This window comes from Bufo bufo, chromosome 11, assembly GCF_905171765.1.
Source record: "Bufo bufo chromosome 11, aBufBuf1.1, whole genome shotgun sequence".
Lineage (NCBI taxonomy): Eukaryota > Metazoa > Chordata > Amphibia > Anura > Bufonidae > Bufo > Bufo bufo.
This window is the reverse complement of record NC_053399.1, coordinates 93842310-93914398: the sequence shown is the minus strand read 5'-3', so window position 1 is coordinate 93914398 and position 72089 is coordinate 93842310. Positions and strand designations below refer to the sequence as shown.

The following is a 72089-nucleotide window of genomic DNA, read 5'->3' as shown; positions in this document are numbered from 1 at the left end:
CGGGAAACATGACATCATGCACCGATATAAGGAGTTTGGGGGGGCTCTGTCTTACCTGTACCCCCAGCCGAGTCCCCCGATACCGCCCGTACACGTCACTCCAAAACACCCCGCACTGTACCTTTAATTCTCCTCCGAACTCTCTGGAAGCACGGCCACGCCTACTGCGCGCTCGCAAGCCCCGCCTTCTCGCCTAATAATTACTAAACCACGTCCTTCCACAACCAAGCCGCACGCACCCAGGAGTCTATTTGCATAACCACGCCCCGCTCGGAAAGCTCTGGAAGCCGTTCTACGCCCCCTAGGCCACGCCTGCAAGCGGCCAGTGACGAGCAGACCTAGCCGAAGCCACGCCCACGTCCTACTCCTTTCAGCCTTCTAATCTCCCGCCTTTCCTTTCGAACCCTCTGGAAGGGGTTGTAACCACGCCCCTTCTATACCCTGAGCGATAGTCCTAGTCACGCCCATTGGAGAAGGCAGTGGGGCAGGTGACGAGGTGGATTAGGAGCGGGTGTGAGGAGGGGGGAACCGGAGCCCGCTTTATCTCCGCTTAAAATTCAGATCATAGAATCTCTATTTTCAATGGGAAGAATGGAGAAATGTATAGAGTATAATGTATAGACAGGGACATAAACCTGTGGGCGAGTGACAGTGCTCCACGTATTAGTAATAACCCCCTTGTGCCCATCAAAACGTAAAACAGTAACAGGGCCCTCCGAAACGCAACAGTGCCCACTTAGTACCCTCAGTAATAGTACCTGCTTTGTGCCCCCACAAGGTATAACGCTCCCTTCATGCCCTCCACTTGTCATAGTGCCCTAGTCCAGTAATAATACCCACTTTGTCTCCTTTACAAAGTAAGAGTTGCCCCCCACATAGTGGCCATACCGTTTTATGCCTTGTACTTCCAATAACAACCCCTCCCCACGTAGTAATAGTGCCCCCTTTGTGCTCCTCTCATGCCCTCGACTTTTTCCTGTGCCCCTGCCCACTGATAATGCCCTTCACAAAGTAAGGCATCCCCTGGTCGTGCTGCGCCCCGCAATGCACGAACACCGTCCCATTCACTTTAATGGGTCCGCGATCGGGCCGTTCCGCAAAAAGATAGGACATGTTCTATCCTTTTGCGGAACAGAAGTACGGGACGAAACCCCACGGATCCGTAGGATTCCGTTCCGTGCTTCCATTCGGCATCTCCGGATTTGCGGACCCATTCAAGTGAATGGGTCCGCATCCGTCATGCGGAATGCCCACGGAACGGCGCCCGTGTATTGTAGATCCGCAAATGCGGTCCGCAATACGGCAACGTTCGTGTGCAAGAGGCCTAATAGTTGCCCCTTACGTGCCCCACACAGATACTACTACACCTTTTTATGCCCCATACTTGTAATAAAACCCGCTTTGTGCCCCTCACAATAGTAATACAGGTATAATGTTCCTTTTATGCCCCTTCTTGCCCTGGTGCCCCTGCCCAGTAATAATATCTACTTTATGCCCTTCACAAAGTAACCCTCACACAGTGGTAATACCTCTTTATGCCCCTTACTTGTAATTAGAGTTGTTGCGATACCAAATTTTTGATTCGATTTCGATACCATAAAAAAAGTATTGCGATACTCGATACCATTCGATACCACACGAAAAAATAAACAAAAAAAGCCACGTGCATTCCGCATTTTTTAAAAATGGCGAATCGCGCAGTTTAATTTTTTTTTTTCTGTTCCGGCATTCACCGCATAGATTTTTTTTAATAGTTTGGACTTTTCAGACGTGGCGATATGTTGATTTATTTATTGTTTATATATTTTATAAGTCCCACAAATAGGTAACACTAGTAAGAACCTCAACTAAACTGAATGAATTAATAGATCAAACACTTAAGTTTAAAAACGACCCCGACTTTCCTAAAAACGAAAGTAATCTACAAACGTCTGTTGAAAAATATCACGCCTCTATAGAAGAAAGGAAACCTAAACAATATAAAAAGGATCTCCTGGAATTTAAAGAAAAACGAGCCTATAGTCATACAAGCGATAAAAATAAACCGACTATAAAAGAAGTGTCTTCATAAGAAATAGAAACATCAGACACAGAAAGATCGGCAGACTATTCTTTTCGAGGTAGACCCAGATATAGAGGCAACAGGGGCCAAAGAGGATCTAAAAATAAAAGATAGGGAAACCAAACCAGAAACGACCAGAGAAATCCAGAGGAACAATATCCTTCTGGATCCTCTGGTTTACCATCGAGTTTTTTAGAGTCAGGGGGAACCCCATAATATCATCATTTTTAGATCCTCTTTGGCCCCTGTTATAGAGGCAACAGGGGCCAAAGAGGATCTAAAAATAAAAGATGGGGCAACCAAACCAGAAACGACCAGAGAAATCCAGAGGAACAATATCCTTCTGGATCATCTGGTTTACCATAGAGTCAGGGGGAACCCCATATCATTTCAGGGATTGCCCCAGGCAGGAAAAGTAGAGCCTATAGTTATACAAGCGATAAAAATAAACCGACTATAAAAGAAGTGTCTTCATCAGAAATAGAAACATCAGACACAGAAAGATCGGCAGACTATTCTTTTCGAGGTAGACCCCGATATAGAGGCAACAGGGGCCAAAGAGGATCTAAAGATAAAAGATGGGGAAACCAAACCAGAAACGACCAGAGAAATCCAGAGGAACAATATCCTTCTGGATCATGTGGTTTACCATCGAGTTTTTTAGAGTCAGGGGGAACCCCATATCATTTGAGGGATTGCCCCAGGTAGGAAAAGTAGATCGGAACCAGAACGGGCAGATCATTAACCTAACACAAAAAATTTTCTCAGAAGCTGAAATGTCTGTTCTTGCCAAGGGAACATCCTTTATACCAACTACCAAATATAGTTCTTTCCTCTGGACCAAAGATATCCATCTTTTTTGCCATAAGCTAAAATGGCAAAAAAAAATAGACAAAATGATCTAGAGGAAAGTTTAAAACTAGGTATTCCGTTAGAGGATCTTCCCTTGGCTAAAACAATGGCAGATCTCCTTTTAGAAGGGGAAAATAAACCTGGGGAGGGTCCTTTCACCAATCTAAAACCCAAAAGTATAAAATCCCCCCCTCAAATGGAGACAAACAGTATAGATCTGTTTCTTAATATAGTCACCAAGGAATTGGATAGACTAGAACAAAAACTAATTAGGGGCAGAAATATATCTAACCTGGAAAAAAGTGATTAGGGTAGAAACGGACCACAACATTATAATAAAATCCTCAGATAAAGGAGGAAACTTGGTGGTCATGGACCACCATGACTACAAACAAATGTGTTATGCTATCCTTAATGACAACATTTTTTATAATATACTTAGGACGGACCCTACACCTAAGTTTCTATACTGATCTGGAAACTTTACTCCTGGAGGCTTTTGAAGAGAAACTAGTGTCTAGTGATGAGATTAAATTTATGTTAAGACTTCACCCACAGATTCCAACATTTTATACTATACCCAAAATCCATAAGGGTCTAACCCCTCTGAAGGGCCGCCGAATAGTGGCAGGGATAAATTCTCTAACAGCACTTCTCTAACGGCACTTCCATCATACATTAGAGACACCTCTGACCTACTAACTAAAATTGACGGATTACATCTTGAAGAGGGTGTCCTATTGGCATCCATGGATGTAGAGGCGCTCTACAGTAATATTCCTCACGATTTGGGCCTGTTTGCAGTTCCTGAAAAGAAGGGCTACTCAATTTACAGCACACAATCGTTTGGTACTCAAACTGGGCTGGTGGAAGGATACGGTGGTATTCACCGAGGAGAGTGTCTGGACGTCGAGGGTAGTTTTCCGGGGCCGCTATATCGATGATATATTGATATTCTGGAGCGGCCACAGAAAACTATTCTCTGCTTTTCTGGCTGATCTAAACAACAACCAGATTGGCATGCACTTTACCTCCGAGATAAGTGATAAAGGCCTGGTGTTTTTGGATTTGTACATTACTCTAACTGATGGTATTATTAAAACTAAAACATATTGGAAACCCACCGCAACCAACAATTTGCTATTAATTTAAAATGTGGCATTCCAAAGGGGCAATACCTCCGCATTCGCAGAAATTGTACGACCAAGAAAGACTTCTATGATCAGGCCAGAGACCTAAAAATTAGATTTAATCAGAGAGGATACCCAAATGGACCCCTTCAATACAGCCTTTAAATCCGCTGAAAACTCAGTAAGAACGGATTTACTGACCTCTAAAAAGGGGAGAAAACAGGAAATAGACCCCATGCTTTCGAATAGTGGGAACTTTCGATAACTGCAATAGGGAAGTCCGAGACATTTTACAAAAATATTAGGAAGTGCTACGTTTGGCCCCTGATGTGAGGGATATCCTCCCTACATATCCGGCCATTACGTATAGAAGAGGAAGGTCGCTAGGAGATAGGTTTATGCATAGCCACTATACACCCATTAAAAAATTCAGGTACGTGGTTGGATAGAAGACCACTTGGCACCTTCAGATGTGGATCCTGTATGGCCTGCCCCTACATCTGTCAAACTAAAACCTTCACTAGTAACACGACCAAAAATATCAGAGATTTTGCAAACTGTAAAACATCAGGAGTCGTGTATCTGTGTACATGCAGACTTCAGTATGTGGGAAAAACTAAAAGGGAGTTAAGAAGAAGGATTGGGGACCATTTGGGAGACATAAGAAATAAAAGAGACACAACTATCTCCAGACATATACAACATTTCCATGAAGGAAACGAAAAATTGTGTAAATGAAGTTGTACGTCCCTCACCAAGAGGAGGAGACTTAGGCCCCTTTCACACGGGCGAGTATTCCGCGCGGGTGCGATGCGTGATGTGAACGCATTGCACCCGCACTGAATCCTGACCCATTCATTTCTATGGGGCTGTGCATACGAGCTGTGATTTTCACGCATCACTTGTGCGTTGCGTGAAAATCGCAGCTTGCTCCTCTTTGTGCATTTTTAACGTAACGCAGGCCCCATAGAAGTGAATGGGGCTGCGTGAAAATCGAAAAAGGTCGAACAATATTAATTCATTCATAGGTGAAGAAAGGTATCCAGATTGGGTGTATCGTGATTTTTAGAAACCAATAACCCTATCCCTTGAATCACTTTTTTCCCCCTTATATATGTACAAAGACCGCTGATCCCATTCTAATATACCCTAATATACAATCTACCCTGATAGTATTTTTGGCTCCTGAATAATCATTAAAACCAGCTGTAATCTGGGTGGTTAATTACAAACTATCGTTTATAATCCAGTGGTTAGTGATTGTTTAGTATGTATATATATATACATATATATTCTTTCCAGTTTTTCAATATCATAAATGGCAGTCGAATACAAGTACGGGTAGATAAAAATTCTGTGTGCGCATGCGCAGGGGAGCTATGTTGAATCGTGTTCGAGTGAGCTGTACAGGCGCCGAATATGTTTCCTAGCGCCTGCGCATTGGTATGCGCTCCACCGATATCAACTCTTATACGCATTTCCGCTGGACGCACTTCCGGACGCAGACTTCTGACGTCAGTGCGGTCCATGGTGGATACCGGGTGACAAACTTCCGGCTCCGCGGCATGGAGGTGGAACGCACGCTATGGACGAAAGTAAGTTATCTAATTATAATGGGTATATTAGACTCCAGACATTGTTCTGGACTGCATATGACCAGTCGGAGCACCAGTAAGAGCTATCAAGCTATATTTTCATCTCTTTATCCCCCGATGAATCTGCCAATATACATTGACAGACGAAACGCGTCGGGGCTTGAATAGACGGAGTATCTGGATTACATGAACTGGGAGTTATTCATTTAGGGCAAGTCTTATCTAGGGTCAGCCACCGATAAGTGGGGTCGCTCTCTAGGGGGTGATTCTTCCGCATTTAGGCGGGGCTTTATAGAACGAATAGGGATATTATTCCTCCCCCCCCCCCCCCCCCCCCCCATAACCTTTTGGATCGTTTCTACAGCGGACGAACCTACAATTAAGGTCCATGGATCGAAAATGGAATTTTCACCAAATACATCTATCCGACCCAAGACCCAGACTCACCACATCAGCTTGAAGAAATTGTACATCAAACCCTGAGTGGTTACAAACAATTCAGTGTTATAAAATACATCATTATATGGTAAAAGTGGTGTTATGTACCTTAAATATATTTTTATTTGCCAGATAACTAATTGCAGTCATCTACAACATTTATCTATTTGTGGGACTTATTTTAGCAAATACCTAATATAAAAGTTAAGTTTTAGGTAGGTTCATTTTTCAGTGAAATACAGTTAATACATACCTACACAAAATGCATTAATACTACTGTGAATTTTTATATATTTTATATGTGAAATTGGGAAAGGGGGTGATTTATACTTAATATTTTTTTTTTTTTTTTTTAATTTAAGAACTATTTCCCCCCTTAGGGGCCAGAACCTGGGATCTTCTAATCCCATGTCCTATTCACCCTAATAGAGCTCTATCAGGGTGAATAGGTGTAATGCACCGAACTGTTTTGCGAGGATCTCAACTGCGGAAGCGTTTTGCATTAACCAGTACACGACCCAGAACGAGAATGAGTGTATTAGTTCAGGTTCAGTGGCGGATTCCCAGGCGGCTCTCTCAATCAGCTACACGGAGAGTTAGGGATCCAGACATCATACACCTGTTCCCTACTCTGCATCAATTATTAAGCGGTGATTTGCTATACCTTCTATAGGTGGTTGGAGTAATTTTGTTGCGGTAGACAGGCAGTTATACAGTCCTTAACTCTTGTTTTGCATGACATACATCTCACTTGCAATAACATTAAGCTGACACAGGGTGCCTTGGTCACTATTGCTCATATAAATGAAATAACAGTCCAGCTACATTCAGTCATAGAAGTGACTGATACTTGCGGTTAGGTGTTTTGTTGAGAAATCTTCCGGATTGCCAGTGAGGGTTGTGGTGTAAGCAATATATTCCCAGGAGGTTGTGGTTCAGATCAGTTGTCTATGTAGGAGAGGCTTCCCTAGAAGCATACACGGCGTGCACTCCAAATTAGTGGAACGCCGTGTATAGTTCCCTTGGCGCTTATATCGGGTAGTCTGTTTGTGTGGGAGGAGCCGCTGACGTCATCGCGCACGTTGCGTTCCAGCCTGGAACGCAAACGCCGCTGTGAAGTTCGGAGCTGGCGCTGAGCTCCAGATGGACCGCAACCCGCCGATCCCTTACAGCACCCCCTTCCCAAGGGAACCCCTCCGGGGTACCCCAGAAGGGGAGGGCCGGTCGGGGAACCTGCGGTGGAACTCCTTTTGCAGTTTTGGAGCGTGGACAACCTCGGCGACCTCCCAGGAATCATCTTGGGGACCGTAACCCTTCCATCGTATAAGGTACTGTAGTCTCCCCCCCCTCCTTCTTGAATCCAACAGCTCCTCAACCTCGAATTCTTCCTCACCTTGGACTATGACCGGAGGTGACGGAGCAGGGTTCCTGCCTGGGAAAGGGTTAGGACGAAAAGGCTTCAGCAGGGAAACATGAAAGGTGGGGTGTACCTGAAATCGAGGAGGTAGGATGAGCTTCATCGTGTTGGGGTTGACGACCTTCTCGATACGGAATGGACCCATGAACTGTTTCCCCAATTTTTTAGAAGGAGTACCCAAGCGGAGGTTTTTGGTGGACAACCAGACAGAGTCCCCCGCTTGATATGGGGGATTCGGCCTTCTGTGTCGATCATAATAAATTTTTTGTCGCTCTCTAGCACGGATAAGGTTTCCTTTAAGCTCCTTAAGGGTCTTCTGCAAGGTGGAGATGTAATCTTCAGTAGCTGGCACGTTAGTAGGGATACTCATCGGAGTGAGAGGAGAAGGATGAAACCCGTAATTCGAAAAAAATGGGGAATGAAGGGTGGAGGCACTTTTGGAGTTGTTATAGGAGAATTCCGCAAGAGGAAGCAAGCGCTCCCAGTCGTCCTGGAGATAAGAGCAGTGACAGCGGAGGTACTGCTCGAGGCATTGGTTTACTCTCTCGGTTTGTCCGTTTGTCTGTGGGTGGTATGCACTGGACATCCGATGGTCTATCTGGAGTTTCCCACATAGAGCCTTCCAGAATTTGGAGATAAATTGTGAGCCCCTGTCCGATATCAGTTTTGTAGGCACTCCATGTAGACGGACTATGTTTGTCACAAAAACCTCAGCAGTCTCCTTTGAGGATGGTAACTTCTTCAGGGCCACGAAATGTGCCATTTTTGTTAGTAGATCAACAACAACAAGTACTGTATTGTGACCATGTGAGGGGGGAAGATCAACGATAAAATCCATTGATACCCACTCCCAGGGTCTGGAGGGTATCGGGAGGTTCATTAGTAAACCGTAAGGTCGCTTACGGTCATGTTTGCAAGTGGCACAAATCTGGCATGAGGCGACGTACTCCTCAATTTCCCGTATCATATTGGGCCACCAGTAATATCTGCGGACTAAATCAACGGTTTTGGAGGTGCCTGGATGACCCGACATGGGAGTATCATGGCATAGTTGAATTACTTGTGTTGTCAGGGTTGGAGGTATGTATAGATGATTCTCCTTATAGTAGAACCCTTCATCATCCTTGCGAAGTCCCGGAGGACGATCCTTTTCATTTAGGGTTAAGATGTCCTTGAGTTTTTGTCGTAGAGCTACAGTAGCGATAATTTTTTCGGGTGGAATGACCCATGAAGGGAATTCTGCCCCTGGATGGGGTTCATTCAAACGAGATAGCGCGTCTGCTTTTCCGTTTTTTGAGCCGGGTCTGTATGTAATTTGAAAATCGAACCGGTCGAAGAAAAAACTCCACCTTACTTGGCGAGAGGATAATGTCTTACCGGTTTTTAGATATTGGAGGTTGCGGTGGTCTGAGTATATAGTGATTGGGTGTTTCGAGCCTTCCAATATATGTCTCCAATTTTCTAACGCGTTTTTTATTGCCAGAAGTTCCTTTTCCCCTATGGGGTAGTTGACCTCCGCCGGATTGAGTGTCCGGGAGAAAAACCCCACCGGGTGTAGGGGTGTCATTAATGAAGAGCGTTGAGATAAGACAGCTCCTACAGCATTTTGGGATGCATCCACTTCGAGGACGTACAAGTTGTTAGGGTCAGGTATGGTGAGAATGGGAGCGGATGTGAACCTATGTTTCAGTAGTTGGAATGCTTCGTGAGCTTCTTCATTCCATTTGAATCTCGTGTTGATGCTTGTAAGTCTGGTGAGCGGTTTTGTAGTCGCAGAATAATTCTTGATGAATTTCCTATAAAAATTAGCGAACCCCAGAAACCTTTGAAGTGCCTTCCTGGACTTTGGAGTGGGCCAATTTTGTATACATTCAATCTTGGTCTGGTCCATCTGAATCCCTTCGGGGGAGATGATATAACCCAAGAACGGTAAGGTGGTCGTTTCAAATACGCATTTCTCCAATTTTGCGTACAGGCAATGGGCTCTCAAACGTGCTAATACCCAACGCACATGTCTTCTATGGTCTTGGATGTTATCTGAATATACCAATATGTCATCCAGATAGACAATGACACAAACATCCAGTAGATCTCGAAAGATGTCATTTATGAAATTTTGGAAAGTTACAGGTGCGTTGCACAGTCCGAACGGCATGACTTGGTACTCAAAGAGTCCATAGCGGGTGCGAAAAGCGGTCTTCCACTCGTCACCTTTTCTGATCCTTATCAAGTTGTAAGCTCCTCTAAGGTCCAGTTTGGTATAGACAGTGGCAGTGCTGAGGCGTTCAATCAGTTCATTAATGAGAGGCAATGGGTACCTGTTCTTTACCGTCACTTTATTTAGGGCTCTATAGTCGATGATAGGACGGAGGCTGGAATCCTTGTTCCGAACAAAGAACATTCCCGATCCTGCGGGTGAAGTAGAGGGGCTAATGAACCCCTTTTTGAGGTTTTCCTCTAGATACTGTTTGAGATGGTCTAGCTCAGGTTTCGCCAATGGGTAAATCCTCCCCGTGGGTATTTCACTTCCTGGAAGTAGGTCTATGGGACAATCGTATATCCTGTGAGGCGGAAGCGTCTCCGCATTCTTAGAGCTGAACACATCGGCGAAGTCCTGGTAGAGGTCTGGTACCTGGGTGCCCCCAACCAGTAATATGGAGTTTGTAGGATAGCAGGTCTCCTGGCAATACCCCGAATCTAACCCTACCCTCCCTTGGTCCCATAGTAGTGTTGGTCTATGTAATTTTAACCATGGTAGACCTAGTATGATGGGGAATAAAGGGGAAGATATAATATCAAAAGACATGAATTCGGTGTGGTTGTTTTCACACGTCACCATTATAGGTAGGGTTTGGGTTTGAACTGGGCCTGAGGCCGAAGTAGTGCCGTCAATAAAACTCACGGACATCGGGGAGTTCTTTTTAATCATTGGAATTTTATTTCGCTTAATCAACAGCGTATCGATAAAATTCCCGCAGGATCCCGTATCCACCATTGCGTCAACGGTAAGTCGACTTTGGTCCCACTGTAGAGTAAGAGAGGTGTATAAGTAACCCGGGGTTCTAATCTGGGGAACTACGATTTTACATAGAGAGTATTGCTTACCTTCGGACTTTTTCCGTATTGCCGGGCAATCTTCTACCCCATGGCCTTCGGAAGAGCAATATAGGCAGAGATTCAAGTTGCGTCTTCTGGTTTTCTCTCTCTCTGTTAGAGGGCCCCTAAGGGCACCTATCTCCATGTTTTCTTCAGGGGGGTGCATCTGGGTTGGTCTGCTGGGAGGTACATATCCATAGCCCCGCTCTACTCTGCGTTCACGTAGACGCCTGTCTAGGATGGTGACCCGTTGCATTAGATCATCGAGAGTGAGGGGCATGTCACCTCTTGCCAATTCGTCCTTCAGTGCTTCGGAAAGGCCGAGACGAAACTGGTTTCTGAGACTAATGTCGTTCCACTCGGTCTCCCGAGCCCACCGCGTATATTCAGCAATAAAGTCCTCAACAGGCCGTCTGCCTTGTTTTATGCTCCTGATGGCACATTCCGCCGTCTGCTGCTTGCTGTGGTCTTCATACAAGAGGGCCATGAGTGCAAGAAATTGGTGGTATTTATCTAAGACAGGGTCCTCCCTCTCCAGGTAGGTATTTGCCCACGCTCTGGCCTCCCCCCTAAGAAAGGAGATCATTGTGAGGACTTTTATCCGGTCTGTAGGGTAAGTCCTAGGACGAAGCTCAAACATTAATTGGGAAGCATTAATGAAATCTCGGAACTGTTTACGATCCCCTGAGAAAAAGTCCGGCGGGCTGACCATTGGTTCAGGCCCCTCCCTTGGGGGGTTTGTGTTCTGTGCGACAAGGTCTCGCAATGTCTGGTTCTCAAGTTGCAGGTTCAGAACATCCTGTGAGAGGTTCTCAACCCTCTGTGAGAGGGTGACCATGTGTCTTGCTAACTCCGCTGGATCCATTTGGGTTCCACTAATATGTAATGCACCGAACTGTTTTGCGAGGATCTCAACTGCGGAAGCGTTTTGCATTAACCAGTACACGACCCAGAACGAGAATGAGTGTATTAGTTCAGGTTCAGTGGCGGATTCCCAGGCGGCTCTCTCAATCAGCTACACGGAGAGTTAGGGATCCAGACATCATACACCTGTTCCCTACTCTGCATCAATTATTAAGCGGTGATTTGCTATACCTTCTATAGGTGGTTGGAGTAATTCAGTTGCGGTAGACAGGCAGTTATACAGTCCTTAACTCTTGTTTTGCATGACATACATCTCACTTGCAATAACATTAAGCTGACACAGGGTGCCTTGGTCACTATTGCTCATATAAATGAAATAACAGTCCAGCTACATTCAGTCATAGAAGTGACTGATACTTGCGGTTAGGTGTTTTGTTGAGAAATCTTCCGGATTGCCAGTGAGGGTTGTGGTGTAAGCAATATATTCCCAGGAGGTTGTGGTTCAGATCAGTTGTCTATGTAGGAGAGGCTTCCCTAGAAGCATACACGGCGTGCACTCCAAATTAGTGGAACGCCGTGTATAGTTCCCTTGTCGCTTATATCGGGTAGTCTGTTTGTGTGGGAGGAGCCTCTGACGTCATCGCGCACGTTGCGTTCCAGCCTGGAACGCAAACGCCGCTGTGAAGTTCGGAGCTGGCGCTGAGCTCCAGATGGACCGCAACCCGCCGATCCCTTACAATAGGACTTCACACTCTCCCTGCTGCCCTGTGCATAGTACACACAGCAGCAGGGAGGTTACCATGGCAGCCAGGGCTTCAGTAGCGTCCTGGCTGCCATGGTAACTGATCGGAGCCCCGCGATTACACTGTTGGGGCTCCGATCAGAACTGCCACTGCCACCAATGAAGAGGAGTGGAGGGGACCCTGTGGCCACTGCCACCAATGAAGAGGAGCGGAGGGGACCCTGTGGTCACTGCCACCAATGATTTTAATACTGGGGGGGTTTAGAGGGGCTTGCGCACTGTGCCACCAATGATTTTAATGGGGGTGGGGGGCTGAGGGGGGTGGGCGCACTGCGCCACCAATGATAATTAACCCTTAATACAGGAGGCGGGTACTGGCAGCAGATTAGCGGCAGTTAACCCCTCAGGTGCCGCACCTGAGGGGTTAACTGCCGCTGATCACAGCTCCCTGTCAGAGGCAGGGTGCCGGCTATGCGATTCTGCTGCCGACACCTGCCTCCTGTATTATGTGTTAAAGACCACCTTATATGGGTCCGGACAGTTAAGTTACCAGGCTACACAGAGCGGCGCCCAGAGATGTCCCAACACTTACCATTATTCCTGGGCGCCGCTCCATTCGCCCGCTGTGCCGCATTAATGTCTCCTCTCCTTCTCCGTATGCTAATTACTATCAGAGCAATGGGAAGGAGACATCAGTTTCTCTAGTGGGCGTTCATTCTCCCTGCGGTGTGATTGGACAGAGCTACAGCGCAGGGAGGAGGAACGCCCACTAGAGAAGCTGATGTCTCCTCCCCATTGCTCCGATAGTAATTAGCATATGGGGCACAGCGGGTGAACGGAGCGGCGCCCAGGAATAATAGTAAGTGCTGGGACACTTCTGGGCGCCGCTCTGTGTAGCCTAATACTTAACTATGTCCGGACCCAGGAAAAGTTCTATCATTGGTGGCGCAGTGCCCCCCCCCCTCCTCCGCCCCTCTCTTCTCATTGGTGGCAGCACAGGGGGGAGGGAGAGACTGCTTCCTTCTCCCCTGTGCTGCTGAGGGAACATGAGCGTGCTGACAGCAGCGTGCTCATGTTCAGAGATACTAGACTGCGCAGCAGCGCAACCCAGTATCGAAAAAATGGAAATCCCGGTATCGTATCGATACCGGGACAAAAGTATTGATTGGGTATCAAAATTTCAATACCCGCCACAACCCTACTTGTAATAACACTCCACACAGTACTAATGCCCCGTTTATACCCTCAGTAATAGCACCCCCTTTGTGCTACCTAACTGGTATAACGCTCCCTTTATGCCCTCTTGTTATAGTGCCCCACCCCAGTAATGATGCCCACTTTATGCCCTTCATAAAGTATTACTAGCTTCGCTCTGTGCCCCACACGCTAGTAATACCCCCTTTTATGCCCCTTATAACAACACCACAATGTGCCCCACAAGGTAATAATGCCTACTTTGTACCCTTAGTAATGGTGCCCTGCTTTGTTCCCACCACACAGTAATAATACCCACTTTGTGCCCTTTACAAAGTCATAGGTGCCCTGCCTTGTGCCCCACACAGATAATAATACCCCCTTTATGCCCACCACATATAACATCCCCTCTGTGCCCCTTTATATTGCCCCCTGTATGGTACAATTTCTTCTTCGTGTCCCCCTACAATGGTCCTTTCAGAATTATTAAAACTTTAACCAGGTTCCCCTTTTCGAGCGTAGCGGCTCATTGCTTGGCACAAGCGGCACAGTGCAGTGATGCAATCACGATGATGGGCGGGGGTGTCAGGAGTTAGACCCCCACCCATCTGATATTGACAATATATCAGAGAAGGGTGCCTGATCAGTTCTTCAGTCCCGGAAAACCCTTTAGACGCCGGCTTTGATGACATTTACAGTTCTAACTGTTTCTTAGAAAGCTGGGTGACAACCAATATGGCCGTCCTTAAAGTATGGTCACCTGACATTGCTCATCATTAATGGTCTTGTAGCATAAGGGGAACCATCATTGCATCACTAGATTTTAATTTTCAAAAACCCGGGAAACTTGGGAACGAGCGACAACCAATAAGGGTCCATTCAAACGTCCGCAAAATGGGTCCGCATCCGTTCCGCAATTTTGCAGAGCAGGTGCGGACACATTCATTTTCAACGGGGCCGGAATGTGCTGTCCGCATCTGCATTTGTGGATCCACACTTCCATTTCGCAAAAAAATAGAACATGTCGGCCATGTGCGGTATGCAAAATGCGAAACGCACATTGCCGGTGTCTGCAAAACTTATACGGACGTGTGAATGGACCCTTAATCGGGTAGAAAGTCAGTCGCACACAGAGATACGAAGAGTAGACCCAATAGGTTGAGATACCGAGGAGCAGATCCAAGAAGCTGAGATGCGAGGAGCAGAACCAAGAAGCTGGGATACCAGGAGCAGACCCAAGAAGCTGAGATGCGAGGAGCAGACCCAAGTAGCTGAGATGCGAGGAGCAGACCCAAGAAGCTGAGATACAAGGAGCAGACCCTAGAAGCTGAGATATGAGGGGCAGACCCAAGAAGCTGGGAAACGAGGAGCAGACCCAAGAAGCTGAGATGCGAGGAGTAGACCCAAGAAGCTGAGACACAAGGAGCAGACCCAAGAATCTGAAATACGAGGAGCAAACTCAGGAAGCTGAGATAAAATGAGCAGACCCAAGAAGCTGAGATATGAGGAGCAGACTCAGGAAGATGAGATACAAGGAGCAGACCCAAGAAGTTGAGATACGAGGAGCAGACCCAAGAAGCTGGAATACCATGAGCAGACCCAAGAAGCTGGGATACCAGGAGCAGACCCAAGAAGCTGAGATGCGAGGAGCAGACCCAAGAAGCTGAGATACAAGGAGCAGACCCAAGAAGCTGGGATACGAAGAGCAGACCCAAGAAGCTGAGATACGAGGAGCAGACTCGGGAAGCTGAAATACAAAGAGCAGACCCAAGAAGTTGAGATACGAGGAGCAGACCCAAGAAGCTGGGATACCAGGAGCAGACCCAAGAAGCTAAGATACGAGGAGCAGCCTCAGGAAGCTGAGATACAAGGAGCAGACCCAAGAAGCAAGAGGCTGAGATACAAGGAGCTGATGGATTCAGGACTACCAGGGACAGGTAGTCATAAATCACTGATGACCATTACTCCAAAGCAACTGTGCAGAGTGAGGACCTCAACAAACAGCCCCTATCTCAGCTTCTGGGACTCATGGAGTTAACTAAAGTCACCCCTAATTTTTTAGGCTTTGAGTGCACTTACCTTTTAACAGAGGTCATAAAAGAACCTTCCTTGGTGATCTTGGAGGTGATGCTCCTCACACCAATATCCTGAACATCAGGAATGTATGTGGAGCTTCCCCGTCTGATATATTATGTCATCTGGAGGGGGAAAGGGGAGCTGCCGGTTCCTGTAGCTGCACGAGGACCAGAGCTGGCAGAGGAATGTCCCCCCAGGGGTCGGTGCTTCCCGATGAGGGAGAACATTAATATTCAGGATACCTCCGTCTCTGCATCAGGTTATGAGGAGAGGGAGACCTAGGTGGGATTTTGGGAATCATACGGTGAGCGATGGTGGTATAGTGGTGAGCATAGCTGCCTTCCAAGCAGTTGACCTGGGTTCGATTCCCGGCCATCGCAGCAATTTTTTTTTTTTATGTTTAGGAAATCATCTCAAAATTTGGTTGATGATTCAACGGGTTAAATACAGAGGCGCGTTTTGGAAAGAAGAGATCACGTTCTCCAGATATCAAATGTAGCTTGAAGCTTCTGATGCTAGAGCTGTACTAATCCTACTAGCCCACTGCAGCTAGTACTGGTGTCCGCTGATGTAGCAAAAATGAGGCCAAAGTGGGACTGCGACACCCCATTATCTGCTAGGCTATGCCAGTAATACAGTCAAGTCACATTATTCTGACCACCAGCTAATATGCAGAGTAAAGGCCATGCACCGCACAGACAGCAGCTAGACCGGCTGGGAGTGACTCCATAAGGTCCTAGTAGGTTGTTCTCTGGTTTGTTCTATGACCCACTTTAGGAAAACATTTTTACACAATGGACAACCCCTTAAAGGGAACCTATCACCTCTACTATGCTACCCTCACTGAGCATTTCTAAATGTTCATTGTGTTACCCATAACATATAAATTAAACTTTTAATTTTATTTGCAGACAAATTCAATAAGTATTATGCATTTTTGTACTTCCCGCCTTTTATACAAATTAACATAAACGATTCATATCTTACTTGTGTGACCAGAGAAGAGTCATATTTTCAAGCTCTGACTCATCTCAGGTTAATTTGCATATGTATCAAATCATTTTTTTTTACACAATAAAAGCACACAGAGCTATGGGGACTGGGTATTGTGGATGTGCTAGCAGCCTTCTAGCAACCCATGTCCTCAGCTCTATACCCAAAATCCAGGTGACAGGTTCCCTTTAACTAGCCAATGTTCCAATATCTGATGGTTTTCAGATCAAGTTGACGAAAAGTTGTTTGGCCAATATGGATTTGAGATTGACTACACATGTGAAGTCGCAAGACCACTACCAAATCCAGAATAAGTAAGAATGGTTGTCCAGAGTCAACATCTTGTAACAATTTTCTTGTCAGGAATAGTCTACGGGAAAGAAAAATTGTCCAGAATCAAGGTCATGCAAGGAAAGGACATCACCAAGTCAAGAAGAATCGATAACCAAAGTTATCTAAAGTCACTTTTACATAACTTTGTTCCACAGTTAGGCAAGTGCACTTGGAGGTCAAGAACAAGCCAAAGTTGTCCAGAATCAAGGCCACATAATAACTAAATGCCATGAAGTAAGAATAATACCAAGTCATTAAACAAGACTAAAGTTAAAATCAAGTAAAGACCTACATCACCCACCACTATGAGGTCATATCCATCCTTGGCTTAGTATGCCATTTTAGATGTGAGAGTATAAATTCACCAAAAGTTTGCATTGATCAAGAAGATCTATAAAAATTGAAGAGTCCAACCATGTGCATAAAAATAATAATCTGGGATGGAGGTTTTGGGACCTTCTGACCAGCCCATCTGGACCTCCAGACTTGACTGGTAGTATGTGCAAAAAAATTACCTCAGTCTGGTAAGGTGAATACTCACTACTGGATCGGTGCCCAGTTCTTTACGGAAGAGTAGCAAAGTAAGCAAGCAGCTTCTTGACAAGATGTTATTCCATCTCATAAAACACACTCTACAGGTCTGAATCTATAGACGCTTGGCTTTCACACGGACTTATACCATGAAGAAGAACGCTTCATCAAATTCAATGCCCCTTCACAGGACTTTATCTTGAACTCTGCTTTGCATTTTGGTGGGTTGGATTGAACAAAACATAAAGAGATTAAACAGAGCCTATGATGATGCCTGAAGTTTCCTCAACATGTGACATTAGGGGACAAAAAAAGAATTAAACAGTTTGGACTCTTAACCTGCTTCACCCACAGGTCACCTGGAGATAAGTGCCACCCACAGTGTCTGGTAGCCACTTAAGATTCATGGCATTTTCCCTTACATAAAAATCTTTAAGAATCAGTGGGTCACAAAAAAAAAAACCATTTATCAGGCAGATATTTTCTGCAGCTTTTTGAAAGGTATAACTTGCAGCACCATCAATCGACCACCAGGTGGCACAACATGTGCATTTATTTAAGGGATGTTTTAGAGACAGTCCTGTAAAAAAAAAAAGAAAAAGAATTTCCCCTATATTAAAGAAAAAAATTATTGTCCTTGTGGGGTGGTTGAACGTTATGACGGTTGGTATTGATAATCCACCATGATCAAAATCTACCTCCTAAAAAAATCCTCAATTATTATTATAATTTTGTTTTGCTATTTTTTTCTTTTAAAACTGTATCTGGGAAAGCTTGGTGACAGACGATACGTCTGACCTTACCAGTAACAATAGTCACAGATCCATCTTAGACTTCTGATCTGACCTGGTTACCTGTGATCGGTCTTCTGCTCTCTTCTCAATGTAGATTAGCTGTTCCTTGAAGAAAGTTGGGTGACAACCCTTGTGGGAGCTAGGGTGAGAACACTTGTGGGAGCTGCAATTTTGACCATATTTACTTATCTTATAACTTTACCAGAAACATAAATGAGAGCCAAAATGGAAAATACAGACGGATCTACTCAGAATTTTATGGTCTAAGAAGAAAATTTTCTTCAAATACCAACAATCCTTATGTTCTTAACGAAAATGTGAGATAACAGATAAATCACCAGCTTGTTAGCAAATATTCTGTAGATATGGAAGGAAGTGACTTTCTAGGAAAGGCAGGATAATGTATATGTTATACAGTATACAGACTGAAGGACATGTTTATGACCTGACAGTCATGGGATGCAACAGGACTTCCTCTGAAGGGTTAATCACAGCCTTATAATGAGACCCTCCCCTCCCCGGCCAGACGCAACGTATGAATAGCTTTGGGTCCGCTCCTCCAGAGCCATTCTCTCACTCACTGAGTATCCAGCATCACTCTCCCACAGGCTGGTAGAGAAGTATCCTTCAAGAAGACTTAAAGCAAATCAATGAGCAGAATGGAAACCTATCCGGCATCCATATCCCTTGGCGAAGAGTCTGCACAAATGTGGCGCCTCAATAAACGCCTTGAGGCTTTCCTCTCTCGGGTCAAAGCACTAGAAGAAGAGAATGAGCTCCTCAGAACAGAGATCCTTCACCTCAAAAGCACCAAGTCCAATAGGTCTATCATAAGGGAGTACCATGATGAAATAATGAAGCTAAGGGACACCTTAGATGATGGACACCAGGAGATGGTCCAGGTGGAAACCGATAGAGACTGCATCTATCAGGAGATAGAATATGTGAAAGAACTGTGCCTCCAGGAGAAGCAAACCCAAGAAGATGTGAAGAAAGAATTGTCCGAGAGCAAAAAATTGCTGGAAGAAGAGAAAAGAGCCCAGATATGGTTGAAGGAAAGACTTATACATCTGGAGGAAGAGATGGAGGACATCCTCAAGGTTCATGAAGAGGAGAAGGCTCAGATGGAAGAAGAGATTTCCAGTTACTCCCAAAGACTGGAGAACCTCAAAATTGCTCCCACAAACTTTAAACCAGTCAATGTGGAAGACTATGCAAATCAGCTGTCACAGATATGGCAGGGAGCTGTGGAGGAGTACAAGATTGAAGTGTCAGCTCTGGAGGCAAATTTGTCCCAGGCCAAAGATAACTTGCAGAAGGTGTTGGACGAGAACAAACAGAGTCAAATTCAATTGCAGAATCTAGAAAGAGACCTGCAGAGTCTTAAGAGCAGGAAGGAGATGCTGGAGGAACTTCTGGGCAAGCAGTGGCTGGAACAACAAGATGAAGAAGGTGGACTACAGGTGTGTATCCGATTTCTTACCCTGTACACATATGTGATGTTGAAGCATGCATACATGTAATTAAGGTGATTATGTATGATATGACCTGTAGATATCAGTCAAATATATGTATGAAATGTTTTTGGAGGCTCTCAAGGCTGGAGATGTGTGACATAAAGTAATAGTCATAGGGGCAGGGATCTTTCTGGACTTCCTGTCAGTCATCCCATTGAGAACAATATGGCCTCGCCTCCTCCCATTGTGAAATGGTTGACACCCGGAAACAATAGATGTAACCATAAAGCACATGGAGATGAGGTAAACGTTAGGCTGCCCATACACATGAAATGCCTGTCAGTCGAAATCCAGCAGCCCCATCCTTATCTCTCCTGACATGTGTCTTCCTGGGAGAGACCGGAGGTCACTATACACATTAGATAGTCGGCCAGTCCCACCAAAATAAAAGGGTTAGGCCAATTGACAACGATTGGGACAATGTCATGTAAGATGGTGGATCGATCTCTAGTACAATCTAGAAGCATATGTTTTCTAGGTATGGCGGCCATGCACAGGCAGGCATACCACTGGCTGGGGTCAGTGAGCCATCAGTCCACCATCAGACCTGAGGTAGTGAACACCATGTTTTCCTATATTGCCATGTGCTCCTTTCCTGCTTCTGAGCTGCATGCAGCCAACTGTAGAGAAGTCCTAAATGGAGACACGTCCTCACTTGTAAATCACAAGGTGTCAGTGGAAGAAGTTCTTGAGATATTTTCATGGAGGTTCCTGTGCAAAATATTTTTTAGGGGTTTGACATATAGTGCTCATGTAATGCTACCATACAAGTACGGAGAGTACATATGATTCCTACATACACTACTCGGCTATCTCCGGCAGCCCCATAGAAGTGAATGGAGCTGTAGCCACACAAATGCGCGGTGTGCTCTCCATTTATTTCTCTGGGCGTTCCGAAATAGTTGAGCTCAGCTTTTTCCAGAACTCCCATAGAAGTGAGTGTAGAGCACACTGCGCAAGCGCGGACTCCGGGTCTACTGGAGATAGCCTAGTCAGCACTTGGATATTTCCGGCAGTCCCATAGAAATGAATGGAGGGCGCATGCGCAGCTGCTCACTACTCACTTCAGAGCTCCCGCTCTGGACATAGATGCAGGTCCCAGAGGTGGGACCCGCACCTATCTGGACATTGCTGGCACATCCTAGCAATATGCCACCAATGTGTCAGACGAGACAGCCCCTTTAGATGTGAATTGGCTGAACCCTTCGATTTTGGTGGGACCAGCCGACCATCTACTATATATGGGAGGCCTCCTGAAAGAAGATGGGCAGTTGGGTTAGCTATACGTATTCCATAGCTGTTGGTCAAATGCCCATTCAGCTGACAGCTATGTCTCTCAGCTACCTCATACACATGCATGCTCGGTCAAATTGTCTCAATCAGGACGCTTGTAGCAGACCCCTCTGGCAGTGGCTTATCTATCCCAAGAACAAAAGGATCGGTCATATGGTATCCAACCGCTGATCCCCAACATCTGCCATCTGGGGAGAGCCCAAATCGGGTTGTCCCAATATCCATCTCAGATGCAAGTCCAGCTTTGTATTAAAACATGCCGCATCCATTTGTCCCAGAGATATCTAGAGGTGGCTTATTCCATAAGCTGAGCATGCATGTGTATGGGCGATAGTCAAGAGGGACAGCTGTGGGACGGAGGAGCTGACAGCTGTCTATTGTCTCTGGCCAGAGCTCGGCAGTGCCTGACATTGGACTGGGCGGATATCTCTCCAGTAGTCTCTTGCTGGAACTCAAGGGCAATCTATATATAGAACTATCTATGTATCCAAGCTATGTAAAATGTGTTAGAGACGTTTCCCATGAAGAGAAATTTCTTCTAATACTTCCTGAATAAAGGATAAACATTTATAAACATGGAGTGTGAGAGGGGAAATCCAGACACAGCAGGGTGTGAGCTTGGCCCATGATCTTGTAGAAAGTTCTCAGCATCTAGAGGCACATTACAACCACAAAGCCATTACAACCGTCATCACTTTTCACAATTCATGTTCCTTTAGATGCCAAAAATTTAAATTTTGTCCGTCTCAAATTTTCACAAAAATTTCTGGAGAACTCCACCCAATAAAGTCAACATAAGTCAATATGGAGGACATTTTTGGTCATATCTCATAGTACGAACCAGTGGTCCAAAGTAGGTTTTCCAATGCAAAGATTGGGTTGCCCTGAGGGTCTCAGGGTAGGGGCCCTCTTCTGGTTGTCATGCCTCAAACCGTCTTTCTGACCTTTGTCTGGTCCACCTGGGGTAGTCCTGGTGGAAACTGCTTTAAGAGATGAGAACATGAAGTCAATATGGAGGACATTTTTGGTCATATCTCATAGTACAAACCAGTGGTCCAAAGTGGGTTTTCTAATGCAAAGATTGTGTGGGTTTGCCCTGAGGGTCTCAGGGTAGGGGCCCTCTTCTGGTTGTCAAGCCTCAAACGGTCTTTATTACATTTGTCTGGTCCACCTGGGGTAGTCCTGGTCTGCTTTAAGAGATGAGAACATAAAGTCAATATGGAGGACATTTTTGGTCATATCTCATAGTACAAACCAGTGGCCCAAAGTGGGTTTTCCAATGCAAAGATTGTGTGAATTGCCCTGAGGGTCTCAGGGTAGGGGCCCTCTTCTGGTTGTCAAGCCTCAAACGGTCTTTATGACCTTTGTCTGGTCCACCTGGGGTAGTCCTGGTCTGCTTTAAGAGATGAGAATATAAAGTCAATATGGAGGACATTTTTAGTCATATCTCATAGTACAAACCAATGGCCCAAAGTGGGTTTTCCAATGCAAAGATTGTGTGAATTGCCCTGAGGGTCTCAGGGTAGGGACCATCTTCTTGTTGTCAGGCCTATTACCTTCTTCCTGATATTTGTATGGTCCACCTGGGGTTGTTCTGGTGGAAACTGTTTGAAGAGATGAGAGATAATTAGTATCTCCACACAAAACTGAAGGTTGTGTGGACAGCCCCTTGAAGTGTCCACTCCAGAGTCGTATTAATAAAGTTTATTGAAGTGATATACACAAGGGGCAGGTTTATGAAAACTGTCCAAGAGGAACACTGCCTTCATTGCCAAAAGCAACCAATCACAGCACAGCTTTCACTTTTCAAAAGCATTGGGAGAAATGAAAGCTGTGATGTGATTGGTTGCTATGGGTAACAAAGACTCTCTGACTAATAGCCAGTTTCATAAATCTTTTGGTTCTGTCTCTAATGTCACTCACGGGCGCTGATTGTTTACCGTGATTGCGGGCACACATGAGAACGGTCTACATAGGTCCTACTTTTGACTACACACGGGGCTACCGTCACTCAACTTTATTTATACACTTGTGGACAATCCCTTTAAATTTTTTCAATTATTTGTCAAAGTAAATTCAGGATTATGACGGCTTTGGTTACACAGTGGTGTAATCCTCCACAGCTGTCGTGTCTGAATCTGCTAAGTCACAGCACACATGGCCGCCCTCGCTACGTATCCGGGAACAGAGCACATGCTTTCTAGTGATGGTTTGTGGACTGAGGCCGAATATCACGTTTTCAACAAACCCCTAAACAGTAAAAATGTCTCAGGGCGGTGGGACAGCTGGGTGACAACCCCCATGGAAGCTGTCATTGCGGCCATCTTGCTTGTCACCCAGCTTTCTGAGAAGCAGATAGAACCAAGTTCACATACAGAGGAACTGATTTTAGGCAAGGGTCTGCCTTCTCTCAGTGTGCACCGCTACTGTCCTACTCCATGCAGCGCACTGCTGACCTCCATATGTTACAGGAACAGCAGATGTGTCTGGGAAAGGAAGCCGGAATTATCCGAGGAGCTGAGTCATCTATGAGACAATTACATGAATGGACCCGGCCCCTTCTCCATCTCCTTAATGGGCATGTATGGGAGGAATCTGTTATCTCAGGGGACGTCTGCTACAGTGCAACCATAGATAGATAGATAGATATATATGAGATAGATAGATAGATATTAGATAGATAGATAGATAGATAGATATGAGATAGATAGATAGGAGATAGATAGATAGATAGATAGATAGATAGATAGATAGATAGATAGATAGATAGATAGATAGATAGATAATGAGATATATGAGATAGATATTAGATAGATATGAGATCCCCACCCCATGAGCTTACAAGCGGCTGGCCTGTATCACACTTCTGCTGCTATGTACTAATCTCATCCAGCAGTAGAAGGAAGCAGATGTCTCATTGTGCCGTGTTATAGATCGGCCACCATATGACTCGTCCTTTTAGGGCTCTTAAGCTAATTTCGACCACTTAACCTTATTACATGGACATGTTGGGTGATCTGCCTGATCCCTGAGGGCCAGGGGATGAATACAGAGCACTCCTGGTGAAAGGCCCTGCGATCTAAGGGACCTTAAAGGGTATCTGTCACCAGACATGTCCTAACAACCCCCTCCCCATCCTCTTTATGGCTTTTCTACTATGTGGGTTCACATATATTCAGCTGCACAATTGGATGATCAAGGGCCTCTTAAAAGGATTTTCCACTATGGACATTAATAGTATATGGATTGGACATTTGACCATTCCTAGGAGAAGGTCTGTGTCACCTCCAGTGCATGGCTTGGTGCTGCCCTGTAATAACACCCGAGAATCAACTGAAAGTCCAGACGTTGGAGCTGAGATCACAGGTGTGTGTGTAGGCAGATGTGCTGTTAGAGAAAGCTGGGGGACAACCACTGTAGGCGGCCATATTGTTTGTCGCCAAGAGTTTTGTATAAACAGCTACAGCTAAGAAACCAACAGGCCCAACACGCAAACACAGCCAGCTCATTGGTTCCTGAGCAGTGGTAACCTTCTCTCTGCCTCCAGTTTTGGCTTCTGAAAGGGACACTAGCCATATGGCACATGTGTGTTCAGAATGGACAGTTCCTTTAAGAACAGGTAAGATGAGATAATGAGATGGAAACATGCTTTAATCATCTAACTTGGCGTCAGAGCTCAACTAAACCATATGCTAAGAATATGTTCTTCACTAAGGGAATGTTTCTGTGACTAGTTGACAGATATAGGGAATGCCTTATAACAGCAGCCGTTTTTGTCTGTAAGATTCATTGATATTGGTATCACTTTTCAGCTTGAAATCGAAACCTTGGAAAAGGAGAAGAAAGACCTAAGAGTCCAGATCGCCCAAGTGCTGGAAGACAGGCAGCAGCTGATGCACCTCAAAATGTCTCTCAGCTTAGAGGTGGCAACTTACAGGTAATGAACTCTTCTGCTGCCCCCTTCAGGCTTTAGGTGGCACCACACCCATATGTTATGAAACTTGTCATAAATTCTGGTTATGTTACAGAAGAGATTCTATTCTGGGCAGGAGAGAAGGAGGTAAGGTTCCCAGTGAGACAGGAGAAAAGACAGTGAGGGTCCCGTTAAGTTAGGAGAAAAGTGACATTGACAGTCCAAGTGAGGGCAGGAGAAAAGGCAGTGAGGGTCTCGGTGAGGGCAGGAGAAAAGACAGTGAGGGTCCCAGCGAGGGCAGGAGAAAAGACAGTCAGGGTCCCAGCGAGGGCAGGAGAAAAGACAGTCAGGGTCCCAGCGAGAGCAGGAGAAAAGACAGTGAGGATCCCAGTGAGGGCAGGAGAAAAGACAGTGAGGATCCCGGTGAGGACAGGAGAGAAGACAGTGGGGGTCCCAGTGGGGGCAGGAGAAAAGACAATAAGTGTCCCAGTGAAGGCAGGATAAAAGACAGTAAGGGCAGGAGAAAAGGCAGTAAGGGTCTCGGTGAGGGTAGGAGAAAAGACAGTGAGGGTCTCGGTGAGGGTAGGAGAAAAGACAGTGAGAGTCCCGGCGAGGCCAGGAGAAAAGACAGTGAGGGTCCGGGCGAGGGCAGGAGAAAAGACAGTGAGGGTCCGGGTGAGGGCAGGAGAAAAGACAGTGAGGGTCCCGTGAGGGCAGGAGAAAAGACATTGAGGGTCCGGGTGAAGGCAGAAAAGAAAACAGTGAGTGTCCCAGTGGGGGCAGGAGAAAAGACAATAAGTGTCCTGGTGAAGGCAGGAGAAATGACAGTGAGGGCCTAAGTGAGGGCAGGAGAAAAGGCAGTGAGGGTCTCGGTGAGGGCAGGAGAAAACACAGTGAGGGTCCCGTGAGGGCAGGAGAAAAGACAGTGAGGGTCCCGGTGAGGGCAGAAAAGAAAACAGTGAGTGTCCCAGTGGGGACAGGAGAAAAGACAATAAGTGTCCTGGTGAAGGCAGGAGAAAAGGCAGTGAGGGTCTCGGTGAGGGCAGGAGAAAACACAGTGAGGGTCCCGTGAGGGCAGGAGAAAAGATAGTGAGGGTCCTGGTGAGGGCAGGAAAAAAGATAGTGAGGGACCCAGTGAGGACAGGAGAAAAGACAGTGAGGGTCCCAGTGAGGGCATGAGAAAAGACAGTGATGGTCCAAATGAGAGCAGAAGAAAAGGCAGTGAGGGTCTCGGTGAAGGCAGGAGAAAAGACAGTGAGGGTTCCAGTGAGGGCAGGAAAAAAGACAGTAAAAGTCCAAGTGTGGGCATGAGAAAAGACAGTGAGGGTCTTGGTGAGTGCAGGAGAAAAGACAGTGAGGGTCCCGGTGGGGGCAGGAAAAAATACTTTGAGGGTCTCGGTGAGGACAGGAGAAAAGACAGTGGGGGTTCCAGTGAGGGCATGAAAAAAGACAGTGAGGGTACAAGTGAGGGCATGAAAAACAACAGTGGGGGTCCAAGTGAGGGCAGGAGAAAATACAGTGAGGGTCCCGGTGAGGGCAGAAGAAAAGATAGTCAGGGTCCAAGTGAGGGCAGGAGAAAATACAGTGAGGGTCCCGGTGAGGGCAGAAGAAAAGACAGTGAGGGTCCCAGCGAGCACAGGAGAAAAGACAGGGTCCCGGTGAGGGCAGGAGAATGGACTGCAGACCCTCACAATTTAACTATTAAAATGAGTGGGTGTCCACAATATCTGTTGATTTTATTTGTCACATTTGTGTCTTCTGTTGTCAAGAGCAGCTTTTAGCCTGATAGGGCATGTAGCAACCTAAAGGGGTTGTGCAAGGTTAGGAAAACATGGCTGCTTACCTCCACATACAGCACCACGACTGTTTATGAGTTGTGTCTGGTACTGCAGTCCTTTGAAGTGAATGGGACTGGGCTGTAATACCACACGCAATCTGTGGACAGGTGTGGCACTGTTTTTGGAGGAAAGCAGCCAGGTTTTTCTAATCCTGTACAACTCTCCTAAAGAAGTTGTGTCTCCCTACACATTGGTCGCTAGGATATGCCACCAATGTCAGATAGTTGTGGATCCCACCTCTGGGACCTTCAGCTATCTGTAGAATGGATGTGGAAACCACACGGATAATCTGTTCTGCAAAAAAATAGACTACATCCACAAAATGCAGGCTAGGGATCATTGAAAACAACTGAGCCTCAAATAAAATGTGGACGGCACACGGACCACATCTATGTTTTGCGGATCCCCAATTTACAGATCACAAAACCAATACAGTTTTGTGCATAGGACCTTCTGCTTGAAAATTCTTGTGAATCTTTCACAAGTTAAACAGATGACGCCTCCAAAAATTCTCCCAAATGCCCCTGTTCATGTACAATATCTGCAAGATCCTCCCCTCCCCCCAAATGAATACATCCCTCTGGTTTTTCATTCCATTTCATCCATGGGAATTTGGTCTCAACAAGGAACTACTGCTCAACGTTTTCCCCTCATTTTAAGTTTTTTTTTGTTCTCGGCCTTCCAGATGGTAATAGACAAAAGCGGCCGTTCATTAGCATCATAATGCTGACCACAGGGACTGAAGCTAAAAATTTTCACTCCCGACACATTCCATTATGTCATCGGGCTACTTGTGTCGCACAATATAAATCTAGCTGTAAAGCGAGAGTGAAAGGGATAAGGAGGTTCTCAAGAGCCAGCGTGTGTGATCCTGGGCAGGCGCACCGAATTTTTCTTCTCCTCTTTTTGTAAATTATGAAAACTGGTGGACGTCTAAAACTTTAGTGGCCCAACTGTATAGAAATTTACTCATTTATACAGATTTTTTTTAAAGTATTTTGACCCAAAAAATGAAATAAATGTAAAAAAAGTTTAAAAAAGGTGTCCTGAAATTTTTGTAATTTTTTAATGAAGAAATATTAAAGGGATTGTCCAAGCTACAGAAATTGATGAGTTATCCTCAGGATAGGTCATCAAGATCACATCTTGACACCGGGAACTCTCACCAATCAGCTGTTTTGGTAGCCACCAGAAACTATACAGTGTACGGAGCCAGTGTTGGACTGGGGTTTCTTGGGTCCACCAGAGAAAATTTTTCTTGAGGTCCAACTCATCACCTATAAAGTCTAATATGTTCTGAATCAAAGAAATAGACTTTGGTGGCAAGTGATTAGCTCCAAAGTCAGCTTCAAATGTTTTTTTTTTTATCCTGTACCTTTGGGGCCTACTGTGGTATCAGAACTTGGGCCCACTGGAGGATCCCCTGGTGCTCTGGTGGGCCAGTCCAACCTGGTATTGAGCACAAGTGAAAGGCCTTGTACACAGTGTAGTTTATGGTGCCAGTGCCCTGTAGGACCCGGTCATGACCACTACCTAGAGTACGGAGCCTTCTGCTTCTAGATCTGATCAATGTACAGTGCCATGCCTGCCTGAAACAACTGATTGGTAGGGGTGCCGAATGTTGGACCACCAGTCTATTAATGATGTATCTGCAGTGACTACAGTTTTAACCACAGACCTCGATGTTTAATGTTTTTGATCCCAGTCCTTGCTATTCATTTGGTTTGTGATTCAGTCCCTTGGTTTTTTGTTACCAGTCCCTGGTGGTGACTAGCTCTTGGTGTTTAGTGGACTTTTGGGCCACCACTTTAACCTGAATCCTACAACTTAAAATCAAAACCCAGCTACCGTTAAACATAAATACCCTTCTTATTTCCTTTCAGATCCCTTCTAGAGACTGAAAGTACAAGGTTATATACTCCGAGTGCAGATTACAAAGTCGCTTCATCCTTCAGTGGTAAGTTTCTAAACCATAGCTTTACAGTTGGCTTTACAGTCATAACAACAGGTTTAATTCCCAGCAGTCAGTGGATTTTACCGGCCCTAAAATAATCTCGCTGGTCTTTAGAATAGGCTTTCATGGCCAATTCCTTCACAAGTTTAATTGGGCATGGGACATTTCTCCATATAAATCATTCTCAGCTGGAATATTTTTTTCTGTTAGCTAAGTAAGTAGCGGTGGTAATCACTGCCCCCGGCCCAATGTCATACTTATAGTGCTTCCCACATCACCATAGTTGACCTTTCTTATTTCTTGCCCAAGTAAGTACCACAGTCATCATTCTTAAAGGAACACTCCAGCCAACAATTATAGATTGTGTTATGCCGAGTGCAGGGCCCAAGAGCAAAGAGCATAACAAAAACAATCTTAGTGTCAGGCATCGACCCCCTCAACCCTTAGTCCTGAAGGGGTTTTCTGGGATTTTCATTTTGATGGCCTATCCTCCCAGCACGTCCACCGATCAGCTGTACGAAGAGGCCACGGCAATCCATGAGCGCCTAGGCCTCTTCCTAGGCCATGTGATGTCACATGGCCTATCTCGCCGATATCATATTGATGACCTATCCTTAGGATAGGTCATCAATATGAATATCCCTGAAAACCCCTTTAATATGTACCTGTTAGCAGATATCTTTGTGTGTAGCATCAACGACTTAATGAATTAGGGCCAGGAGCAGATACTACTCCACAAGCTCAAATTCAGTAAGCAGTCTGGTGAGCTTTGGAATGGTAATTCAGATCCTTGTCTTTTTTTAGTTGATAGGTACAAAATTCTACAAAGCGCACCATAGGATCAAATCCATAAGACCTAGGGGTGGGGTTGCAATGAAAGTAGAGTTGCACTCACCTATAAGAGTTGTGCCGATTAAGCACAACTTCAATCAAGGCTGGTAAGATATGACTGCAGCTTTCTTGAAAGAGACCAGTAATCCAGTGATCCAGTGTGAATAATGGCAGAGAAGAATGCAAATAAATAAAATGTTGCTGATGTCCACAATCGAGTGCGAGTGCACACTTTTATTGAGAAATGATATAACCCATTTCATGATAGGACATATTTCTTCCTCAAGGCCTGAGGAGAAAAGTAAAAGTGTTTACCAGCACCTGATTCTGGACTTTGTCAGCAATTCAACTGACAGAATTCTTCTCTGAACCATCATTTTGGCTGGAAAGTGGTAAATACCCAGTAGAGATGGTATAACTCTAGACAAAATACTGTTTTGCATGCCATAATGTATGGAAATAATGTTCCTCTAGAAAGTTATCGTTGGGGTCTGTAAGTAAGGACAGAATGATTCTCTCATATACAGTAATGTACCATTTGAGTTACATTGTCTATCTGTGGACAAAACACATTGAATTGCAGCTCTTTTTCATCTTACAGATTCATTGCTGGAACAGAAGTCCTTTAGGAAAAGCCGGAATGAAAATACTAAACCACTGGTTTCCAGGGACAACAGGTTAAACAAAAGGCAGAGTGCAGAGACCAGTACAGACCGCTACATAAATGTGAAAAGTACTTTATTTTCAAATAAGGCAAGTCCTGTAACCAAAGAGTTTCAGAAAGTAAGCTCTGTGCTTCAATCTCAAGGTCTTAAGTATACCAAAGCATCTTCTGCTAAAGCAGCTGCAACACTGCCTCCAGCTGAAAGCAGCTTAGGAAGAGATATTCAAAATAGAGATGTTTTCAAGAAAAGTAAAGTGGAGACCATCTCCCATTTTCGAGATTTTTCCAAACCTGTCACTAAGGAGACTGTGAGAAAGGATGCAGATATTCAATCAGTTTTAAATGGAAAAGCTTACAACACAACTGACGCTAAATTAAAGAAGAGAGACCTTATGAGTGATACAAAGGATGAATCTCTAACACCAACTGCAAACGAAACTGTAAGTGCTCAGGTGGAGTCTTCTTTGAGATCTGAAGCAAAGCATATTGAAATCATCTCTGATTTTGGGTTAGAGGAGAAAGACAAAGAAACACTCGTCTTTGAGAAACCCAACAAAGAAAAGATTGACTTTGAGGTTCCAGTAGATAATGGTGACCATCCCAGTGAAGACTTTGGAAATATCGATGAAGAACACATAATTGGAAAACAAGAAGTTGTTAGGCAAATTGTGAGTTGCCAGAGAGTGTATATAGAAAAAGAGGAGTTAGTGGAACCATTGGAATATGAAAATATAGAGACATCAGTTAAAGTGAATAATGAGGAATTTAGAAAAGTTCTGGATTTTTCAAAACCAAATACGCAAGACTTGGATGAACCACATGTTCTTTCTTCAGATAGAGTATCTGACCAGGGAATTGAATATGCCCTCAGCCAAGAGCTTGATTTTGACACTCAAGGCTCATTAAATAATGCAGATGTTGAAAATGCAAGTCAAGACAAAGAGGACATACATCAGGAGGTTGATGAAGAAAAGGAAAACTCCCAACTTAATAAGGGTCTCGAGTTAAGCCATACAGAAGAAACTTCTAATTATGTTGAAGCAAAAGTTGATCTTCAAGTTGAAGTCATGTCTGTGGATCAGAAGTTCCCTGTGCTAAGTTCTTCAATGGAAGATGTTAACCAGTTAATTGATGATGGACAAAACTTCACAAAGGATATTCAGGATATAAAGACAACTGAAAAGGAAGACTATAATGAGAATCCTGAAAAAGATACAGAAGTTCTTCAAGATACAAATATCCAAGTGTACAATGACAATGAGCTTGACCAACAAGCTTCCAGACAAGAAGACAATGTTTTTAAAGCTGACCAATGTATTGACAGCAAAGAGGAACATACACAGTTTGAACAGGAAAGGCAAGAGGTCCATGATAGATCCGAGTCAATGGACCACCTTTCTGATGAAGAAGTCTTTAAGACTGGAAGCAAAAAAGAGGAAGAGGAGAGTTGTGAATGTAAGGAAAATATAATCAATGCAGAACAAAATGTCCAGGACTTTATTGATACTGAGCAGTCCAGTATACTTGTTGTCAAAGAAGTTTATCAGTACAGCAGTCAGGTTCGCAATGACCTCCAAGACCTACAAAACCCAAACCTAGAAGAAAAGAACAATTTTCAATTAAATGATCGAGAACAAAATACTCAGAGTTATGAAGACCAGCAAAAAGACTTTGCAAAAGCTCCAGAGGAAACTGCTCAAGTGTTTAGTGATAGTAACCAAGAAGAATCAAAGGACCAGGAGAATAAAAATGTTTTTGATCAAAGGGATAATGTTCAAGTGGAAGTTAGTCAGTTATCTGAAGATGTGTCTGACAGTCAACAACCTGACCTAGAGGAGCTCATAAGTGTGGATTTCAGTGGCACAGAACAAGAGAGTCAAGGAACTGGTGGATACTTTGTTGAACACAATCAAGTTGTCCAAACCTCAGACAATAAAGAGGGCGACAGCTTGCAAGGAATTAATTCAGACTCAAAACAGGAAGAATTGCATGATATTATGCAGGAGGAGATGGTAATTTCTGTTGAAAAACACGAAGACCTCCAAAAATTTGAAACAGAAAAGGAGCAAAGTGATATAAATCTACACAGTGTACATTATCAAGTTGTTTCCATAGAAGAAGAAAACAGAGAAAACAAGGACAAAGAGGAGGATAAGCAGCTATTCCAAGAGTCTGATGTTCAGCTGAATATTGCTAAAGAAGAAGGATCCTTGTTACAACAAGATACTGAACCAATTGTTGAAAGACGATCCGAGGTTTCCACAGACATGGAACAAGATAATGCTAAGCTACATGATCACCAAGATTCAGAAGTTGATAAAGAGCAACCTTCTGATAGGGAGACCAGTTTTCAACAAGAAAGTGAAGATTTAATTCAGTCAGATGAAGGTCATAAAGAAAGTTCCAAGGTTGCTTTGACAGCAGAAGAATATAGTGTATCAAAGGAGGTTGACACTCAATCGATAGAAAAAGATTATGACATTATGGAAGAAGCTCAAGCTAATTCCACAATGGAAACTGATAGAAATGTGAAACTAAATAAAGTAGTAGAAAGTGAGCCAGAAGAAAAAAGTAGCTTTCAACAGGAAGTAGAAAAAAAAGAAGAGGAAGAACAAGCAAGTAATCATCAAGAAGTAGAAGAAAGACAAGAGGGTTATAACCAAGATGTAGAGACAGGACAAGAACTAGAAGAAGGAACAGATATTTATCACCAAGAATTAGCAGATGGAAAAGGGGATTATCACCAAGAAGTAGAAATAACACAAAAAGTAGAAGAAAGACAAGACGATCATCACCAGGATTCAGAAGAAGGAAAAGAATGCTATCACCAAGAAGTAGAAGAAGGACAAGAGGGTTATCACCAAGAAGTACAAGATGATGTGGAGCAGAACGTTGGAGTTTCATTGAAGATCTTCCCAAACTTTCTTCGATTCACAAGTGCACAGACTCAATCTGAACAAGAGCAGAGTACCAAGTTTTCTGATGAAGGCACAGAGACACATGGAGATGAGATTCATGTTCATAGGGAAGAACAGACTAAAAATGACTTAATTTTGGAAGACAAAATAAAGGAGCAAGAAGTTTGTGAAAATGAAATAATCCATCAACAGTCAACATTTCCTTTGGAACATGAACGTGATAATATCCTCTCAGAAAATAGTGAATCACAAGTGGTCTTATCTGAGAATCTGACTGAAAAGAATGATTTTGATGTACCCACTGACAAGAACCTAACAGAGTTTAATGAAATGGAAGAAGGAGACAATATGGATAAAGACAATTCTAAATCTGAGGACCCTATGGATTCTCAAGAGGGTTATCACCAAGAAACAGAAGAAACACAAGAAGGGTTTCACCAAGAAGTAAAAGTAGGAGAAGAGGGTTATCACCAAGAAGATGATGACCAACTGGATATTGCGGAAAATATTGCATCTGAGGAGGACCATAGCAGGAACCAATCAATCCAAAAGGATTCTGACGTGGAACAGAATGTGGGAGTTTCATTGAAGATCTTCCCAAACATTCTTCGGTTCACAAGTGAACATGATACAGAGACTCAACCTGAACAAGGGCAAAGTAGCACCTTTTCTGATGAAGGCACAGAAACATATGGGGATGAGATTCATGTTCATGGAGAAGATCAGACTAAAGATGACTTAATTTTGGAAGACAAAATAAAGGAGCAAGAAGTTTCTGAAAATGAAATAATCCATCCACAGTCAACATTTCATTTGGAACATGAGCGTGATAATATTCTCTCAGAAAATAGTGAATCACAAGTAGTCTTATCCGAGAATCTGACTGAAAAGAATGATTTTGATGTACCCACTGACAAGAACCTAACAGAGTTTAATGAAATGGAAGAAGGCGACAATATTGATAAAGACAATTCTAAATCTGAGGACCCTATGGATTCTCAAGAGGGTTATCACCAAGAAACAGAAGAAACACAAGAAGGGTTTCACCAAGAAGTAAAAGTAGGAGAAGAGGGTTATCACCAAGAAGATGATAACCAACTGGGTATTGCGGAAAATATTGCATCTGAGGAGGACCATAGCAGGAACCAATCAATCCAAAATGATTCTGACGTGGAACAGAATGTGGGAGTTTCATTGAAGATCTTCCCAAACACTCTTCGATTCACAAGTGAACATGATGCAGAGACTCAACCTGAACAAGGGCAAAGTAGCACCTTTTCTGATGAAGGAACAGAAACATATGGGGATGAGATTCATGTTCATGGAGAAGATCAGACTAAAGATGACTTAATTTTGGAAGAAAAGAAGCAAGAAGTTCTTGAAAATGAAATAATCCATCAGCAGTCAACATTTCCATTAGAAAACGAGCAAGAAAACATCCTCTTAGAAAATAGTAATTCACAAGTGGTCTTATCTGAGAATCTGACAGAAAAACATGATTTTGATGCACCCACTGACAAGAACCTAACAGAGTTTAACGAAATGGACGAAGCTGACAATATGGATAAAGACAATTCTAAATCTGAGGACCCTATGGATTCTCAAGAGGGTTATTACCAAAAAACAGAAGAAACACAAGAGGGGCATCACCAAGAAGTAGAAGTAGGAGAAGAGGGTGATCACCAAGAGGAAGACCAACTGGGTGTTGAGGCCATTTCCACATTAAATGAAAATATATCATCTGAGGTGGATCATAGAAGAAACCAATCAATCCAAAACGATTCTGATGTGGAACAGAACGTGCGAGTTTCACTGAAGATCTTCCCAAACATTCTTCAATTCACAAGTGAAAATGATGCAGAGGCTCAAACTGAACAACAAGAACAGAAAAGTGAGCTTTCTTACAAAGGAACAGAAACAATTGAAGGTGAGATTCATCAAGAAAAATTTGAAAATATTGAACAGAATGACATAGTTTTGGAAGCAAGTGAGCAAGAAATTTCAGAAAATGAAATAATCCAGCCACAGTCAACATTTTCATTAGAACTTGAGTGTGAAAACCTCCTCTTAGAAAATAGTAAAACTCATGTGGTTTTAGCAGAGAATACAATTGAAAAATATGATTCTGATAGATCAATTGAAGAGCACCTAACAGAGTTAGATGAAACAGAAGCAACTGATAATGTCGATAATAATTCTAAATCGGAGGACTCTATGGATTCTCAAGATATTTCAAATTATTCAAAGAGTGAAGAATTTGAAATTAGTAAGGATTATCAGTTAGAACAAACTCTTCCAGATACAACTCCATTACCCACCTTTGATGATGAATTTGAGGAATTGACAGAAGATAAAATAATATCAGCATCAAAACAAGCAGCAGAGGTTACCAAATTAGAAGGTTCTGCAAATGGCAGTGAAGCTGAGGAGGTGTTAGACAGCAGTTTGGAGTCACAATCATCACAGGTCCTCCCAGAAGTAATTGAACAGTCAAACTTAATCACAGATGATCATGAAGACTATAATGAGCAACAGGATGAAAACACTAAATATCTACTTGAGAGTGAGCATCCACAGCATTTTTTAGAGCCTAGGCTGAACACAGAAGATTCTTCTGGAACATCTGAGGAACCAGCTCCCAAACTAATTAACAGTGAGATAGATGCTGAAAACTCTAAGCCTGAAGAATCCACAGCTTCTCAGGAAGAAATTGCAATTTTTTTACCAAAAGATGATGAATTAGGTGCAAGCAAAGATTCCCAGTTGGAGAAAACCCAATTTGAGACATCACCACAGGAGAACCAAGTACAGTTATCTTCAGAACAGCTGGTCAGTGAAAGTGTAAATGAAAACCATAATGATAAACTCAAAGAAAGCTGGCCAACTCTAGGTGAAGATACAAATGAAGAGAATGTATTAACCCAAACCATTGATGCTGCTCCTTCATCGGAAGATACAAAATTAGTTCCTTCTCTAAGTCATAAAAATGCAACTGAAAATAAGATTATAATAAAAGAACATTCTGACTTAGTAACACAATATTTCGGAGTGGATCAAAGAGAAAGTGTTGAAACGGAAGACCACGAAAGAGGCTTTTGTGAAGAAGACCAAAAATGTGTTGTAGATCTTACAGATAATGGTGAAAAAGAGCCTTCATCTAAGTCATTGGATGAATTCAGTGGAGACAATGTCATCAGTTCAAATGTGTCTGAAATCCCTAATGAAGAATCTGAAGTAAACGAAGGAATAACAGTGGATACTAATAAAGATGACATCAAGGTTGATGTAAGACCATTGGAGGAAACCTCAGAAAATGATGACTCAGTAACGTCAGAAGAGAGCTCTCCAAATGTGTCAACTATCAACTATGCTTCTGAGCAGGAAGACAGTAAAACACAATGTTCTAAGAAAAACGACGTTGAGGGTGACTCTGATTCTGAGAGTCCAAAAGAGCTGAAACAAAATGTTCCATTATTGACACCAGAACCAGTTGTGGAAACTAGTCTTGTGGAAAAGATAGAGCCTGAAACATCATCAGATGAAGAGAAAAACCTATTAGTTGAAAGAAGTGATTCTTCATTTGCTTCCATGAAAGAACATGAAGATACTACTCAATTTCTGACAGAATATAGCGAGGATGGAAAAACAGTAAATGGAATATTCAGGCGTACCATCATTCAGGCAACTCTTGATTTAGATGACCATATGTTCAATGGACATTCTACCAAAGAGAACAGTGAAATCATAATTTCTGAAGCAAAGATGATGAGGTTAGACGGTGATATAGTAAATTCACAATCCCAGGTTAAAATAGAAGATTCTGTAATTGAATTAACAAAGTCAGAAGGAAAGAGTGAGGGTCTTTTCCAGTCTTTACTTGAAACATCTGAGCATAAGGAAAGTCATTTCGATGAAGCCTTCGAAGCTAAAAATATTATGCAATCAGCAGTCAAGTTCGTTGACTCTGCCTCTGAACAAAGTAATTATACCAAGAAACTAATAAATCCATATTTTACTGAGAGAGATTTACATGAGTCATCTGAAATAGCGTCTTCCGTGATCGATGAAGATCTTGTGAACACAAAACAGGAAGTTATTGAGACAAACCAAGGTTTAAAAATTAATCAAAAAGACCAAGATGCATGGTCATCAGATGAGTAATTCGACTAATTGTTCCTGATTATAAGGCAACAAAAACTTTATTTATATCACAGTGGGCACTTTTGTTGAGAAATGAAGGCGAAAGGTCCAATTCTTTCAAATGTGTCCTAAATTCCATGAGAGAAGAACTGGAACATTTTAGGGGTCCACTTTACTGTTGTAACTGGATCAAAATTGAAGAGTCACCACAAGATAACATTTAGTAGATACCACCAAATGATGCCAAAATCCATTCTGTATGACTCTTCTGACATTGAGTTTAATTTTTTTTCCATCTATTTTTATTACATTCTGCACCATAAGTTGTCTACGTTATGTATGGGCATATGATCTGCTTATCATTATCTTTCAGTGCTTTAGCATATTTTCGTTTATTTTAATGCGCAACATATCATGATTCCCTATTTTGCTTTGTAAGGTCAAATGTTATGTCAGGTAGATCAATACAGTTATGTTCTACAGAACATTGCATGCGTTTTTCATGTCGTATTCATGCATATATAAAGTGAAGGAAGCCATTTTGAAATCCATAAAAATGCAATAAATCTAAATATTAGTGGGTACCACTAAAAGCAAGAAATTTGGTGAAATTAGTGATCACTAAGGACCACTAGCAATCAAAGGGGCTGCCTCCACTGTATCTCTTTCTGTAACATGCACTCTTTAGTTATGATGTAGATGTATGCGTTAGTGTCTACAGAACGCAGTAACTTAAAGGGGTTCACCATTTTGGACAGAAGGATTCTACAAAAGATAAGCGTCTGTTCAATTCCCCTTACAGCACCACCACGGGGGAAATGAAGCATGACACAGTTACCAATATAAGCAACTGGCCTTACCGCATCTCAGTCCAAGATAGGTGACAAATGAATTGTGTTTCTCGAAGGAGTTCCTCCAGGAGCCAGAGTGCTGACCTGAGCAAGCACGCTATGTTCCTGGAGGAATGGGAATGCTACCTCTCCAGTCTAGTAGGTCCTAATGACTGGGGTTCCCATAGGGTACTGTGGGAATATAAGAACCATGTCATGAGAGAGGACCGGAGTGTAATGACACATCATGCTATTTGTAGTATAATGTAACCATGCTCAATGGCTATATCTTACTATGTACTTAATGCTTCAATTTTACAATATACTGTATAAATCATGTAGTATGTGGTGCATGTAAAGTCAAAGGATACTAGTTAAGGGACGTAGGACCCAGAAGCTACAAGGCACAAACATGTATGTAGAATCTACTACATGGACAATTTCTAGCTTCTGAAGTCAGCTTTAATCTGATGAACTGTGATGCATAGAAGGGACTGCCATGGGGTTAAACCACACCCCAGCCAATAGTTATAACCATGACTGTAGATTAGTGTTGATCGAGCACCAAAGAGCTCATGTGCTCTGGCCGAACACATGGGTATGCTCGTGTGCTCTACCGAGCACCCGAGCACAATGGAAGTCAATGGGAGAACCCCAAGCACCCCCTGCTCGGAAGAGAAGAGGGTGTCTGGTTCACAAAAAAAGGTTAAAAATTGATGGAAACCCCATCAAAATGATTTGGAAACAGCATTAAGAGGATAGCTGAACAGCGCCATCTATTGGTTTCATAGTCTTATGACAAGAGTAATCGTAGATCGTGAATTTTCCATGCAAATGGTTTTTCAGCTGAAAAACAAGGCAGATTCTGCTCATTTGCATGTCTTTCCCATATGCCCATGTTTATGCAAATGAGTTTTTACATGACAAAACTGTATAGAAAGGTTATTGAATATTATGTTAGGACAATCAGAAAACCTTTTGTCTCCCTAATGATATTGATCTAGGTGCGCAGGTCCACCCAAGCCATCCAACAGATCTGAAGTAACTTTGAATCTTACTGGTCAGATGAGAGCTGGTTTGGAATGTCTCATAGTGCACAAGGCTGCCATTGTAAGGTATGCTGACTAAGCCTGTCATCTGTCTCATGGATAGATTGATGGCTTGCACATACCTGGCTTTAAGCATATAGCCTTTGTGTGGTTGTCTATTGTATGTCGTAGATAATTGGAGTCCAAGACGCCTCCAGCCATCCTCTTAATGCTGTTTCCAAACCATTTTGATGGGGTTTCCATCACTTTCTAACCTTTTCTTGTGAACCAGACACCCTCTCTTCTTCAGAGCAGGGGGTGCCTGGTTTGATGCTCGGGTCTCCAATTGACTTTCATTGTATTAAATTGTACTCGAGCACCTGAAGTATTCGGCCGAGCACTCGGATGTGCCGAGCATAGCGATGCTCGAGACGAACAGCAGTTCGGCCAAGCATCCTCGCTCAACACTACTGTAGATAAATGGTGTCTACATCATGAAAGTTTAAAAAAAAAAACTTTTGTGAAGCAACAATGGAGGTGCCGCCTCTAGCAGCCCATCAGGTTTTTTAATGTTTTCCCACAATGCTTTCATGCTATAATCTGATTGGCTACCAGGGGTAATATCGTACATATGTGGAGTGTGCCCTGTGACACCCCATTGTCCTTATTCCTGGTGGTGATTGCATGAGTTATACTTGCACATATAGGTAAAAATATCCAAAGCATGTTATTTTCCATATCTGTAGGTCGATGCTTCCAGCTATTTCAGTGGACCTTATTACTTCATCAGGTCTATATATCGTTTGTTGGGCTTTTTTTTATGAATTTCTTATGAGCCGGCATGTGTATTTATATGACATAAAATTTTATTTCAAGCGTATACACCGCTAATGTGCCTAGTGGTATCTAGAACAGAGTCATGGATACCACACCTACTAAGGGAATGAATGTGCTGTATCGGTAAAACAGTGTAAATCCAAGGACCTCGTGGAAGACCAGTGAGGGAATGTACGATGGCAACCATGTGCCTTTATTATAAAGATTTAATAAATCTCTTGATATCATATCTTCTTTTCTGATTTTGTTTTTATTTCATGGATTGTACAAGGTCCGACACCAAAAAGGAGTCCATACTACACATGCAATGCATGATGGGAAAATTTACAAAACTGTTTATATCCTAAAATTAAAGAAGGAATTCTTATAGGTGGGCGATCCCTTTTCTCAATGAGGCTGCCCAGTATGGATAAACTACACATATAGGGGTGTTACCTGTGCCCGTCTTAGTCTTAAATCTGATTATGTAAAATACACCAAATTTCAACCTGGATGGACCTGCGGAGAAAATCATGCCGGATGCCCACCGCTAGTTATGGCCCCCTCACACCCTGCCGCCGCTACAGATTTCCAGCTTCTCTGCATCAGTATCTAGTTGGTCAAGTGACTGCTACAGCCAATCACTGGCCACAGTGGTCATACGTCCTCCATGCGTCATGTCAATGGATCATGGAACACATGAGAGACATGCCACCGCTGAGGCCAGATGTTGGTTGAAGCGGACTTGGTCAAACCACATGCTGATACGGGAGGCCAGAGATTTGCAGCTGGGGCAGTGACATGGCCAGAACCCAGTGGCAGGAATATGGTAAGTAGAATCCCCTGTGCAAGTCCAGTCAAGGTGGGGGGTGGGGGTCTGTACACCGGGAGTAAACAACCAATTATAACCAGTTATACCAGCATGGTCCATATCACTATATACAAGATGTATAACTTATACCAGCTGTACATATATAATTATATACAGGAGATACCCAGGTTATACCAGCATGGTCCATATCACTATATACAAGATGTATAACTTATACCAGCTGTACATATATAATTATATACAGGAGATGCCCAGGTTATACCAGCACGGTCTATATTAGTATATACAAGAAGATGTATAACTTATACCAGCTATACATATATAATTATATACAGGAGATACCCAGGTTATACCAGCATGCTCCATATCACTATATACAAGAAGATGTATAACTTATACCAGCTGTACATATATAATTATATACAGGAGATACCCAGGTTATACCAGCATGCTCCATATCACTATATACAAGAAGATGTCTAACTTATACCAGCTGTACATATATAATTATATACAGGAGATACCCAGGTTATACCAGCATGCTCCATATCACTATATACAAGAAGATGTATAACTTATACCAGCTGTACATATATAATTATATACAGGAGATACTCAGGTTATACCAGCATGCTCCATATCACTATATACAAGAAGATGTATAACTTATACCAGCTGTACATATATAATTATATACAGGAGATGCCCAGGTTATACCAGCATGCTCCATATCACTGTATACAAGAGGATGTATAACTTATACCAGCTGTACATATATAATTATATACAGGGGATACCCAGGTTATACCAGCATGGTCCATATCACTATATACAAGAAGATGTATACCTTATACCAGCTGTACATATATTATTATATACAGGGGATACCCAGGTTATACCAGCATGGTCCATATCACTATATACAAGAAGATGTATACCTTATACCAGCTGTACATATATAATTATATACAGGAGATACCCAGGTTATACCAGCATGGTCCATATCACTATATACAAGAAGATGTATAACTTATACCAGCTGTACATATATAATTATATATAGGAGATACCCAGGTTATACCAGCATGGTCCATATCACTGTATACAAGAAGATGTATAACTTATACCAGCTGTAAATATATAATTATATACAGGAGATACCCAGGTTATACCAGCATGCTCCATATCACTGTATACAAGAAGATGTATAACTTATACCAGCTGTACATATATAATTATATACAGGAGATACCCAGGTTATACCAGCATGGTCCATATCACTATATACAAGAAGATGTATAACTTATACCAGCTATACATATATAATTATATACAGGAGATACCCAGGTTATACCAGCATGCTCCATATCACTGTATACAAGAGGATGTATAACTTATACCAGCTGTACATATATAATTATATACAGGGGATACCCAGGTTATACCAGCATGGTCCATATCACTATATACAAGAAGATGTATAACTTATACCAGCTATACATATATAATTATATACAGGAGATACCCAGGTTATACCAGCATGCTCCATATCACTGTATACAAGAGGATGTATAACTTATACCAGCTGTACATATATTATTATATACAGGGGATACCCAGGTTATACCAGCATGGTCCATATCACTATATACAAGAAGATGTATACCTTATACCAGCTGTACATATATAATTATATACAGGAGATACCCAGGTTATACCAGCATGGTCCATATCACTATATACAAGAAGATGTATACCTTATACCAGCTGTACATATATAATTATATATAGGAGATACCCAGGTTATACCAGCATGCTCCATATCACTGTATACAAGAAGATGTATAACTTATACCAGCTGTACATATATAATTATATACAGGAGATACCCAGGTTATACCAGCATGCTCCATATCACTGTATACAAGAAGATGTATACCTTATACCAGCTGTACATATATAATTATATACAGGAGATACCCAGGTTATACCAGCATGCTCCATATCACTATATACAAGAAGATGTATAACTTATACCAGCTGTACATATATAATTATATACAGGAGATGCCCAGGTTATACCAGCATGGTCCATATCACTATATACAAGAAGATGTATAACTTATACCAGCTGTACATATATAATTATATACAGGAGATACCCAGGTTATACCAGCATGCTACATATCACTGTATACAAGAAGATGTGTAACTTATACCAGCTGTACATATATAATTATATACAGGAGATGCCCAGGTTATACCAGCATGGTCCATATCACTGTATACAAGAAGATGTATAACTTATACCAGCAGTACAGAGGTGGTCACATCAGACCATTCAAAATCGTTTACATCAGCGTGCATGCTAGACGACCTGCAAGGTTATGTGACCATACCACCAGGCACAGGCGTCATCATCTTGCATGTCATATCAATAAATATAGGGGGCACACTGCAAATGGAAAGGAGTGTACTGATGGTTCAAATATAATACTCAACACCCAAAAGGCCCAGAGAACCGTAATAATGTGTAATAAAGTGTAAAATCAATACAGCAATTTTATTAAACTACATAGACATGCATCGTCCTGCACGGGCCAGGTAGCATCTACGCTGGACAAGGGACCAGTGGGCCTCAGTGCTGTTCACTGATGAAAGTCGATTCACACTGAGCAGAAGTGATGGCCGCCAATGATGTTGGAGACATCAAGGAGAGCGCTATGCATCAGCCACTGTTGTCACCAGACGAGCCTTTGGTGGTGTTACAGTGTGGGCAGGTGTGTTTAGTCGATGCAGAACTGCCCTACACTTTGTGAATGGTCTATGACAAGCCTATACTACTTGAATAACATCATTAATCGAGTCATTGTTGTCACACCGGTGACAGGTTTTAGAAGGTCTGAAAGATTATCTGCACATTACTGATCTGACAGCTTCATTTGGTTTTTGAAAGAGCTGGAGTGTAGTTCTAGTTGAAGTCCTGTTCATCCGTCATCCATCAGCCTCAGAAGTTAAGTGTTCCGCTTGTTGTATTTTGTATTCCCCCCACCTTTGTTGTTTACTAGGCCTCAGCGAGACGCTGGTTCCTTCATCAGGGAAGGAGCGGGTTGTCTCTGCCCTGTCATTACCATTAGGGCATCCGAGGGACACCAGGGTTTTCTAGGTTGCTGTGTATGGGCATCTCCACCATCGAGAGGTGCCCATACGGATAGGAGTTAGAGCCAGGAGCAGGGTTTTATAGGTGGTGACCCTTTTCCTTCCCTAGCGGTGAGGCCTAGTGTCTTTTCCCTTCCCTCTTGTTGTCTTTTGGTGTTCTCCCCTACTACATCCTTGACAATTGTGCCTCTACATGAACACCACAGGCCTAACTTCCTCTTCATGGAGGACAATCTGCCAGCTCATCAATGTCGCATCATTAGGGAACGACTGCTGGAGACTGGGGGACCTCAAATGGAGTGGCCTGCACCTTCTCCAGACCTGAATACCACTGAAAACCTTTGGTATCAGCTGAGTCGCAGTGTAGAGGCTTGTAACTCTGTACCCCAGAACCTCCATGACCTGAGGGCCATCCTTCAAGAAGAGTGGGATGCCTCAGCAGACAATAAGTCGACTTGTGAACAGCATGAGACGTTGTTGTCAAGCTGTAATTGATGCTCAAAACCAAATAACAAGATATGGAGACACTGACATTTTGTGGAGGTATACCCAGCACTGGGGTTGGCTTTTGTTCCAATAAATTCCAGTAAATTGTTTGAGATGAAGAAATCACCATTGCTGCTTCGACTTAAATGTCTGACTTTAATGATATAATATTTTTAGGTTTTCCATAAATTTCACCCAAAAGCCAAATATCCAGAAGTTTTTGTGAGTAGTGTATATCATTATACCCCAGAAGTTATATATAATGTTATTTCTTGGTTGTCCATACATCTTGCTCGCTGTCGCTGTTTGTATATTGAGAACAATTGGTCTAGTTGGTAATTGCAGAAGTAACTCTACACATTGAATGTCTGTAGATCTCAGGAAGCTTCCTGGCTGGATGTACCATGCATGACTGAACTGGTTCACTTGCACATATTAAGCAGAAGACTCCACATTCAGGAGCTTTTCTTGCCTTTCACATGTAAATCTGATAAGACCAGGACCAGAGCTGACAATAATGGTGGGGATGACGTCATGTTTGGCTGCTTTTACTCCTATGGTAACCCACCAGAATATGAAGGAATGAGCCTGAGCCACAGAGATGAGGTCCCCCGGCTCAACGCCTCGATTTCATCCCCCATTATCAGAGACTAATCAGTGAAGAAAGAAGAAAACTAATTTCCACAGAGCAGAGGAGCGGAAAGGAGCAAGAATACAATTCATGAAAGTAAAACCTGATGAAAGCGTGTAATAAACTAAAGGAGAGAATAAAGCAAAGCAAAAGTGTATAAAGTCAAAGGGCTGATCTGGGGAATACAGATTTAAAAAAAGGCCACAAATGGTTAAAAATAAAATATAAGCCAAACTCACCCCCACCATAAGCCAATCACTGGCCGAGGCGGAGCACCGGAAAACCTCCCTAAGAAAACATGTAAGACGGTAAACACATAGGTGAAGCACAGAGGAAGCCCATTCATAGATACTGTAGGATCCATAAATAGATAGATATGAGATAGATAGATAGATAGATAGATAGATAGATAGATAGATAGATAGATAGATAGATATGAGATAGATAGATAGATAGATAGATATGAGATAGATAGATAGATAGATAGATATGAGATAGATAGATAGATAGATAGATAGATAGATATGAGATAGATAGATAGATAGATAGATAGATAGATAGATATGAGATAGATAGATAGATATGAGATAGATAGATAGATAGATAGATATGAGATAGACAGATATGAGATAGATAGATATGAGATAGATAGATAGATAGATAGATAGATAGATAGATATGAGATAGATAGATAGATAGATAGATATGAGATAGATAGATAGATAGATAGATAGATAGATATGAGATAGATAGATAGATAGATAGATAGATAGGAGATAGATAGATATGAGATAGATAGATAGATAGATAATAGATAGATAGATAGATAGATAGATAGATATGAGATAGATAGATATATAGATAGATAGATATGAGATAGATAGATATGAGATAGATAGATAGATAGATAGATAGATAGATAGATAGATAGATAGATAGATAGATATGAGATAGATAGATAGATAGATAGATAGATATGAGATAGATAGATAGATAGATAGATATGAGATAGATAGATAGATAGATAGATAGATAGATATGAGATAGATAGATAGATAGATAGATAGATAGATATGAGATAGATAGATAGATATGAGATAGATAGATAGATAGATAGATAGATATGAGATAGACAGATATGAGATAGATAGATATGAGATAGATAGATAGATAGATAGATAGATAGATATGAGATAGATAGATAGATAGATAGATATGAGATAGATAGATAGATAGATAGATAGATAGATATGAGATAGATAGATAGATAGATAGATAGATAGGAGATAGATAGATATGAGATAGATAGATAGATAATAGATAGATATGAGATAGATAGATAGATAGATAATAGATAGATAGATAGATAGATAGATAGATATGAGATAGATAGATATATAGATAGATAGATATGAGATAGATAGATATGAGATAGATAGATATATAGATAGATAGATATGAGATAGATAGATAGATATGAGATAGATAGATAGATAGATAGATAGATATGAGATAGATAGATAGATATATAGATAGATAATAGATAGATAGATAGATAGATATGAGATAGATAATAGATAGATATGAGATAGATAGATATGAGATAGATAGATAGATAGATAGATAGATATGAGATAGATAGATATGAGATAGATAGATAGATAGATAGATATGAGATAGATAGATAGATAGATAGATAGATAGATATGAGATAGATAGATAGATATTAGATAGATAGATAGATAGATAGATAGATAGATAGATAGATAGATAGATATGAGATAGATAGATATGAGATAGATAGATAGATAGATATGAGATAGATAGATAGATAGATATGAGATAGATAGATAGATAGATATGAGATAGATAGATAGATAATAGATAGATAGATAGATAGATAGATAGATAGATAGATAGATAGATAGATAGATATGAGATAGATAGATAGATAGATAGATAGATAGATATGAGATAGATAGATAGATAGATAGATATGAGATAGATAGATAGATAGATAGATAGATATGAGATAGATAGATAGATAGATATGAGATAGATAGATAGATAGATAGATAGATATGAGATAGATAGATAGATATGAGATAGATAGATAGATAGATAGATAGATAATAGATAGATAGATAGATATGAGATAGATAGATAGATATGAGATAGATAGATAGATAGATAGATAGATAGATAGATAGATAGATAGATAGATAGATAGATAGATAGATATGAGATAGATAATAGATAGATATGAGATAGATAGATAGATAGATAGATAGATAGATAGATAGATAGATATGAGATAGATAATAGATAGATATGAGATAGATAGATAGATAGATAGATAGATAGATAGATAGATAGATAGATAGATATGAGATAGATAATAGATAGATATGAGATAGATAGATAGATAGATAGATATGAGATAGATAGATAGATAGATAGATAGATATGAGATAGATAGATAGATATGAGATAGATAATAGATAGATATGAGATAGATAGATAGGAGATAGATAATAGATAGATAGATAGATAGATAGATAGATAGATAGATAGATATGAGATAGATAGATAGATAGATAGATAGATAGATATGAGATAGATAGATATATAGATAGATAGATAGGAGATAGATAGATAGGAGATAGATAATAGATAGATAGATAGATAGATAGATAGATAGATAGATATGAGATAGATAGATAGATATGAGATAGATAGATAGGAGATAGATAGATAGATAGATAGATAGATAGATAGATAGATAGATAGATAGATATGAGATAGATATGAGATAGATAGATAGATATGAGATAGATAGATAGATAGATATGAGATAGATAGATATGAGATAGATAGATAGATAGATAGATAGATAGATAGATAGATATGAGATAGATAGATAGATAGATAGATAGATAGATATGAGATAGATAGATAGATAATAGATAGATAGATATGAGATAGATAGATAATAGATAGATAGATAGATAGATAGATAGATAGATAGGAGATAGATAGATAGATATGAGATAGATATGAGATAGATAGATAGATAGATAGATAGATATGAGATAGATAGATAGATAGATAGATAGATAATAGATAGATAGATAGATAGATAGATAGATAGATAGATAGATAGATATGAGATAGATAGATAGATAGATAGATAGATAGATAGATATGAGATAGATAGATATGAGATAGATAGATAGATATGAGATAGATAGATAGGAGATAGATAGATAGATAGATATGAGATAGATAGATAGATAGATAGATAATAGATAGATGATAGATAGATAGATAGATAGATATGAGATAGATATGAGATAGATAGATAGATAGATAGATAGGAGATAGATGGATGTTGACTACATAGGTGTGAAGAAGAGAGACACTGATGACAACCCCTCATTTACAGGTGCAGTAGCTCCCTCTGCTGGTGGCTGTATATATAATATATTTCTCGGTTGCCGCTATACGTAGAGGTCATGTGACATTTTCCGTATTCCTGGGCCAGGGCAGCTGTGCATTCCTCCCATCATGTGGGCAGTGTGAGAACGTGCGGCATCGCTGAGTGATCAGGTCACAGATGGCGAAGCCGTGCTCTAATAGAAACGTGGTCTGTGACTTCTAGTATTTATAATACTCACCTCAGCTGCTGCAGAACTTCCCCCCCCCCCCTACCAAAAATGACCCCCATCTCCAAAGGTTTGAAAAGACGTTCTCTGTGATGACTTTCAGCGGGTTCTATGTATGGACTTCCTGTCAGGTTAGGACGTGCTTCTCACAAAGTGTCAGCATCCTATTGTTTCTGGTATTTCTCCATAAAACTGAAGACCTGGACTTAATGGCTAACGCATTTTGAGTTGCTAGAGGACCTCTTATTAGTCACTGACTGGTTAGGACATACATCTTAACTGGTTTTACCATTCCGATTCTCTCCATGACACTGAAGACCTGGCTGTAATGGTGATAAAGGGTGGCTAATGCATTTCGAGTTCTTGGGGGGAAATGATGCTAGTCACTGACTGGCTGGACGTGCATCTTAAATTGTTTTACCATTCCGATTCTTCCTTTATTTCACCATAATATCGAAGACTTGGCTTTAATGGTGATAGAGGAGTGCTAACGCATTTCAAGTGCTAGGGGAGAAATACTATTAGTCAGTCACTGGTTAGGATATGCTTTTTAAATAATTTTACCATCCTAATTCTTCCTGTATCTCTCCATAACACGGAAGACCTGCAATTATTGGTAAGAGAGGGGTGTCCTAACGCATTTCAAATATTATTAGTCACTGAATAATTAGGACATGGAAATTAAATAGTTTGACCTTTCTGATTCTTCCTTTATTTCTCCTTAATACTGAAAAAACCTGGCATTAATGATGATAGAGGAGTTGCTAACGCATTTTGAGTTCTAGAGGAGAAATATGATTAGTCACTGTCTTGTTAACTCTTAAAAAGAGTTTTAGCACCCTAATTCTTTCTGTATTTCTCAATGATATTGAAGATGTGGAATTAATTGTGATAAAGAGGTGTTCAACGCATTTCAAAATTCGAGAGGAAAATATTAGTCACTGACTGGTTGGGCCTTTTTTCTCGCTATGTACAGTACAGACCAAAAGTTTGGACACACCTTCTCATTCAAAGAGTTTTCTTTATTTTCATGACTATGAAAATTGTAGATTCACACTGAAGGCATCAAAACTATGAATTAACACATGTGGAAATATATACATAACACACAAGTGTGAAACAACTGAAAATATGTCATATTCTAGGTTCTTCAAAGTAGCCACCTTTTGCTTTGATTACTGCTTTGCACACTCTTGGCATTCTCTTGATGAGCTTCAAGAGGTAGTCATACTGTAAAGTAAAGCCCCCTGAGATGCGATGGACTAGTGAAGATGGAGGTAACGTTTTGTTAATTCTGCCACTCAAACAAGTCCTAAAGGCACTGAGCGAAAAGAGGTTCTCCTGGAGCTCGAAATGCGTCAGTGCATCACGATCAGCATTCATTCCAGGTCATTAGCATTAGGGAGACACGTACCGCACATCTGACACCAACACAAACAGGCCTGTTATAGTTTTAGGATTAGTTACATGGAGGAGGAAATACCTACACAGATAGAGGTCTCCACCCGCCCTCGAATAGATGGTGACCCCAAAGAATGAGCCGCCACTCGCAATTAGTCACAAGACGCAGCTGGCAGATCTCCTATACTGGTGTGTGGCATCGTCTGATGCAAGAGACGCGCAACTGGGATGGATAATTTTAGGCCCTGCCACAACCACCCGTAAGAATCTGTGCTATCTGTTCCATCACATGTCTAAATTCTGCTCCTCGTCTCTACTATGACAACGCACATTTAGTTTATTTAAGGGACGTAGTCTGTCACTATCTAATGTCATGTGTGTACAGAGAATGCAGCACCATTTACATGGTATAAAGTCCAGTACTGATCCCGAGTTACATCCTGTATTATACTCCAGAGCTGCACTCACTATTCTGCTGGTGCAGTCACTGTGTATATACATTACTTATCCTGTACTGATCCTGAGTTACATCCTGTATTATACTCCAGAGCTGAACTCACTATTCTGCTGGTGCAGTCACTGTGTACATACATTACTTATCCTGTACTGCTCCTGAGTTACATCCTGTATTATACTCCAGAGCTGCACTCACTATTCTGCTGGAGGAGTCACTGTGTACATACATTACTTATCCTGTACTGATCCCGAGTTACATCCTGTATTATACTCCAGAGCTGCACTCACTATTCTGCTGGTGCAGTCACTGTGTACATACATTACTTATCCTGTACTGATCCTGAGTTACATCCTGTATTATATTCCAGAGCTGCGCTCACTATTCTGCTGGTGCAGTCACTGTGTACATACATTACTTATCCTGTACTGATCCTGAGTTACATCCTGTATTATACTCCAGAGCTGCACTCACTATTCTGCTGGTGCAGTCACTGTGTACATACATTACTTATCCTGTACTGATCCTGAGTTACATCCTGTATTATATTCCAGAGCTGCGCTCACTATTCTGCTGGTGCAGTCACTGTGTACATACATTACTTATCCTGTACTGCTCCTGAGTTACATCCTGTATTATACTCCAGAGCTGCACTCACTATTCTGCTGGAGGAGTCACTGTGTACATACATTACTTATCCTGTACTGATCCTGAGTTACATCCTGTATTATATTCCAGAGCTGCGCTCACTATTCTGCTGGAGGAGTCACTGTGTACATACATTACTTATCCTGTACTGATCCTGAGTTACATCCTGTATTATACTCCAGAGCTGCACTCACTATTCTGCTGGTGGAGTCACTGTGTACATACATTACTTATCCTGTACTGATCCTGAGTTACATCCTGTATTATACTCCAGAGCTGCACTCACTATTCTGCTGGTGCAGTCACTGTGTACATACATTACTTATCCTGTACTGATCCTGAGTTACATCCTGTATTGTACTCCAGAGCTGCACTCGCTATTCTGCTGGTGGAGTCACTGTGTACATACATTACTTATCATGTACTGATCCTGAGTTACAGTCTGTATTATGCTCCAGAGCTGCACTCACTATTCTGCTGGAGTCACTGTGTACATACATTACTTATCCTGTACTGATCCTGAGTTACATCCTGTATTATACTCCAGAGCTGCACTCACTATTCTGCTGGTGCAGTCACTGTGTACATACATTACTTATCCTGTACTGATCCTGAGTTACATCCTGTATTATACTCCAGAGCTGCACTCACTATTCTGCTGGTGGAGTCACTGTGTACATACATTACTTATCCTGCACTGATCCTGAGTTACATCCTGTATTATACTCCAGAGCTGCACTCACTATTCTGCTGGTGCAGTCACTGTGTACATACATTACTTATCCTGTACTGATCCTGAGTTACATCCTGTATTATACTCCAGAGCTGCACTCACTATTCTGCTGGTGCAGTCACTGTGTACATTACATTACTTATCCTGTACTGATCCTGAGTTACATCCTGTATTATACCCCAGAGCTGCACTCACTGTTCTGCTGGTGCAGTCACTGTGTACATACATTACTTATCCTGTACTGATCCTGAGTTACATCCTGTATTATACTCCAGAGCTGCACTCACTATTCTGCTGCTGCAGTCACTGTGTACATACATTACTTATCCTGTACTGATCCTGAGTTACATCCTGTATTATACTCCAGAGCTGCACTCACTATTCTGCTGGTGCAGTCACTGTGTACATACATTACTTATCCTGTACTGATCCTGAGTTACATCTTGTATTATACTTCAGAGCTGCACTCACTATGCTGCTGGTGCAGTCACTGTGTACATACATTACTTATCCTGTACTGATCCTGAGTTACATCCTGTATTATACTCCAGAGCTGCGCTCACTATTCTGCTGGTGCAGTCACTGTGTACATACATTACTTATCCTGTACTGATCCCGAGTTATATCCTGTATTATACTCCAGAGCTGCACTCACTATTCTGCTGGTGCAGTCACTGTGTACATACATTACTTATCCTGTACTGATCCTGAGTTACATCCTGTATTATACTCCAGAGCTGCACTCACTATTCTACTGGTGGAGTCACTGTGTACATACATTACTTATCCTGTACTGATCCTGAGTTACATCCTGTATTATACTCCAGAGCTGCACTCACTATTCTACTGGTGGAGTCACTGTGTACATACATTACTTATCCTGTACTGATCCTGAGTTACATCCTGTATTATCCTCCAGAGCTGCACTCACTATTCTGCTGGTGGAGTCACTGTGTATTACTTATCCTGTACTAAATGGTGAGTGCAGCTCTGTAGTATAATGAACTAAATGAAAAAACAAGTAAATAGTTAATAAACACAGTATATAAAAAAGAAATAAAACATTAATAATACACAATATAAAAATAAATACAGATAAAATGGAATAAAGCTGATTATCAATAGACTAGTAAACACTAATAATCCGCGCTCGTGCGGTACGTGCTCGCTGCATTTATAGAAATGGGGCTAATCTTGAATTCGACGTCTGCTAATGGATGGTGCCAGTGTCAGCCCGCTGCAGTCACACAGGAACGCTATGTGTTGTGCCCCACGCCTCTCCTACCAACACTGAAATATTGCTTTGTGCTGGAGAATGCTGAGCCATACGCCATAGTACATCATCATGTGGACACATAGACCTCATTGTCCTCCCCTCTCCATCGGCTTCCAGCGCATGCATAGCGCAGCCATAAACATCCCTTGGAATACAAAGTTTCCCCTATGTTTATTGGACCCAAAAGGGCAGCGGGTTACGTGAGCCCCCCGTCTCCAGCGCCACTAGTGATGCCACTTGGATAAACATGTTTCCATGTGTGTCTTTGTGTCATACAATTGAGGTGGAGGTAAACAGCAGGATTGCACTGGCACTGTACCAGGGGGTGGCGGAGCCGAGGACCTGCCAACCAAAGTGCTAAAGTATGTTCCATGAATAATTCTACAAATTCTCTAAATGGACGGAAAGTTCTGCCACATTCAAGTATCTACAACCTATACCATCTACACATATCTAACTATATACAGGAGATACCCAGGTTATACCAGCATGCTCCATATCACTATATACAAGAAGATGTATAACTTATACCAGCTGTACATATATAATTATATACAGGAGATGCCCAGGTTATACCAGCATGGTCCATATCACTATATACAAGAAGATGTATAACTTATACCAGCTGTACATATATAATTATATACAGGAGATGCCCAGGTTATACCAGCATGCTCCATATCACTATATACAAGAAGATGTATAACTTATACCAGCTGTACATATATAATTATATACAGGAGATGCCCAGGTTATACCAGCATGCTCCATATTACTATATACAAGAAGATGTATAACTTGTACCAGCAGTACATATATAATTATATACTGGAGATACCCAGGTTATACCAGCATGCTCCATATCACTATATACAAGAAGATGTATAACTTATACCAGCTGTACATATATCATTATATACAGGAGATACCCAGGTTATACCAGCATGCTCCATATCACTATATACAAGAAGATGTATAACTTATACCAGCTGTACATATATAATTATATACAGGAGATACCCAGGTTATACCAGCATGCTCCATATCACTATATACAAGAAGATGTATAACTTATACCAGCTGTACATATATAATTATATACCGGAGATACCCAGGTTATACCAGCATGGTCCATATCACTATATACAAGAAGATGTATAACTTATACCAGCTGTACATATATAATTATATACTGGAGATACCCAGGTTATACCAGCATGGTCCATATACTATATACAAGAAGATGTATAACTTATACCAGCTGTACATATATAATTATATACAGGAGATACCCAGGTTATACCAGCATGCTCCATATTACTATATACAAGAAGATGTATAACTTGTACCAGCTGTACATATATAATTATATACCGGAGATACCCAGGTTATACCAGCATGCTCCATATCACTATATACAAGAAGATGTATAACTTATACCAGCTGTACATAAATAATTATATACAGGAGATACCCAGGTTATACCAGCATGGTCCATATCACTATATACAAGAAGATGTATAACTTATACCAGCTGTACATATATAATTATATACAGGAGATACCCAGGTTATACCAGCATGCTCCATATTACTATATACAAGAAGATGTAGAACTTATACCAACTGTACATATATAATTATATACAGGAGATGCCCAGGTTATACCAGCATGGTCCATATCACTATATACAAGAAGATGTATAACTTATACCAGCTGTACATATATAATTATATACAGGAGATACCCAGGTTATACCAGCATGGTCCATATCACTATATACAAGAAGATGTATAACTTATACCAGCTGTACATATATAATTATATACAGGAGATACCCAGGTTATACCAGCATGCTCCATATCACTCTATACAAGAAGATGTATAACTTATACCAGCTGTACATATATAATTATATACAGGAGATACCCAGGTTATACCAGCATGGTCCATATCACTATATACAAGAAGATGTATAACTTATACCAGCTGTACATATATAATTATATACAGGAGATACCCAGGTTATACCAGCATGCTCCATATCACTATATAACGTATATATCTGCTGTACATATATAATTATATACAGGAGATGCCCAGGTTATACCAGCATGCTCCGTATCACTATATACAAGAAGATGTATAACTTATACCAGCTGTACATATATAATTATATACAGGAGATACCCAGGTTATACCAGCATGCTCCATATCACTATATACAAGATGATGTATAACTTATACCAGCTGTACATATAAAATTATATACAGGAGATGCCCAGGTTATACCAGCATGGTCCATATCACTATATACAAGAAGATGTATAACTTATACCAGCTGTACATATATAATTATATACAGGAAATACTCAGGTTATACCAGCATGCTCCATATCACTATATACAAGAAGATGTATAACTTATACCAGCTGTACATATATAATTATATACAGGAGATACCCAGGTTATACCAGCATGGTCCATATCCCTATATACAAGGAGATGTATACCTTATACCAGCTGTACATATATAATTATATAGAGGAGATACCCAGGTTATACCAGCATGCTCCATATCACTATATACAAGAAGATGTATAACTTATACCAGCTGTACATATATAATTATATACAGGAGATACCCAGGTTATACCAGCATGCTCCATATCACTATATACAAGAAGATGTATACCTTATACCAGCTGTACATATATAATTATATACAGGAGGTACCCAGGTTATACCAGCATGCTCCATATCACCATATACAAGAAGATGTATAACTTATACCAGCTGTACATATATAATTATATACAGGAGATACCCAGGTTATACCAGCATGCTCCATATCACTATATACAAGAAGATATATAACTTATACCAGCTGTACATATATAATTATATAGAGGAGATGCCCAGGTTATACCAGCATGGTCCATATCACTATATACAAGATGATGTATAACTTATACCAGCTGTACATATATAATTATACACAGGAGATGCCCAGGTTATACCAGCATGCTCCATATCACTATATACAAGAAGATATATAACTTATACCAGCTGTACATATATAATTATATACAGGATATACCCAGGTTATACCAGCATGGTCCATATCACTATATACAAGAAGATGTATAACTTATACCAGCTGTACATATATAATTATATACAGGAGGTACCCAGGTTATACCAGCATGGTCCATATCACTATATACAAGAAGATGTATAACTTATACCAGCTGTACATATATAATTATATACAGGAGATACCCAGGTTATACCAGCATGCTCCATATCACTATATACAAGAAGATGTATAACTTATACCAGCTGTACATATATAATTATATACAGGAGATACCCAGGTTATACCAGCATGGTCCATATCACTATATACAAGAAGATGTACAGTATAACTTATACCAGCTGTACATATATAATTATATACAGGAGATGCCCAGGTTATACCAGCATGCTCCATATCACTATGTATACTATTATTGCTGGTGTTGTGTTGCTCAGATCTGTATCACGGGAAGCTCTGCCCTTGGTGGACGTGGCATTCCTCTGCTACATGGACCTCCGTGTGTGACAGATATGTGACTCCTCTACCTGACTGATATTACATACGATTTCCTTGAAGGCGTCTATAATAAGAAACGTGGCATTATGAGGAGCGCCCGCTCCCGCCCTGCAGTGACAGCCAGTGATGTACCCCTGACAACATTTACATTTTCAAGGACAGTTGGTATATGGCCAGAGAACTTTATATATAGACACTTTGAGTGACCAGAAACTGGTTCCAGAATCTGAAGATACATTGGGTAAACTCCCCCATTTTATATCACTGCTGCCAGTGGAAGGACTGGGACCATCAGGTGTGGAGCCTCATCAGACACCGATAAATCCTGGAGCAGATCACGCAGCTGGTAGAAGGAGAAAACTCCAGATTGTATTAAAAAGGATTCAGCTTCTGGCTCTTGAGGAGGTTCCTGATGTCCCCTTCAGGAGAGGTGTTTGGGGTCCTTGCTGTTCAAGGACTGGTAGACTCATTCTGTCCACAACGAGTCTGCTGCACAGTACGGCCTTGTACAGAACATTGGCTAACTGTAGTTATAGTCAGGTAGTGTGCTAGGACAGGCAGGGAGAGCTGTACAGTACAGCCTGGTAGAGAACATTGGCCAAATGTAGTTGTAGTCAGGTACTGTGCTAGGACAGGCAGGGCGAGCTGTACAGTACAGCCTGGTAGAGAACATTGGCCAACTGTAGTCGTAGTCAGGTAGTGTGCTAGGACAGGCAAGGAGAGCTTTACAGTGCAGCCTGGTAGAGAACATTAGATAACTGTAGTCGTAGTCGGGTAGTGTGCTAGGACAGGCAGGGCGAGCTGTACAGTACAGCCTGGTAGAGAACATTGGCCAACTGTAGTCGTAGTCAGGTAGTGTGCTAGGACAGGCAGGGCGAGCTGTACAGTACAGCTTGGTAGAGAACATTGGCCAACTGTAGTTGTAGTCAGATAGTGTGCTATAACAGGCAGGGAGAGCTGTACAGTACAGCCTGGTAGAGAACATTGGCCAACTGCAACACCCATCTTCTGTTGAGCTTCAGCTGGTGGACAGATGGCCTTAAGTTCTCCTGCAAAATGTCTTGATAAAATTGGGAATTCATTTTTCCTTCAATGATAGCAATCCGTCCAGGCCCTGACGCAGCAAAGCAGCCCCAAACCATGATGCCCCCACCACCATACTTGGCAGTTGGGATGAGGTTTTGATGTTGGTGTGCTGTGCCTCTTTCTCCACACATAGTGTTGTGTGTTTCTTCTAAACAACTCAACTTTGGTTTCATCTGTCCACAGAATATTTTGCCAGTACTGCTGTGGAACATCCAGGTGCTCTTGTGCGAACTGTAAAGGTGCAGCAATGTTTTTGGACAGCAGTGGCTTCCTCTGTGGTATCGTCTCATGAAATTCATTCTTGTTTAGTGTTTTACGTATCGTAGATTCACTAACAGGGATGTTAGCATATGCCAGAGACTTTTGTAAGTCTTTAGCTGACATTCTAGGATTCTTCTTCACCTCATTGAGCAGTCTGCGCTGTGCTCTTGCAGTCATCTTTACAGGACGGCCACTCCTACGGAGAATAGCAGCAGTACTGAACTTTCTCCATTTATAGACAATTTGTCTTACTGTGGACTGATGAACAGCAAGGCTTTTGGAGATACTTTTATAACCCTTTCCAGATTTATGCAAGTCAACAATTCTTAATCGTAGGTCTTCCGAGAGCTCTTTTGTGCAGGGCATCATTCACATCAGGCAATGCATCTTGTGAAAGCAAACCCAGAACTGGTGTGTGTTTTTTATAGGGCAGGGCAGCTGTAACCAACACCTCCAATCTCATCTCATTGATTGGACTCCAGTTGGCTGACACCTCACTCCAATTAGCTCTTGGAGATGTGATTAGTCTAGGGGTTCACATACTTTTTCCACCTGCACTGTGAATGTTTATATGGTGTGTTCAATAAAAACATGGTAACACTTAATTCTTTGTGTGTTATTAGTTTAAACAGACTGTGATTGTCTATTGTTGTGACTTAGATGAAGATCAGATCACATTTTATGACCAATTTGTGCAGAAATCCATATCATTCCAAAGGGTTCACATACTTTTTCTTGCAACTGTAGTTACCATGTAATAGCATTACACAAGGTCTAAACAGTACCACCACATCATTACCTCCCAATAGTGTGTGAATAATACCACCATACTGTAACTAAATAATACCTCCACACCAGGTCCACATAATACCACCACATACATACAGTACAGACCAAATGTTTGGACACACCTTCTCATTCAAAGAGTTTTCTTTATTTTCATGACTATGAAAATTGTAGATTCACACTGAAGGCATCAAAACTATGAATTAACACATGTGGAATTATATACATAACAAACAAGTTTGAAACAACTGAAAATATGTCATATTCTAGGTTCTTCAAAGTAGCCACCTTTTGCTTTGATTACTGCTTTGCACACTCTTGGCGTTCTCTTGATGAGCTTTAAGAGGTAGTCCCCTGAAATGGTTTTCACTTCACAGGTGTGCCCTGTCAGGTTTAATAAGTGTGATTTCTTGCCTTATAAATGGGGTTGGGACCATCAGTTGCGTTGAGGAGAAGTCATGTGGATACACAGCTGATAGTCCTACTGAATAGACTGTTAGAATTTGTATTATGGCAAGAAAAAAAGCAGCTAAGTAAAGAAAAACGAGTGGCCATCATTACTTTAAGAAATGAAGGTCAGTCAGTCAGCCGAAAAATTGGGAAAACTTTGAAAGTGAGGGCTATTTGACCATGAAGGAGAGTGATGGGGTGCTGCGCCAGATGACCTGGCCTCCACAGTCACCAGACCTGAACCCAATCGAGATGGTTTGGGGTGAGCTGGACCGCAGAGTGAAGGCAAAAGGGCCAACAAGTGCTAAGCATCTCTGGGAACTCCTTCAAGACTGTTGGAAGACCATTTCAGGGGACTACCTCTTGAAGCTCATCAAGAGAATGCCAAGAGTGTGCAAAGCAGTAATCAAAGCAAAAGGTGGCTACTTTGAAGAACCTAGAATATGACATATTTTCAGTTGTTTCACACTTGTTTGTTATGTATATAATTCCACATGTGTTAATTCATAGTTTTGATGCCTTCATAGTCATGAAAATAAAGAAAACTCTTTGAATGAGAAGGTGTGTCCAAACTTTTGGTCTGTACTGTATAATGACATCTGACTAATACAACCATACCGTTACCAAATAATACCTCCACACCAGGACCAGTGCTGTAGGGTAGGATACTGTAACTAAATAATGGCTCCAACCACCACACATTGCATCATGTTGTGTCCAAATAATACCACTATACTGTTTCCAAATGGTATCTCCACACGAGGGCCACATACTACCATCACATAGTGACTGAATTATACCACCATACTTTAACCACGTGAACCAGTTGAGAGTAAGCGTGGTCAGCAACAAAAAAATAAACCTCTTCTCAACTGCTATACCGAGTACCGAGTCTCCCGGCAAGTTTTGAGGTCACATGTGTGTAAGTAACCGCCAATCTCTGTGTTCCCATACCATGTGTAACCATCAAGTTTTTGTCCTCTGTGAAATACAATAACCGTATGCACATAAAAGCGCCTGATCGCTGGCTGGTCCTAGTTATAATGAAAACAGAGGTCCCAGAGAACCACATGAGAGTGGAGCCATCTCCTCTCCATTCACTTACATGGTCCTTTTTATGGGGTCTCCAGGACCTCCATTTTCATGATTGTTGGGGGTCCCAGCAGTCGGATCCCCAGTGATCAGACACTTGTCCGATATCCTGTGGTAAACCCCTCTAAACCTTGTACATGTGACTCACTGCTCCACCCTCGAGTGTGGCACTTAGCTTGGTGGTTACAGTCACAACTGGGCACCCGACATGGTAGTTGCAGTCTCTGATGGGTATACAGCTTGGAAGTTACAAGCACTGGAACACAGCTTGATGGTTACAGTCTCTATTGACCATACTAGGGTTCCACCGGGTATCGAATTATCGATACCCAATCAATACTTTTGTACTCTTCATTGGTGGTGCAGTGGCAGTTGTGATCAGACCCCTAGCAGTGTAATCCTGGGGCTCCGATCAGTTACCATGGCAGCCAGGACGCTACTGAAGCCCTCCATGGTAAGCTCCCTGCTGCCGTGTGCACACAGCCCAGGGCAGCAGGGAGAGTGTAAGATCCTATTCACTGTAATAGGGCTCTATCAGGGGAAATAGGACAAGGGATTAAAAGATCCCAGGTTCTAGCCCCAAAAGAGGGCTAGTAGTTAATAAATAAAACGTTTTAAAAACAAACAAACACCAAAATATTAAGTATAAATCACCCCCTTTCCCAATTTTACATATAAAATACATAAACAATAAATAAATAAACATATTACATATCGCCACGTCTGAAAAGGCCAAACTATTAAAATATTAAAAAATATCTCCTATGCGGTGAACGCCGTAACTGAAAAAAAAATATCAAAACTGCACGATTCGCCATTTTTAGTCACCTTGTCCTCACAAAAAATAGGATAGGACTGTTCTATTATGGACCGGACGTTCCATAAAATGTGGAATGCACGTGGCTTTTTTGGTGTATTATTTTTTTCAAGAGTATTACAATACTTTTTTATGGTATCAAAATCGAATCTAAATGTTGGTATCGTGACAACCCTAGGCCATACAGCTTTGTAGTCATAGTCTCAGATGGGCACACAGCTTGGTGGTTACAGTATTGTCACACAGCTTGGTGGTTACAGTCTCAGATGGGCACACAGCTTGGTGGTTACAGTCTCAGATGGGCACACAGCTTGGTGGTTACAGTATTGTCACACAGCTTGGTGGTTCCAGTCTCTGATGGGCACTCTGCTTGGTGGTTACAGTCTCTGATGGGCACACAGCTTGGTGGTTACAGTATTGTCACACAGCTTGGTGGTTGCAGTCTCAGATGGGCACACAGCTTGGTGGTTACAGTCTCAAATGGGCACACAGCTTGGTGGTTACAGTATTGTCACACAGCTTGGTAGTTACAGTCTCTGATGGGCACTCTGCTTGGTGGTTACAGTCTCAGATGGGCACACAGCTTGTTGGTTACAGTATTGTCACACGGCTTGGTGGTTACAGTCTCTGATGGGCACACAGCTTGGTGGTTACAGTCTCAAATGGACACACAGCTTGGCAGTTACAGTCTCAGATGGGCACTCTGCTTGGCAGTTACAGTCTAATGGCAGCACAGTCTATGCTACACTTTCAGAGCTAGTAATGCACAAGTCCATGCAGGGTCTCTGGTCAGGCTACCATCTGCTTCGGTATAGGAATGGAACCACTTCCAGGATACACAAGTAGAGATGGCCTTGCGGTTCGCCCGGCGGTCGTTTCGCGGCGAACTTTGCGTGTTCGCGATTCGCTGAACATATGGAGATATTCACGCCCGCCATATTCTTTTACATTGTGACGAACTTTGACCCATGACACATCCATCAGGTGGTACAGGACAGCCAATTGAGACATTTCAGCACATGGACACACCCCCTACCTTATAAATAAACCTGATCTGGCCGCCATTTTACATTCAGTCTTTTGCCAGTGTAGGGAGAGGTTGCTGTGTGGAGCAGGGACAGAATGTTAGGGACACAACGCTAACTAATAGGGCCACAAAAGTCCTTTTAAGGACTGGTATAGGTGTGCTATCGATAGGTGAGATACACAGAGGGGTGCAATATACTTATAATATACTTTTATAATGAGTCAAAAACACATAGATCTATATAGTGATCACCTGGAAGTCAGGGGCCTAGGGGCTAGGGGCTTACTAGGGCCATTTTTATATAGGGTAAGGTTCTGGACGGGGTCGCTCTTATCAGGGAGGGTGGTCTGTGGTTAGGCTATCAGGGCCAGAATAGCACCCCCTGTAGGGCAACATCAGGGACAGTTCTTTGCCCACCCTGTCCTTCAATACCACATCATCATCTAGCCCAGGGATGGATGGTTTTTGCTTTCCCTCCGGGATTCATGGATGTGCAGTGGAACCCCCCGGATTGTGGTAGGACATATGGTTTCTGATTTGGTGCCGCCGAGCACTTGTTATTGCCGACCACATCTATGCTTTTTGCTTAACTTTAATAATTTCATTAATTTTCATTTTGAGGGATATCTTTTCCATTCACACATCCGCAAAATGGGTCCGCATCCGTTTCACAATTTTGCGGAACCGGTGCAGACCCATTCATTTTCAATAGGGCCGAAAATGTGCTGTCCGCATCCGCATTTGCAAATCCACATCCGCATTTGCGGATCCGCACTTCCGCATCTGTGCTTCCGTTTCCCCCAAAAAATATAAAATGTCCTATTCTTGTCCGCATTTACTATTATAGTGCCGGCGATGTGCGGTCCTCAAACTGCGGAATGCACATTGCCGGTGTCCGTGTTTTGCGGATCCGCAAAACACTTACCAACGTGTGAATGGACCCTCATAGTAACATTATTAGAAACATAGAAACATAGAATGTGTCGGCAGATAAGAACCATTTGGCCCATCTAGTCTGCCCAATATACTGAATACTATGGATAGCCCCTGGCCCTATCTTATATGAAGGATGGCCTTATGCCTATCCCATGCATGCTTAAACTCCTTCACTGTATTTGCAGCTACCACTTCTGCAGGAAGGCTATTCCATGCATCCACTACTCTCTCAGTAAAGTAATACTTCCTGATATTACTTTTAAACCTTTGCCCCTCTAATTTAAAACTATGTCCTCTTGTAGCAGTTTTTCTTCTTTTAAATATTCTTTCCTCTTTTACCTTGTTGATTCCCTTTATGTATTTAGCAGTTTCTATCATATCCCCTCTGTCTCTTCTTTCTTCCAAGCTATACATGTTAAGGTCCTTTAATCTTTCCTGGTAAGTTTTATCCTGCAATCCATGTACCAGTTTAGTAGCTCTTCTCTGAACTCTCTCCAAAGTATCTATATCCTTCTGGAGATATGGTCTCCAGTACTGCGCACAATACTCCAGATGAGGTCTCACTAGTGCTCTGTAGAGCGGCATGAGCGCCCCCCTCTGTCTACTGGTAATGCCTCTCTCTATACACCCAAGCATTCTGCTGGCATTTCCTGCTGCTCTATGACATGGTCTCCCTACCTTTAAGTCTTCTGAAATAATGACCCCTAAATCCCTTTCCTCCGATACTGAGGTTAGGACGGTATCACTGATTTTATATTCTGCTCTTGGGTTTTTACGCCCCAGGTGCATTATCTTGCACTTAACATTAAATTTTAGTTGCCAGATTTTTGACCATTCCTCTAGTTTTCCTAAGTCCTTTCCCATTTGGTGTATCCCTCCAGGAACATCAACCCTGTTACATATCTTTGTGTCATCAGCAAAAAGACAAACCTTACCATCGAGGCCTTCTGCAATTTCGCTGATAAAGATATTAAATAATATGGGTCCCAGAACAGATCCCTGAGGTACCCCACTGGTAACAAGACCTTGGTCTGAATATACTCCATTGACTACAACCCTCTGTTGTCTGTCCCTCAGCCACTGCCTAATTCATTCAACAATATGGGAGTCCAAGCCCAAAGACTACACTTTATTGATAAGCCTTCTATGTGGGACAGTATCAAAAGCCTTACTGAAGTCTAGATTAGCGATGTCTACTGCACCTCCACCGTCTATTATTTTAGTCACCCAATCAAAAAAATCAATAAGATTATTATGACATGATCTCCCTGAAGTAAACCCATGCTGTTTTTCATCTTTCAATCCATGGAATTTTAGATGTTCCACAATCCTCTCCTTAAGTATGGTTTCCATTAATTCCCCCACTATTGATGTCAGGCTTACTGGCCTATAGTTGCCCGATTCTTCCCTACTACCTTTCTTGTGAATGGGCACAACATTTGCTCGTTTCCAATCTTCTGGGACGACTCCTGTTGCCAGCGATTGGTTAAATAAATCTGTTAATGGTTTTGCTAGTTCGCCGCTGAGCTCTTTTAATAGCTTTGGGTGTATCCCATCAGGCCCCTGTGACTTATTTGTATAAATTTTAGACAGTTGACTCCGAACCTCTTCCTCTGTAAAGACACATGCATCAAAAGATTCATTAGTCTTCCTTCCTAACTGAGGTCCTTCTCCTTCATTTTCCTTTGTAAAAACCAAACAGAAGTATTCATTGAGGCAGTCAGCTAGTTCTTTATCTTCTTCCATATACCTTCCTTCTTTAGTTTTTAATTTGGTAATTCCTTGTTTTAGTTTCCTTTTTTCATTTATGTATCGGAAGAATGCCTTATCGCCTTTTTTCCCTGACTGAGCTAATTTCTCTTCTGCCTGTGCTTTAGAAGCTCTTATAACTTGTTTGGCCTCTCTCTGCCTAATCTTTTAATCTCATTCTGTGTTTTTTTTGTTTTTTTTCATTTATGTATCTGAAAGGTTACGTTTTATCTTTATGTATATTCTAATCGATTGCCTTCCGTGTACAATGTTATAATATCCTTTCTATGTTAGACAGTATATTATAGTGCATTTGTATTGTGCGGCAGTTGTGTGCGGTTCTGCTGCGATACTGCAGGTATATAGAGGGACAAGCGTTATTGGAACAAATCATTTCTACTGGTGTGATATACCAGTCGCCTCCCAAAAACACTGATTGAAGCGGGGTGTTATATACCAATATACTTTCTTTATAGTGCATTTGGGTACTGTATAGTGCATTTGCGCATGCGCGTACGCGAAAATTATATTGCCGATATTTCGCATTGAAAAAAATAATGAATGGAGATCGCAAATTAGAATAATACCTCTGATATGTCACTGTCCATGTTGTGGGACGATTTGTGCACTTCTAGTCATTATTTCTTGGCTGCAAATATCACCTGAAGGTTTTGCAGGTTCGCCTGCCATTAAAATGAATGGGACCCGCCGCGAACGTCCCGGCAGATGTTCGTCCATCACTATACACAGGGCCTTTTCTTCTGGTCACAGAAACTCTCTCCCTGACAGACCCCGGTACTAGAAGCGCTCTGCAACCTGAGTCGAATTCTCAGGGCCACCTCTTAGGCGACGATCGGTGGCAGGCCTTATCTCCTCTCCACAGAACCACTCTGGTTACACCGTCAGTCCCGCACACAGTACTCTGACACCTCTCAGGAGCTCTGTACTCATCGTATACACATTGGAGGCTCACTACCCAAGACGGACATGGGCACTACACTTCTGCGCAAAATTAACCCCTTACAGGTATGCACTCTGGTTACACCGTCAGTCCCGCACACAGTACTCTGACACCTCTCAGGAGCTCTGTACTCATCGTATACAGACTGGAGGCTCACTACACAAGACGGACATGGGCACTACACTTCTGCGCAAAATTAACCCCTTACAGGTATGCATATACGTATAGTCGTAGATTGATATGTATACTGTCTGTCCTGCTCAATAGATGTCGTTGCCTGGTCTGAAGGTTCCTCGCCGATTCTCCGCTTGGCTTTTGTTTGTGTCTTCCTTTCAGTTACCGTCAGGAGCCATTACTATAATTGAGTCTGCAGGTTTCACACTCGGTTGTCAGGTTTTACACACCCAGTGTTATCCAGTACGGACTGTTTCCAATATTGGCTTCCAGTCTCCAGCACCTCATCTGTACGGAGTCCTGGCATCAACACCTTGACCAGGCCTCACCTAGACGAGCCAGAAGCTGGCACAAAATGCCCGGTGGGATCGAGCTGTCCGGCAGCACGCAGAATGGGGGCATTGTTCCTGTGTATGTGGTATTAGCAAAACAAGGAGTAATGGAAGATTCACAGGTTGGAGTTGGAACAATAACCCCCACCTCAGCATTCCTATGTTATGAAGCGAATCGTCTTAAAGGACACTTCAAATGAGGACGGCCTGCGGTGGACATCAAGAATCTGAAATCCCTTCTTTAATATCTTACTCCAGTGCTGAGATACGGTCGCTTGAAGTTATAGGCCCTAAGCCTGAGGCTGCACTACTGAGAGATAGCGTTGTCATGGAGATTCAACGGGCAGACCTATGAAAGCTGCCTACAAGAAAAAACGTCTTTGTTGTCCATAGCAACCAAGCTTACGTTTTTAGGAGCAGAATGTGAAACGAAAGCTGCGCTGTGATTGGTTGCTATGGGTAACCTGAACAGTTTCATAAAGGTTCCCCATTAACCCTACAAAGGACATTCTGCAGGAGGTGGCTATTCAAATTCCTGTTGACTTGAATATACATATGGTCTCCATGACAACTTTGCAAAGGTCAACCAATCTCTCAGTGGTGCAGCCTCAGGCTTCGGGCCTGTAACTTCGAAAGGTCATATCTCGGCCTAGAAGTAAGATATTAGAAAAGCGTTTTCACATTTTTAATGTACAGTAGGGGGTCTTCTATCTACCGTTCTCCTGGAAGGTCTCCTGGACGGCTGACATAACCCCAGAGGGGTTCCCCCCCATCGTCATTGGCTGAAGCCCACGGGCATCGGCTGCCGCCAGCTCCTCACTGCCGCTATAGGGGGACGTTTTCCTTACAAGGAGATATAAAATCATGGAAGGATTTCTCGTTTCTAGGCACTGATCATGTGACTGTGGCACTGGCGAGGTTAACCCTTCCTGCTCTGAGTCCTTCGATCTCGACTCGTCCGCTAAATCGTGTGATAACATCTTCATCCAAGAGGCTCCGGAGATCTGTGTCATCTCATTTAAAGGGGAAGTCCACATTAAACCCCCCATCTTACATTCATCTAGTACTGTCTGGATTTTGGAAAAAATTTCGGAGACTTTTCTGCAAAAGCTCCGCCCTTAACAACTGACCACGCCCCTCACGACTGCGGCCAGAGTGTCCCATATTAAGGCCTCCTGCAATGCACGAACACCGACTGTGGGGCAGCCGCAGCGGATTGCGGACCCATTCACTTTAAAGGGTCCGCGATCCGGCCGTTCCGCAAAAAGATAGGACATCTTTTTGCGGAACGGAAGTACGGGACGAAACCCCGCAGTGCTTCCATAGAGTTCCGGTCCATGCTTCCGTTCCGCATCTCCGGATTTGCGGACCCATTGAAGTGAATGCGTCCGCATCCGTGATGCGGAATACACACAGAACGGTGCTCGTGTATTGCGGATCACACGGGATAGGATTAGATACACAGCTCAGCAGGCAGTATCACACAGGATAGGATTAGATACACAGCTCAGCAGGCAGTATCACACAGGATAGGATTAGATACACAGCTCAGCAGACTGTATCACACAGGATAGGATTAGATACACAGCTCAGCAGACAGTATCACACAGGATAGGATTAGATACACAGCTCAGCAGGCAGTATCACACAGGATAGGATTAGATACACAGCTCAGCAGGCAGTATCACACAGGATGGGATTAGATACACAGCTCAGCAGAGTGTATCGCACAGGATAGGATTAGATACACAGCTCAGCAGACAGTATCACACAGGATAGGATTAGATACACAGCTCAGCAGACAGTATCACACAGGATAGGATTAGATAAGCAGCTCTGCAGGCAGTATCACACAGGATAGGATTAGATACACAGCTCAGCAGTCAGTATCACACAGGATAGGATTAGATACACAGCTCTGCAGGCAGTATCACACAGGATAGGATTAGATACACAGCTCAGCAGACAGTATCACACAGGATAGGATTAGATACACAGCTCAGCAGACAGTATCACACATGATAGGATTAGATACACAGCTCAGCAGACAGTATCACACAGGATAGGATTAGATACACAGCTCAGCAGACAGTATCACACAGGATAGGATTAGATACACAGCTCAGCAGACAGTATCACACAGGATAGGATTAGATACACAGCTCAGCAGACAGTATCACACAGGAAAGGATTAGATACACAGCTCAGCAGACAGTATCACACAGGATAGGATTAGATACACAGCTCAGCAGACAGTATCACAAAGGATAGGATTAGATACACAGCTCAGCAGACAGAATCACACAGGATAGGATTAGATACACAGCTCAGCAGACAGTATCACACATGATAGGATTAGATACACAGCTCAGCAGACAGTATCACACAGGATAGGATTAGATACACAGCTCTGCAGGCAGTATCACACAGGATAGGATTAGATACACAGCTCAGCAGACAGTATCACACAGGATAGGATTAGATACACAGCTCAGCATACAGTATCACACAGGATAGGATTAGATACACAGCTCAGCAGACAGTATCACACAGGATAGGATTAGATACACAGCTCAGCAGACAGTATCACACAGGACAGGATTAGATACACAGCTCCGCAGACTGTATCACACAGGATAGGATTAGATACACAGCTCAGCAGACAGTATCACATAGGAGAGGATTAGATACACAGCTCAGCAGGCAGTATCACACAGGATAGGATTAGATACACAGCTCAGCAGTCAGTATCACACAGGATAGGATTAGATACACAGCTCAGCAGACAGTATCACACAGGATAGGATTAGATACACAGCTCAGCAGACAGTATCACATAGGACAGGATTAGATACACAGCTCAGCAGACAGTATCACACAGGATAGGATTAGATACACAGCTCAGCAGACAGTATCACACAGGACAGGATTAGATACACAGCTCAACAGACTGTATCACACAGGATAGGATTAGATACACAGCTCAACAGACAGTATCACACAGGACAGGATTAGATACACAGCTCAGCAGACAGTATCACACAGGATAGGATTAGATACACAGCTTAGCAGGCAGTATCACACAGGACAGGATTAGATACACAGCTCAGCAGACAGTATCACACAGGACAGGATTAGATACACAGCTCAGCAGACAGTATCACACATGATAGGATTAGATACACAGCTCAGCAGACAGTATCACACAGGACAGGATTAGATACACAGCTCAGCAGACAGTATCACACAGGACAGGATTAGATACACAGCTCAGCAGTCAGTATCACACAGGATAGGATTAGATACACAGCTCAGCAGACAGTATCACACATGATAGGATTAGATGCACAGCTCAGCAGACAGTATCACACAGGATAGGATTAGATACACAGCTCAGCAGACAGTATCACAAATGATAGGATCAGATACACAGCTCAGCAGACAGTATCACACAGGATAGGATTAGATACACAGCTCAGCAGACAGTATCACACAGGATAGGATTAGATACACAGATCAGCAGACTGTATAACACAGGATAGGATTAGATACACAGCTCAGCAGACAGTATCACACAGGATAGGATTAGATACACAGCTCAGCAGACAGTATCACAGGATAGGATTAGATACACAGCTAAGCAGACAGTATCACACAGGATAGGATTAGATACACAGCTCAGCAGACTGTATCACACAGGATAGGATTAGATACACAGCTCAGCAGGCAGTATCACACAGGATAGGATTAGATACACAGCTCAGCAGACTGTATCACACAGGATAGGATTAGATACACAGCTCAGCAGACAGTATCACACAGGATAGGATTAGATACACAGCTCAGCAGACAGTATCACACAGGATAGGATTAGATACACAGCTCAGCACACTGTATCACACAGGATATGATTAGATACACAGCTCAGCAGACAGTATCACACAGGATAGGATTAGATACACAGCTCATCAGACAGTATCACACAGGATAGGATTAGATACACAGCTCAGCAGACAGTATCACACAGGATAGGATTAGATACACGGCTCAGCAGGCAGTATCACACACGATAGGATTAGATACACAGCTCAGCAGACAGTATCACACAGGATAGGATTAGATACACAGCTCAGCAGACAGTATCACACAGGATAGGATTAGATACACAGCTCAGCAGACAGTATCACACAGGAGATGATTAGATACACAGCTTAGTAGTCAGTATCACACAGGATAGGATTAGATACATAGCTCTGCAGGCAGTATCACACAGGATAGGATTAGATACACTGGCTCAGCGGCACCCTGTCCCTGTGTTTTCTGAAGGTATTTGGTGACATTACATGATGGGGGGTGTAGTACTGTGGGCAGCGTCTGCAGACCATCTCGCCCCGTGCTCTGCAGAGCGTTGCAGCGTCTTGGTATCAGCAGGAATTTGGAGAGGCTCCAAACAATTAAGAGCTTTGTTTCCTTTGGGCAGCGGCGCAGGCCGGGAGTAGATACTGGGGGGGTATCTAAGCCCGCACCCCCCACCACCACCACCGAGGAGATGACTTCAGTGCGATGACCTCACCGCAGACCGCCAATCCTTGTAAGGAGACAATAGAAAAGACCCAAAGAGCTAAAAATACTGGAGACCGCCATTGTGCTCTGAAAGCGCTGAGTAATGGAGCGGTCTGATGGGGCAGAGCGCCCAATTAAAGGGGCAGTCACCGCCGGACTGATAGTATCCTCCAGTCACATCCAAAGCAGCTCCGACATTCTATTTCTGATATATTCTCCCACAATGCAACACTCTCCAGTTAACCAGCGAGGCTTCTACATGCAGCTTTGGATGTGACTGGAGTAGAAGACATGGACACATCTTTACTGTGCAGACGTCAGGCCCGGATGGCATCGATCTTCGTAAAGAAAATCAATCGTCTGTATAGCGGTGGTGACGGCGCCCTGCCGCCATATGTTGTGTCACAAGGGGCTGCAGGATACAGGATCTGCCTTAAAGGGCCCCCTTATTAACATTCCCTCCAAGACTTTGATATTGACTGAATGTCGGGGGGTCCGGCAGCTGTTACCCCCATCAGCTGTTGTCAGTACCAGCCGGCACGTCCACAGACCGCGCAGAGCCGGGGCGAGGCTCAACTACACCCAGGGCCAGACCTCCAGAGGGGCGAGAGTACTACTCTCCCTATCATTGGCGTATCTAAACATACTGACTACTTAGTACATGTATCTAAGCCCTTTATATGTGATACTGTCTGCTGAGCCAAAGTATCTAAGCCTATCATGTGATACTGCCTGCTGAGCCGTGTATCTAATCTTATCCTGTGTGATACTGTCTGCTGAGCTGTGTATCTAATCCTATCCTGTGTGATACTGTCTGCTGAGCTGTGTATCTAATCCTATCCTGTGTGATACTGTCTGCTGAGCCGTGTATCTAATCTTATCCTGTGTGATACTGTCTGCTGAGCTGTGTATCTAATCCTATCCTGTGTGATACTGTCTGCTGAGCTGTGTATCTAATCCTGTGTGATACTGTCTGCTGAGCTGTGTATCTAATCCTATCCTGTGTGATACTGTCTGCTGAGCTGTGTATCTAATCCTATCCTGTGTGATACTGTCTGCTGAGCTGTGTATCTAATCCTATCCTCTGTGATACTGTCTGCTGAGCTGTGTATCTAA

The 72089-nt window shown here is 42.4% G+C and overlaps 2 protein-coding genes, 1 long non-coding RNA gene and 1 other non-coding gene across 6 annotated transcripts in view; 3 read left to right on the top strand and 1 right to left on the bottom strand.

Annotated features, from left to right (window-relative positions):
* LOC120982204 (dnaJ homolog subfamily A member 1-like) overlaps nucleotides 1–232 on the bottom strand; it is a 6388-nt gene extending 6156 nt beyond the window's left edge. Inside the window, exon 1 of one of the 3 annotated variants that reach the window (XM_040412204.1) lies at nucleotides 122–232. The gene's annotated coding sequence lies outside the window, so the exon portion shown is untranslated. Of the gene's footprint in view, nucleotides 1–55 lie in introns of all 3 variants that reach the window. The other 2 variants (XM_040412202.1, XM_040412203.1) reach the window with 2 other exon arrangements.
* A 15542-nt stretch (nucleotides 233–15774) lies between these two features.
* Nucleotides 15775–15846, top strand: TRNAG-UCC. The gene has a single exon. It is a non-coding gene; the product is annotated as a tRNA-Gly (tRNA).
* A 2820-nt stretch (nucleotides 15847–18666) lies between these two features.
* On the top strand, nucleotides 18667–37958 carry NES (nestin). Its single transcript, XM_040412814.1, has 4 exons — nucleotides 18667–19580; nucleotides 24740–24864; nucleotides 28562–28635; nucleotides 30065–37958. Exons 1-4 carry the CDS (start codon nucleotides 18768–18770, stop codon nucleotides 37204–37206), a joined length of 8154 nt encoding a protein of 2717 aa, XP_040268748.1. The 5' UTR covers nucleotides 18667–18767; the 3' UTR covers nucleotides 37207–37958.
* A 1437-nt stretch (nucleotides 37959–39395) lies between these two features.
* LOC120982567 lies at nucleotides 39396–40109 on the top strand. The gene is made up of 2 exons (XR_005774946.1): nucleotides 39396–39543; nucleotides 39605–40109. It is a non-coding gene; the product is annotated as an uncharacterized LOC120982567 (long non-coding RNA).
* The last annotated feature ends 31980 nt before the right edge of the window (nucleotides 40110–72089 follow it).

Coding starts and splice junctions, on each gene's coding strand:
- NES (XM_040412814.1), top strand. CDS start 18,768: ATGAGCAGAATGGAAACCTATCCGGCATCCATATCCCTTGGCGAAGAG. Junction 24,865..28,561: donor TTAGAGGTGGCAACTTACAG/GTAATGAACTCT, acceptor ATTTCCTTTCAG/ATCCCTTCTAGAGACTGAAA. Junction 28,636..30,064: donor AGTCGCTTCATCCTTCAGTG/GTAAGTTTCTAA, acceptor TTCATCTTACAG/ATTCATTGCTGGAACAGAAG.